The 72,089-nt window shown below is 40.2% G+C and overlaps 1 protein-coding gene across 4 annotated transcripts; it reads right to left on the minus strand.

Annotated features, from left to right (window-relative positions):
- Window positions 1–26,583: 26,583 nt before the first annotated feature.
- On the minus strand, window positions 26,584–55,184 carry smad6b (SMAD family member 6b). Of its 4 annotated transcripts, none has more exons than XM_088416533.1 (5): window positions 53,778–55,181; window positions 49,862–49,918; window positions 49,285–49,362; window positions 27,038–27,665; window positions 26,584–26,913 (listed from the first exon to the last, which is right to left on the minus strand). In XM_088416533.1, exons 1-4 carry the CDS (start codon window positions 54,547–54,549, stop codon window positions 27,124–27,126), a joined length of 1,449 nt encoding a protein of 482 aa, XP_088272659.1. In that variant the 5' UTR covers window positions 54,550–55,181; the 3' UTR covers window positions 26,584–26,913; window positions 27,038–27,123. The 4 variants fall into 4 exon arrangements, with proteins under 4 accessions (XP_088272659.1, XP_088272658.1, XP_088272657.1 ...); XM_088416532.1 differs by having other exon boundaries at window positions 26,584–26,917; XM_088416531.1 differs by having other exon boundaries at window positions 26,584–26,921.
- Between the last annotated feature and the right edge of the window lie 16,905 nt (window positions 55,185–72,089).

Here is a 72,089-nt window from a genome sequence, read left to right on the forward strand (position 1 = left end):
AGTTGGGTATTTTTGCTGAGGTACTGAAAAACAATAACTCCAGAAACAACAAAAACAGAATTTTGTTAATCCATACAGGTCCTATCAATTCCCTTAATTGAAACTCATTTACTCGTTTTTGCATCTCTCACCACGCAATTGTGTGGAGTCAAACAAGCCAATAATACAAACCAAACATTCTCATAATGGTACCGAGGCAACACTGCCATCTAGCGGCTATTAATTAGCATTCATGATAGTGTTTATAGAGGTTAAAAAACGTAGAAAAACTAACAGGTACATGCATAAAATTGCGTCCACTATCCGTTTTTTGTTTGTTTTTTGTCGCCTAGTAGTTTGGATTCAGTCAGTTTCTATCGTCTCCTAATTTTACTCTGAGGTCACAATGACCAGTGAAGTCGCAATTTCATTTCGTTTTTTTTAAACGTCACCCCCCTCTTTTTTTATCTCCTTTTGCCTTTGGTTAACATTAATTTTGATTTGTTCAATAAATCAAGGCCTCAGACTTATAGGCTCTTCCATAAGCTCAATTTACATGTTTATTGCGTACAATGGTCCATAACAGAATTAAGTTGAATCAGAGGATTTGCAAAATATCTGCCCATCTTACATATGGATGGATGCAGCACTTGGGCATGACTCATTAACTCCTACCGCGGGCTAAATGGCTCCATGTTTGGCCTGCAAATTCAAAATAGAGCTCTCATTCCAAAATGGCACGTTCACAATATTTATGAAATGTTTTCAATCGCTTATACTTTTTCCTACCCCCCCCCCCCCCCCCCAAATAATGTGTAGCTCTTTAGCACCCTTCTCTTAAACTCATCGAGGAAGTTGTCATCTTCTGCTGCCCACACTCGATCGCTCACTCCACCTCCAAAACTAATGATTGTGAAATTAGTTTCCGAGCAATCAGATCGCTCCCCCGCTAAGAGCCACTGTATCCATATGCATGAAATTGCCTGTGTTAATACGTGCTATGAATGGTGGGTAATGCAGTGAATAATTCTGACTGCACGTAGTAACGCTGTCTTCTATTAGATTGTGATAGTCGCAGCCCTTTGGCAATATGCTTGTGAATAGCCACGTATGGATAATTAAGCCTTGCTCTTGAACATTAAAACTTGCTTATTTCGGAGCGCTTCAGGCACTGGAGGCGCTTATTGGCCTTTCTTTTTATGCAGTTTTCTGATAATGGCTTCTCATTAGTATTAGTTTTGGAGCAACTGTAAACATTCAAGAAACCTCAACATTTACAGTATTTACTTGTAAATTAAATGTCGCTTTTTATGAAGTGTTTCCAATACATCTGTTTTTGGAGTGTTTCCAATACATCTGTTTTTGGAGTGTGGAGATTGAGAAAAACATACAAACTCCACACACGAAGGCCATAGCAAGTTGGACTCAGTTCAGGCCTCTAAACTGTGAGGCTGACCTAACAGCCCCCCCCCCCCCCCCCCTCTCTCTCTCTCTCTCTCTCTCTCTCTCTCTCTCTCTCTCTCTGTCTCTCTCTCTCTCTCTCTCTCTCTCTATATATATATATATATATATATATATATATATATATATACAGTATATATATATATATATATATATATATATATATATATATATATATATATATATATATATATAATTTTCTTAATATCTTAATGGATATCATCTTAATTAATTAACTAAAACTATTAAATATATTTTGAAGAAAAGTGAAATAAGGTATGTAACATCATGAGTCACATTTATTGCAATACACGTTTTCCGTACTTAATGATATACTGTAGTTGGATCCATAATACACTTAGGTTTTATAGGCCCAGCATCTCTTGTTAAGACTTGTGTCTTATCATCTTAAGGATGCATAGGAAATGGAGTTTAATGTGGCTTAGCAGAGGATTTAATGTGGCTCCAGGAAAGGAAAAGAAAGCAATCAAGCTTGTTGCATCATGTATCTATTATGCACTGGCACCACTGTGTGTGGTCAATGCTTGCACGATCAGCAGAATTTAGAACCAGAAAGACACCGAATGTAGCTCTCTTAGGCTTCATAGATATTTATTTTTAACATTGATATAGATCTCCTAGAGCAGGGGTGTCCAAACCCGGTCTTCCATAGCTGCTCCCACGCATGTTTTTGATAATTTTGTCCTAAATCAAATGATAATTATGATCAGGTTTCAGCTGAACTTGCTGATGAGCTTTTCATTCGAATCAGGTGTTGTCGAGTTTGGAAACTTCAAAAACATGCTGGGTGGCGACCCCGAAATACGAGTTTGGAAACCCTTGTCTTTGTGACAAGCAAACAAGAATTGTGGGAAGACTCGAATAGAAAAAAAAATGTGCAGCTTTGACTTAGACTTAGCTATGTTGGTAAACTCACAACATTGCAATGCCTGCATTCTTTCAAATGCATATGTAAACCATTTTCTCCCCCCTCCCCGCTTAAAATCTTTGACTCATTAGTGCTGCCTTTATGACGCGGCTTTACCTAAATGCTGTGGATTTTTCCACTTTGCTTCCTGGCCCATTTTCAGGCGTGAAGGCGGGCTTGGAGGGTCGTTTTCTTGTCTCGCCATTATTCTTTGAGCAACTCACTTTAAAAACACAACAGTACAATAGTTAATTATACTTACATTGATAGAATGAAGCAACGTAGAATAAAATAGTCCGGAGTTTAATGTTTTTGGATACTGTAGTATTGTCAAGTAGGCTTATAATTGTAAATTAATATAGGCTATGACAAAGTTCATCCATCCATTTATATGTCTATTTTTCTTCTGCTGATCCAAGACAACAAAGTAAAATATTAAAATAGTAAAATAGTAAAACATTAAAATAGTAAAATATTGACAGCATTATCCTGCATGTTTTCTAGTTTTCACTCCTTAACACGTCCGAATAAAATAATTATCAGTAAGCTCTACAGGAACTTGAAAATGATCCTAATCATTTGAGTCGGGTGTGTTTGAGAGAGAACGTTCGAAAACATTCAGGAGACCAGCTCTCAAGGACTGAAGATCGACAACTGTGCTTTATGTAATTGGCTTTGGGCAGTCATTTCTCAGAAGGGACAGTAAACACAGAGCCCACTTGATGGCAGTGTAACATTTGTTTGAATACCATAGATGGCTGAAAAAAAATGGCTACAGTATATCTACAGTATATGTATGCACTGTATGTACACATGCAGTTATACATACAGTAAATGTGTACATACATCTCTATACACAAATGGTTACATGTGCGTACATGTATGTACTCATATAAACATATAAAAACACATACATATTACATATACATGCATCCATTTGTTTACACACCTATAAATATATATGATGTACATACATACATACATACATATATTGCCACAAAGATATTTGCATGCGGTATGTATGTATATACTGTATTGTATCAATAAAGTACTGTATGTGTGTGTGTGTGTATATATATATATATATATATATATATATATATATATATATATATATATATATATATATATATATATATATATATATATATATATATATATATATATATATATATATATATATATATATACACACACATAATGTGTAGAAATGAATCATAAATAATGTTATAGATACGGTGTAGGGTATATCACATAGAAATATAGTATGCGTATATGTTTTGTACGTCTTATGCAAAGATACTGTATTCGCATACAGTATATATGTATTGTATTGTATATCTAAAAAATGTGTATATAGATATGTTTATAGATATGTTTGTACATCTTAATGTGCCTGTATCCATTGTAATTTATTTTGATCTTGACGCAAAGAAAATTATTAATATAGAGCAAACAACTTGCTCCTGTATAAGTCACATGGGTTACTGTTTTTCCTCCTGTTTATCCATGCAGTGGAAAATCATATCCTGCAAAAGGCCAGTGGGTTTGTGCTTTGAACTTGCTCGCAGTTTATTCTCTCAACTTCGCTCTTTAAGAGAAATGAGGCTGAGCCGCTTGACGCAGGACTTCCCATCAACCGCCCTCAGCCCTGCACACATGTTTCTGATAGACCTCCACAAGCTCCAGTAATCTGAGGGCAGCTCATTCAAAAGAGAAGGGGGAGGAATGGGGGGTGAGAAGAAAAAGGAGGAGAAAAAGGAGGGAAGGTTGAACTGGAAAGATGAGTGGGAGCGAAGCAAAAAGAAAAACAGGCAACATTTTAAGCGCATGGAACTGTGTTTTTCTATAAACTGCACAGTCCACTTCTCTGTTTAAAATCCACCCATCCATGTCTTGTTTTTTTAACATTGTCACTGTGCATGTTCATTATTTTTTATTTAATTAATGGAACTCTACTGTATCATCCTGAGAGCTTTTTCTAACATTATGCCCCTTTTGGGGGAGAGATAGGACACACCCTGGGCTGGTTGCTCTGGGAACTGTGCACATTTCTTCAAGATTGATTTTTTTAAACACAAAAACAAGCAAATATAGTTAGATTATAGGTAACTTTGAGTCACCTTTTTTTTTAATGATTTGGTTTATTTCTTTTGGGAATGTGAGAGTGTGTCTGCTTTACCCTGTTTTCTTCAAATCTACCTTTGTGTCTTTTTTACCCCCATTCATATATGTACACTGCATGTAAATACTTTGCTTACATGTTCAGAATAAAAGCAAGCAATATACTATATAAGGAACTGGTCAGCCACAAAGGAGTATGCAGACACATTTCTGCCTAAAAACAGCTTAGTCCCAACATAGTTTTATTCATTGCACCACTCATGGCTCTAACGCCTTTTAGAACGAATTTAAGAAGATAATCAGTCATTTGTATGTTACAATAAAATGAAAAAAAAAATCGTGGTACTATACAGTATATCCATTTACATTATCATTTGTTTATCATCTACATAGTGTCTCTTTAACCTCTGTGCAGTATTTGGACCATTTTTAGGTCATTTTATTCCACGTCTTCCTCGCAGTATTTTAGCCAAGGGATGGCACATTCCTGGAAGTGTGATATCTAAGTGGCCATGCCATATTAAAGTTTGACATGAAATTTCAGCTCCCTATTGTCTTCTTTCAAAGGTTTACCTTTTCATGTGAAATGGCTTGAATGTGAAGATCAAAGGATTGGACAAAATACCTCACTAGTACTTATATATAGTACTTACATTGTGGGTAGCGTTGGAGGCGACACTTAAAGTTAGTCACAGACCACCAAGAGAGTTCTCAGGGACAGGAGAGAAACACTCAGGACACAACACACACTCATTCAGACAAAAAAAAAGAAAAAAAAAACCTTGACTCCACTCACTGTAAACAAAACCGTGAGTGGAGCCATTTTACGTTGTAAGTGAACATCAGAAGGGTTGAGGTAAGAGGAGGAGGACGGGGGTTGCATTAAAGGTGAGCCACGAGGAAGAGGATTAACTGCGAAATGAAAAACAGCCATGCAGGAATAAAAGTCACAAAAAAAGTTACTATGTTCTCCTATAAAAGCAGTCTCGCGGGCATATCCCTAGAATTAGGGGAGCAAATGTCCAGTCAGTCGAAATGACGATAAACGATTGATACATCTGATTACATCAAAAAATAACTGTGTATAATCACAGGCCTTCATTAGGCACAGGAAAGAATCAAAAATGTTTTTAAGATGATGCTGACGCAATTGTGATCTGTGCTGGTAATAGTGACAATATTGACCAAAACAGTTTCAAATGTGCACTCAGCAGTGAACCAAACAGCGAGAACATGCAGACAGTTTTCATTCAGTCACAACATTCAGGTGAGAGGGTAGAACGTGATGTAACCTAGCGCAGGACAGCGTGACAGTGCAAACATGCACACACACCCAAACAACACAAATAAGACACTGACACTGTCGCCCTGAGGAAGGAAATAAAGTTAAGTGTGTTGTCATGAGTGCGTGACGCCGACGGAGCCTCGCGAGCACGTTTGAGGGCCTCTGGTCTTGTTAAACTGACCTCAGTGAAAGCAAACCTCATGACAGAAGGTCTGGCGTTGTGTGTGTGTGTGTGTGAGAGCGCGCGCGTGCGCGTGTGTGCCCGCACGGCTCTGGAGCCAGACGGTCTGCCGGCCGCCAGCTTTGCTTGCTTATAACGGCTGAGAACATCCGATCCCCTCGGGGAGGACGGGAGGGGAGGGCGGAGAGGCAAGGCTACTGCTTACCACTCTCCTCTCCGTCTTTATCTTGGCTATTTAGACAAAGAACAAGCATTAGGCCCCGTCATCAACTACTTGGTTTATTATGCAAGGCAATGACTGCGTGTGCGGGTACAGTTGCTCGAAAAGGCAACACAGAGAAAGGGTCATTTCAATCAGGCCATTTTGAAGTGAAAATGGAAAGAGAGTGTCATTTTGCTCGGTTGTATACATGGCGAGAGCTTACAGTCACTTATTAACAAGTAAACATTGGAAAACAAGACTGAAAAGAGGATGTTTTTGAAAAGCATAATGTCATCCTTTCCACATCAATGAATGTCATGAGACTGAGTGTGTTAAGGTAGGGCCACAAAGGTGACGGTTTTCATACGAATGAGTTTGCATGTTCTCCCCGTGCTGGTGTGGGTCTTCCTGGGGGACTCCAGACTTCTCCCACATTCCAAAAACATGTATTGGACACGCCAGATTGTCTTTAGGTGCGATTGTGAGTTTGAATGGTTGTTAGTCTCTGTGTGCCTTGCGATTGGTAGGAAACCAAACCAGGGTTTTCGCCACCTACTGCCTGAAGATGGCTGGGATAGGAACCAGTGAGCCAGTGACACTAGAAAATGGATGGCTGCATGGATGGATGTATGATAGACAAAACAATCGAAAACGTTCTGCCCAATACTAGCTTAAATGCATCAACTCAAGGCCTGGCACACAAGGCATGGCTTTCAGTTGTTTTTACAGGTCCTTGTGAAATGGGATTGTTTTGACTATGTTGTTTTATAACTGTTGAAAACCCCAATGTTTGTGTTTTCAACCAGATTAAATCCTATAACGGATGATGATTACTTTTGGAAGAAAAATTACGTTATCAAAGCTAGAGCAAGCAGAACATCCCTGTGTCAAAGTATTTCATTGATGAACATGTCCCTTTCATCCTCCCCTTTACTTTAATTCCACTCACTTATTCATCATCCGGGGAGGAGGTTGTTGCTTTGTGTTCTGACAGAAACAAATGGTCCTTAATAAGCACCAGGCACTGGTGTTTAACCATGACAGAACACTTCCACTCCCTCGCAGAGCTGCTGCACGCTTTCTCTGTCGGACCGGCAGAAGCTTCCACATGTGGCCCTCAGGAAACTGTTGGCCATTCATAAAAATATATTTTTTTACGAGAATAAACATGCATAAGTCATAGAGGAGCATTTGCCCCCACTCGAGGGTCTCAAAATAGTGCAACTTGTTTCTGTGTATAACGTCAGGTGGAAAGCAAACAAGGTAGAGCCAAACAAGCGTTCGCGCGTCAGTGTGGGAACAGGCAGCCTTCTCTCTCCCTGACTACATGGAAAAAAATGGCTGGGGGTGGGGGGTCACTGAGCAAGAAGAGGAACAAGATGGTGCACGAGAGGAGAAAATATGAACATAGTCAAGAAGGCGGCTCATCGGATAAGAATATTTTGTCGAGTCCTGCCAACATTAGAAACCATTAGAAACCATATAAGCGAAGGTTCCATTTGTTGTTGATCACGAAAAGTTTCCCAATCACTAACTACATGAAAACACATTTGTAGGCTGCCAATCTGAAAAACCTAAGAGCAGCGTTTTTGTCAGTTACTTAAATATATGTTATTGTTAGAAAAAATTGTAGAACACAGGTGTCAAACATAAGGCAGAGGGGCCAGATTGGACCCACCACGAAACTTTATGAGGTCCACAAAAAAATGCCTTCTTCATGTTGCTCCTGATATAGATTTACTCTCGTCATTGTGAAGGAAAATATGCTCAGAAAATGCAGTTTTTCTTCACTCTAACCATACTTCTTAAAATAATTTGTGACTTTAAATTCAGTCAGCTGATAATCACATTCAGGGGCAATTTTGAATATCATGTGGCCTGGAATGAAGACAGAAACCAGCCTTGAAAGAACAAAAACAAAACCTGGAAGGAACTTAACTACAAAAGTTAACCAGGACTAAACACAAACAAACTGACAAGACACCAGTTGCTGAGGGACTTGGTTGGTTGAAGCAAGTAGCGGTTAACAAGCACAGGTGGACACAATAAAACCCAAGTGGAAAGATTAAAAAAAGGGCTGCAAAGAAAGCATGACCACTAAAATCTATTCAGAACCAAAATACCAAACACGACATTAGCAATTTTTGTCAATGCAGATTACTTTTACATTGTCTTTTTTATTATTCACAATGTACCAAGTGAATAGGTCATAAGATATGTTTCAAAAATATCTTATATGTGCAACAATTAAATAATCTAATTGATTACAATTTTAATAAATATTTTGATAATCGGTTATAGCACCTCAAGGGCAAATATTCTCCAATTTCTTTAGTTGTCCATGAACACAAAGTGACCAGCATTGTGTTGAAACATAATAAGGTATTTGCAAACATTTACTTTGACTTTAGATAACAAAGAACAACATTTGCCAATATTCGGACTTATTAAAGACAAAGGAAGCAACCAAATCATAACAAAAAAAATTCTAGTTATTCCCACTAATAATCCACTACCCAAAGGCGTCATGCTAACCACTAAAAAATGTCACATCCTATTCAATTGGTTTCATATTGAAATAGAAATATCAAAGTTATCTGCAGCTAATCCATTTCATGACTCCACTTTGATGTAACCAAACATGGTCTTATCCGTCTCTCAAAGGCTTAATAGTCCACCGGTTAGCTGTCACGCTGCGAGCTCGCATCTGCCGCCCAGATCCCTCCGAGCGTGTCCGGTAGCCGGCTCGGCCCGACACGCTTACAACACGACGGGACCAGGCCCAAACAAGCACATCTGGCGCCTCAGCTGGCCGCCAGCCACCGCATTATGTTCTCTTCGTCTCCTCCTATGCTGTATATATCACAAGTCAGTGTAAATATTCATTTCCATGCCTACAGACTGCGTCACAACTCACAGGCTGCTTCTTTGCGGACAGGGGTCAACGTAAGTTGACACTTAGCATGGGAAGTGCTCTGAGTGACTGTCACAGGTGCCAGGTCCATGCCACAAACAAATATTCCACTGACGTCCAAGTGAGGTCTGGTGACACACTTGAAGAATGTCCTCTCGGCGATGACGTCACCCCCCATCTTTCGGCCCGTGTGGGAACAAGCTGAAATATCGACGTGGAAATGATAATTATCTTGTCAACAAATACATACGTATCTTTGACCTGTGATGGATGACAGGCAACTTGTATTGACATGAACATGGCATTAAAGATCAAACGAGCTCGGTCCACACTTGAATCAAACACAATAAAAGTGTAAAAGAAAAAAAAAAATAAACACTTGGCTTTACATCATGAGTTATAAATTGAGATGCCACGGTGCATTAGTTGAAATGCGGTGGTGTCTTTCCACCAGGGCATTTTCACTCCATAATAATTCAAATGAACAGATATCCATATAAAGTGGTTTATCTCGAAAATGAGATATTTACCGATGCATTGCTCCGGCCTACAACATCATGATAGATACATGGACCAGTCTATTTAAAAGTATTAGTAGAACCTGGCTCGTTTTTTTTTCCTTCTTAGGGTTAAAAGTTTTAAATCAGTGATCAGGCTCTAGCATATGATTATACACAGACAAATAGGAACGACCAGTTCTCGATTGTTTCATCTGAAATTGAGCCTGATCACATCATTTTCAATTGATTGAAATCGGGGGCAAAAGATTGGGGTTGGGAATTTTTTTTAAAGGCTAAAAAAGTGCATAGATATTGCCAAAAGAAAAAAAGGTAGTATATGCAACATTGCTACATACAAACAGCAAATTTAAACACAGCCAGTGATGGAACATTTAAATGTTTTAGGTTACTTGGTTTCAAAACTGCTTCACTTGTCATGTAAAAGTTACTGTACATTCAAACAAACAAATAAATAAATAAATAGAAATTTGAAAAAAAACAAAAACAAAATGTGGTCACTTTTTTATGTCCTTCAGATACCACTCAGCTATCGTAGTGGGAGAGTCTAAAATCAGGTGACAGGTGCACAAAAACGTGTCCCTACAGACGATTAGAGTTTCAATCATGACTATATATTCAGTTATAGAATGCAGCACTTTGACTTTGACATATGGCAAAAGCTTGCTTCTCTCCTTCATTCAAAAAGGACAATAGTAGTTTGACCAATTAGCTTAGTGTTTACTAGGTTGGAAAAAAACAACAACTAACTAACCTAACTGCCACCTACTGTATGTACAGTACATACGGTTGCAGCACAAATTAGGCCTGGTGATGATAATGTATTGCCTACTTACATTCCCAATCTATATAACTGGAAAGCATAGCTTTGCACAGATCACGCTAGCTACTTGGAACATGCGGTGGGTGGGACGAGTGGTATCTTGAGTCCAAAGGGTTCAAATATTGCATTTGTAACATGCTTTTCACTTTCTACGCTCTTTGCCATCTTCTGCTTCTTGCCTAGTTTACCTTCTCTTTATTATGACCATAAGAATGTATTGAATTTCATATCCACTGACATACACTTAAACCATGTCTTTTGTATATGGGAGAAGAGCTACAAGGATCCCCATTCACCTCTCTTCATCTGACTCTGCTACTGAAGAGGGGTTGACAAGCTGTTCCTGGCTGCTGGAGAACAAGATAACAAAAGGGCTCCTGTTTGAGATTTCAGGCCTGCTAGAAAGCACACTTTGATATGGAAAGTCTTCTAGGGGCCTGAGGGGAAGATAAAAAAGATGAAAACAAATTCATTCTGTCAAGCCATGTAGTCTGTAGGTGTAACCACACATCGGACGCACTAATATTTTTGCAGTCTGCAAAAAAAATGGAGGAGTGCTTTTGGCATTTGTGCGGTAAAGTTGGACAGCTTTCCAACAGTGTCTTTAGCTTCTACAAGCACCTGCTTTTCTTTCTGTTGGACTCGTGTACAGACCACAATGTGTGGCCTCAGAGGACGCCAGCACTACAACCGCTGCGGTCCAGACAAACACGTGAAACACTAGCACGTCACCTGCTGCACCCGAACTCCAGGAACGAAATTCACTACATTGGAGTGCAGACAAACAAGGGCAACAATTTGGATCATAAGTAAATTGTTCAAATTCATAGATATAAATATTGCATTTGGAGTATCATGGTGGAACAATGCTGACTTGGGTGTAAGCCACGGGTGTCAAACTCAAGGCCCGGGGGCCAAATCCGGCCCGCAAAGTCATTTCATGTGGCCCGCGAAAGTAAATCATGTAAGTTTCCATGACCTTTTCTAGACTTTAGCTTGTCGTGTATAATGAAAAATAAAGTTGAGATTTTTTTGGTTTGTTCTGTTACAGTAATGTAAACAATAAATGGGCTGTTTTACTTCTGATTTCAAAACAACTGAGCCATCAATTTGTTGTGTACGGTCATAATACTATGAGACAATTTAAAATCGACTTGGTTTCCTCAACATATTGGCCCAATGAAGGAAGTTCTCGCTACAAAATGGCCCGCGACAAAAATGAGTTTGACACCTCTGGTGTAAGCTAAATGTCCCGTTTCAGAGTAATACTGTACCATATTTAATAGAAAGGATATTGCGCAACCTTAATTTATTACCAACATACAGGAAATACACAGAAATACTTGAGTAAACAACAATTAGTGTATCTAATACACTAACAGACGACAACCTCGCCCCATTGATGGATGCTCCATATACTAAGGCTCTGCCTGTGGACGAGAAGCCGATGTTGACACCGGACCTCCAGGGGCCATAAAACATGTCTGACAGGCACATAATTCAGTTTGCGTGTGTTGAGGAATGAAGGGCAGCCGTGTTGAGATGAGTGCGCGAGCGCAAGTGACAAGCTGACGCATGTCAGCTATCTAGCAAGAACGCAGGAGCGAAGTGTGAGGGACGATTCACTGAGCTCGTCGAGGCGCCTGCGCTATTATCCTGATTAGCAGCAGCCCTCGGGGAAGTTATTAGTGCATTTGTATTAATTCCTCGGGATCACCCCTTTCTGTCAGTACAGCTCAAAAGAGTTACTCTGGAACCATGAGAAATTTCACTTATCCTGGCAAAAGTGAATGCTGAGAGTTGAAGAAGAAACCTACCGTGGACTAGTGAATAACATTAGACTTCACAGTTTCACGCATAGACAGACCACAGAAGCCGAGTAAAGAGAAGGAGCCAGATGGACTGTCATGGAATGAAAGACAGTAGAGCGACCCTAATCATGGCAGGATAAGAACGGGCCCTAAACAAAAGAGTTTAGGGTTAGAGCAGCACTACACAGCAGGGTGTGATGCTCACGGGCAAAGAATATATTTAGTGGCATATTCAGGTAGCAGGACTTATGTACCATGAAACCTGTACCAAATATAGATTAGAGGAGCCAGAATCAAGATGGCAGACTCCTCCAAAGGTGGTAAAAAATAGTCAGGCTAACATTCTATGGCACTTCCAGACCCACACTGACAAACTGGTGAAAACCAACCAGCCTAATGGTGGATGAGCATCAGGAAACAATAGTTGTGATGGGTGTAACAACCCTGAGTGATTTTGTATAACTAATTAAATCAAAATAATTCCACCCCATCATTCTTACTGATATACTGTAAACTAATTAATGAAAATTAATCAATTTACGACTCCAATATTTGGCACACCTCCACTGGTAGCACATTTTCTCCATTGATGTTTAAGTTCGCCGTGCTCCTCTAAAACCTTCTGCACTTGGACTGCGCTTCGACTGACCCTGCCGCCTCCACCCGGAGGCTCATTCCTCCTATTTGCAACAGGCAGTCGTGTTAATGGCTGTAAGAACATGAGCGTCTGTAAGAAGATGAGCGGCGCAGTCACTTGGACCTGCCACCACAAGCCAGGGGGAGGGCTGCTCTCATAAATCTGCCTGGGAATCTCTGATGGGCGCGTCAGCAGGATGACAGGAGAGCAGCAGAGATAAGAAAAGGAGCTGGTTCACCTCAGCACAACGTCAGATACGCTGACGATAGGTATTTGATCTCTGGGATAAATTGAATGGCTGCAAAAGCAATACAAAGATCCATGTAGTGATGGAGGAATGCAGCTCTGCACTGGGGAGAAATATGAAGAAAGGAATCAATTGGCATACAGTAGAATGTCCTAAAATGAACACAATTTAGAATTGACCAAAGTTGGGGGAAGGGGTTCATGTGTCTCAAAAATCAAACAAAACAAGGAGTTTCAACCAGCATCAGCAACTCAGGAGACTTCAGATTAGAGCTTTATCAATTATTAACGTTTCTACCCACATTTCTGATTTGTTATGAACCAAAGTAAAAGATGAATCTCAATTTACTAATGGTGTTTTGCTGTCGATTTGAAATAATGTCTTTTTTTTTTTTTTTTTTTAATCTCATTGATCGATTAATGCCCTGCAATTGGCTGGCAACCAGTTGAAGGTGTCCTCCACCTACTGCCTGAAGCCAGCTGGGATAGGCACCAGCAAGCCTATGACCCTTGTGAGGATCAGGCTATAGAAAATGGATGGATGGATGGATGATCGATTAATTCATACAATAAGCGACTACCCGATTATTAAAGTAACCATTATTACAGCCCTGCTTCAAATTAACGCTGGGCAATTATGGAAAAATGCATTGATACTGAAATCATGATTAATCAACACAACTACTCATTTAAAACCTTAAGACCCTTTTGCCACTGAGTTGTAAAAATTTGCAAGTAGTGGCAAAGATTACAGATGCACGTTAACGTCATGAATTCATTCAAGATTGCGATTGTTCTTAAAACTTTAAGACATTCTTAACTGGTTTTCAGGTTGCAAGGAAATCCTAATATGTTCATAATTTCCTTGCAACATAAATGTGCCTGGGAGTTTTTAATTGTTATTTCAGATCAATTAAGACTGTTTTAGAATGGCTTGAAAATGTCTGCTGCACAATTGCGTCCTCGAACAAAACCTGACAAGATCAAAAGAGCTGCTACCTTTGGAAGCGATTGTGTTTTGAACACAGATGGTGGAGCAGCACTTGTAGACTGACAATTAAAGCATAGGCCCTGTAAAAAAAAAAATAAAAAAAAAATGCTGTAGCTTACCTAATTCAATGTGAAACTCTCCATGTAGCAAAACCGTAATCGTTAACATTCTATTCAATTAGCATTTTATGCTTTTAAATGGAGCCAAACTCAACACCTTTTCATGCACTCCCCCCTCTCTCCATCCAGGAAGCATATGCTCTCTCGTAGAGGTGCTGACAGACGTTAACATTCACAGTTTCTCTGTTCGGGCTTTAACAGGAGCCAGATGAAAGACAGCAGCAGATTAAGACGTTCGGTACGTGATGGCACGGGACAAGTGAGGGAACACAGCGGGTACGGAGACAAAAAAAAAAGCTGAAGGAATGTCCATGTCGGTATCATGTTGCACGGTCCTCCAGGAATATGAGGCATTCGTTAGGAGTGGCCAGGGAGCCCTCAAGGGATACTTGTGTTCACTCACGCACCCCCAAAACCTCAAACCTGGGGGACTAAACATGTCCCCTGTGGACACTTTTTAAAGGCCAAGTTCCTCCCACTGAGTGTTTAAAAAGTCTTAAGAAGATGCTAGCAGAATATGCAGCGTTTTGCTTTAGTTTTTAATGAGTCCATGGTCGTGTCTTCCACTGCAGCGCGCAAATGTAAAGTTTACCACAGAGCATGACATTGATTTATGCCACGCTATTCAGTTAGCATCATAAATGTTTCTCTTGAAGTCCAAGACCATGTCACAGCCCAGGAAACTCAAAACACAAGCTTGAGCTAATGTACATTTTATTGCATCTCACTGCTTTTATAGTCGAGAACAAACAATCAATGCGGCTCGTTTGTCTACATTTAGTGTGTGCAACATGTGGAATAAAGATCAAAGACAAGATCAATTACCTTAACATGAGACTCAATAACAATTTGAGTTTTATTTTCCTGAAGTGCAGTGTGTTTTTATGTAAACGTTCGTTCTGAATACAGTGTTCCCTTGTTTATTGCGGGGATTATGTTCAGAAAAATACTAAAAGTCAAATGTTTTTTGTTTGTTTTTGCTTTGGTTGCCTTTCTTTCGTTTGTTAAAAAAATTATATAAACATCTGTATGTTTAGTCCAGTCCAACGTAGAAGGGGGAAAAATATTAAGAAAACAAGTAAACCTCCAATTGATATGGTCATACAGTCATACTTTCTCATACATGAAAATCCATGTATTAGAGGTTGAATTTCTTCTTTTTTTTTTAAATAAGCAACATTGCTTTATTTGACTCTTCCGACCTAATTGGAAGAAACATTGCAAACCTGCAAAAGAAATATGGATACATGGAAATCCACGATAGAGTGAATGCGCATTCGAGCAAGGCAACACTGTACAGTACACTGTGGGAAAAACTAAAGTTAAACGATTATCTGGGAAATCGGCAAATTATCTTACAGTAAAAGCAGTTAAAGCCCTACCCTCCTATGAATCACACAGGTGCAGTTCCAAAACACAACTGTTAATGGCTCGACACTCCCAATTCAAATTATAACAAAATGACTGAACATGTAGAACGACAGGTCACCGTTTGCTGCTCTTTTGGACACACACCCATGTGTCTTCAAGTTTCTCTCCCAACCGAAATGCACGAAACTATACTGTAATAGCACTAATCCCGCTATTTTACGTACTAACTGATTTTAGGCCAGAGGCCTGGTTGCCAAGTAATCATAGCACAAACAACAATTTACACTCACATTCACGCCGGTAAAAAATTTAAAGTCTTCAATAAATGAAGACTTTTAAGACATCATAATGCAGACACATTTATTGACTAAGTCTGTGAACCAATAAGCACACATAGCTTTTTTTTTCATGGCTGCTACATATACAAAAAACAAATACTATATATATATATATATATATATATATATATATATATATATATATATATATATATATATATATATATATATATATATATATATATATATATATATATATATATATATATATATATATATATATATATATATATATATATATATATATATATATATATATATATATATATATATATGTGTTTGTACATGCACATACCTTGGAATTAAAACCAGCGCCATCTGGTGGAGCATTTAACCACATGCCCCCAAGCAGCAGTGATCATTGGACAGCTTTTCACCTTTCTGCCAAGAGAACAAAACATATCAATCCATTGTCAGTTGATGTCCTATGAATTGTGCCCATTGTGACACATTATATATTAATATACGTGCCAGACACAGTATGCGCGAGTGTGCATGCGCTTGCGCACATTCCAGACCCCACGCTGGCACACTCACATTCAGCAGGTATGCCGGCGTGGAGACAGGCTGCAGTGCGTGGCCGTGGAATGTGTAACCTGACCTCAGTCTTCTGCCTTCTCACCAGCAAGGGATGGCTGCTCCCTTCTCACAACACTGGATGAGCTTCAAGAGAACAACTTGGCAGTCAAGCGCAAGCATAAACGTTACTGACATTTCAACACAAGCAGAAGGCAGAAGGACATGCAGAAGGTACAATTATACTCACCGGCAACCGATCTTCCTCAATTTGTTGATTTTCCTTGGATGCTCGATAGTTTGAGCAAAATGATTGGGCCAATAACAAATGACCCCCAAATAGCAACCTAGGTTCAAATAAGTCAAATTTCTCGCTACTTTGCAGTTCGGTTATTGCGGCTTCAGTCTATTGCAGATTTTCATTTGTGAACATAACTTTATCAATGCAAGGTGACATCACTATTTTTCTTTTAAGTCAGACCAATTAAAACAAAACAAAACAATTTATTCGGAAAAAAATCAACCTCTACTATTGTACATGGATTTACATTCAGGACCGTGTCTTTTGCACTATTTTTCTTGATATTTTTCCAACTGAGTCGGACCAGCCCCAAAACATTATCTTTTTAAAAATGTGTTTATTTATTTAAAAGGAACATGCTATAAAAAGAACCAAAAAAAAAAATCATTCTCTACCCTGCGGATTGTGGCTACTGCTGGAAATCTAACCACTGCGATAAACAAGAGTATTCAGAAAGAAAGTATACATGAAAACACAACTTACACTTCAATACAAACAAATAAAAGAAAAATAGGGAAGGCTTTTATTTCAGTGCTTCTCAAATGGGGGTACTATAGTATCCCTGGGGATACTTGAATGAACTTCAGGGGTTTAAATAAAACAAACAAACAAACAAGCAATAATTTTTTTAAATAATTATTGAATTAAGTAATTGTTTCAGGAAAATATAAGTTCATAAAAAAAAAAATGGTCAATGGGTTATTCAAATTCTCCCCCATCATAGAATGGTTGCACCCAACATGTCAAGTTAATGATTTATTTTTGTGAACACATCTCTACTGTGATCCCAAAAGAGGACACTTGAAGTTGAATATTTTTCCGGGGATAAATACAGTATTTATTTGTAATTATTCCTTTTTACGAACAGGTCTGACACTTGATGTTGATTATTTTTTTGTGGACAAATATTTATTAATAATAATAATTAATAATAATAATAATTACTTCTTTATTTTTGTAAAAAGATCTCTACTGTAACCCCAAAACAGGACACTTTATGCCTATTTTTTTCTGTTTCCAATTTTTTTTATGATTGTTTTTCTTTTTGAGAACAGGTCAGATACTTTCTATTGATTTTTTTGTGGAACAATAAGAATTAATAATGAAGTATTTCCTTATTGATAACAGATTTCGTCTATGATACAAATGAAGTTTGAAAGTGTCTAAAGCTTAATAAATCAGACACTGATGGCAAGTTTTAAGTCTTTTTTTTCTTTTACCCCCAAATTCTTTTCACTTGTTAAGGGGTACTTGGCTGAAAAAATATTTCACAGGGGGTTCATCAACAAAAAAAAGTTGAGAACCACTGCTGTATTTGATTATCCCTGAAGTTGTGTGTAAAAATGTGGAAATTAATTTATTTTCGACCTGAAACCAGAGGAAGTGTTACTTTCAGTCCAATATCAACTAAAACAGTTGACTTCAAGTCTTGAAGAAAATAGTTTTTTTTGTGACAGAGCACTGGATTTTTCGTGGCGTGTGTCATGATTTAACTGCAATGACTCCACGACAGGAAATTACTAAGTGCAACCAACGGATGATTAAAATAAGACAAACAGGTTAATTAAAGAGCTGACGTGGTCGGGCTTTACGCAGTCTTCATAAGCAAAGTGCAGCTTTATACTCTATGTGGCTTTCATCGAGAAAAAGGGGATTTTTCCCTCCTTCTAACACAACAAGTTGACATAAAGCTGCAGGATGTAAACATAGGTCGAAGTGGGAGAAGACAGCAAACAACACCCGAAAGAGAAGCGGCGACGTGGACATGTCGAAGGGGGGAGGAGGGGTGGGGGGCACATGAGCAGCACCCAATCAGCCCGCCTGCACTCAACCACCGGCGCTGCATGCCAAACCTCAGACTGGAAGCTTGGAAGGCAACGCAGTGTGACTGCATTTCCTGAATCCACCCCATTTAAACTCACAATATGGAACGTATTAAGAGGAGGGAAAAAAAAAGTGGAGGCGGGGGGGGGGGGGGGGGGGGGTGGCAGAGATCCTAGATCTTCTCTTTTACGGTTTCTCGGAAAGGAGCTTGACATCCTTTCATATACGCACTTTTGAACGTCAAAATATGTCAGAGGTGGCAAAAATACTCTGCTCTGTACTTAACTAATGGATATACAGATAACTGTAAAATAAAAAATAAAAAGAAAACATTTCTGGAGGTCACAGTTGTTTCCTTTACCCTTAGAACAGGGGTGTTAAAGTCGTTTTTATCATGGGCCACATTGTCGTTGGAAGGCCATTGTGACTCTGGTCAAATAAATTTGACAACTTTTGAAATCAGAGACTGCAAAAAAAAAAAATAAAAAAACTATTCAAAAGTTGTATTTTTAACAAAGACATGTGTAAAAGATGCTAATTTGGTCTTTTAGCCAGAAATTTGAAGTCATAATTAGCATTTCGCGGGCGACATAAAATGATGTTGCGGGTCGGATCTGGCCCCCGAGCCTTGAGTTTAAGACCTTAGAATGTCCAACACAAATTTTGCAAAACCTCCCCTATATCGCCCGAAATGGTTTTTATGCTCCCGTAATGTAGTTTTTGATGTGTTGAGATGCATTTTGCATTTTCACTCACGTCCATGCATGTCCATACACAGTATTGTGTTCATGGCATCTGCACAACAAAGTAAACAATTAACTATAGCCTTCATTATGTACTGTAGTGAGCTGGCTAACAAACAAATCTTAAAGCAGCAACTGATGCTAAAGTAGCTACTGATGCTAAACACAGTTATAGCTAACTGTTTTCACAGTTTTAATTATATTTTGAGCATGTAAATAAAAAATGCCAAAGTAGCTGATGATGCTAAAGCAGCCACTATTCAAAAGTAGCAACTGAAAGCTAAAGTGTTACCATAGCTTTAGTTGTGTAATTAGCTGGCCAACTAAATTGAACTAAAGTAGCTTTTGAAAGTAGCTACTGATTACATTAAAAAAAAACACACACACACACACACACACACACGCACACACACACTTGTCAAAATATAATTGAGAAGCACTGTTATATGGCTTCTTGGTTCAAAATCCTGCTACCTTGCAGATTTGCTTTCTGGACTTTGTTTTGCAGTTTGGGGTGTAATTCCATTTTTGGCCACTACTAGATGCTGGCAAATTATTGTACATTTCACTAAACTTGAAAGAAGAGTGAAAGCAGGAAATATTTCGATTAGAAAGGGATTAGTTAAATGTCTCTGTCTTCTCTCATCTTGCATTTTATTTGTTCAGAAAGCAACGGCAAACAGTTCGTTTACATATTTGGGTATGACTATAGATGTATATTGTGAGATGTTTGTTATTTTGGAGTTAAGATTGTTATTTTGGAGAGAACATAATTTATTGACTGTAAACTTAGGGATCAATATACTCTTACTGCTCGTGCACTCTCAATATAGGTTTTTAAATGTTTTTGTATTTTAAAAATGTGTTAAAACGTCTTAAAATAATTATATGTTTTTGTTATATTATTTATTTATTACAAGGAACCTTTTTTTGTTCTTGTCTTGGCTTTAGCAACACGGATCTCAATATCCGGCTTCTTTGTTTGCTTTGTTTATTTATTTATTTTCATCTTGTTAATGTAGTTGTCTTTCTTATTCATGTTATCACACAATATCAACAAACAGACTATGAAAAAAAATAGAGAATCATGCACATGCACATGCACGTCAGTGAGGGGTGTAACTTTGGTCAAGAGACTCGGGTTGATTAGCGAGGTGGCTACATTCAAATCTTGCCAGCGGATTAACGCAGCAAAATCCCCCTCTAAGTGCAATAATTAAGGATTTGTATTTTGTTACTTTTCACCACTGCACAATGGAGGGAAAAAAAAAGTCCCATTTCCTCCCGAAACGTGCCCACAGGCAGAATGAGTGTCAGCATGGCAGCATTCATGTGCTATTGCCTCACAATTTAGATAGCAGGGTCTGGAAGAGGTTTGATTATAGCCTGTAAAGGAGCTCTATTAAAGGCTCCTATAAATTACAGGGCCTTTTTGACACACTATCACATGTACACACACACACATACACACACCTCTCATCAGTGAAACTCCTTTGTGCATGCAAGAGGAAAAAACGGGCGCACATCCTTTGCAAGTTAATAGCATTAAATGAGTTTCTGCGATGGTGTAATTAAAAGCAAATTGAATTGTTGGCGAAATAGAGACTGACGTCTGCCTTGTATGACAGTGAGTGCGCGTCTGCATGCGCAACTTCACTCGGAGACGGGCGAAAACACAATTCAGGAAGCGCAGATAGCGCGTTTGCTTTTTTTTTTTAAAACATACCTTAGCATCACAAAGGAGCTGGTTGTGCTTGCATGACGGGAATTAAACACGGTGATACGCTTTTGATGAACGCCATCAGATTTTTCTGTGTGTGTGTGTGAGTGCATGCGCTCACACTGTGGCATTCTTTTAACCTCTGTGGAAACTCACTAAAATAAATCCTTTTCGTACGTCAGAGAGGCCCCTTTTGCACCCTGTAATTACCCAAGGGCGGGAAGGGGAGCCGGAGGGAAGGCGGGAGGGAGGGAGCGCGCTGGGAGATGTGCAAAGGAGCATCACCACTGGTTTGCTTTTTGGCTTCTGACAAAGCGGCAATTCGAGTGTGGAAAACTCGCCTGGTGGCCTGACGGATCTTGTCAAATTCTCCCATCAGAAAATCTTGCATTTACTGTATCTGCTTTATACAGCAATACTCAAGTGACCTTTTTTCCACCCAGTCTTGCACTCCACATCTCTCTCTATCCAGTGCGGCTTACCTGCAGTTTTTCTTACTAGCCACCGGGGGCAATCTCCCAGTAAACAAAGGGAGACAGAAGAAGACACTAGTTAAGTATTGATTTTGGGGTTGAAATGCTATTTTATTCGCCACCAGGGGGTACTCTCCAATCGTAAGCGTAATCATACACCTTACTGTTGTGCTGGTGCAGTAGTCTAAAAAGTCGAGCGCTTCGGTGTTATGATGAAAATAAGTTGGTGCAGGCATGTTTAGTCTGTGTTGATGTCATGATGTTGCAGTTTGAAAAAAAAATAGTTTTAAATATGAACAAAAATAAAATAAAAAAAATCATGTACCAGCTTTCTTAGTAAATATCTGATGTTAAAACCTGCGGTTTATAGTCTGGTGTGGGCTGTACATGACAAAAAATACATATTCTGTTAAATATTTGTTGGTGCCGCTCATAATCCGGGGCAGTTTGTAGTCCCAAAAATGTGGTATATATAAAAATGTACACAAATGAATATCCTTAAAAAACTTTAAATAATAGGAGCTTGCATAACCTATAGCAATTGTAAACGAGAGCAGATTCAAGCCTGACTAGTGTTCTACTAGGACACTAAAGTTATTCTATTACTTTGTAATAGACAAATGTTCCCAAAAAACACATCAGTCATTTAACTAGTTTGAGCTAATACATGCATCTTGAACTGCTCATGAAGGATCTGGAAAAATGTTCAAACGGCTTCCAGTAAGCATCGGAAACTCAGCCACACTGCTTCCGATTGGCCGCCCTAAATTGAGCGCATTTCAGCCAGCCGAAATGGTAGCGGCGTGCCTTCCCATAATCCCCCGTGAGAACGTGGATCCCCAGCTCGCCGGCATGTGTCAGCACGCCCTGTAAGTGGCGAGCACGGCAGCTGCGAGGAGCCCGTAATTAACACCTTTTTGCAGAGGTGAGAAGAAGACACGTTGTGGGATGGCCTTCATGACAAGAGGAAGAGCAGGAAGTTGTTCCAGCCGCTCCGTGTAATCTCCACTCGTCTACAAAGGTGCTATTAACTCACCGTGCATGTTTTTTTTTTGTTTTTCGTTTTTTTTGAGAGGGGCCAGATGTGCAGCAAGGCAAGGTCATGAAATGGAGTGGCAGCAAGCTGCTCCACATCTGCTTGACTTAACTAAACAATTGACTTTATAGCCACGTTTCCTCTGAGCTCTCCAGTTCGGTTTAGCACAGCTCGGTACAGTTTGGAACGCTTACGTTAGATCCGGCTGGGTTTCCATTATGAGATGTCATCCAACAGCAGTGTTAGAAAGAGACGATTCTTCACTGATACTCAATGGAAATATAATCAGGAATTCCACATTACAAATAAACATCTTCAATCTTAAATGTAGTTCTTGTTTCAGTCCGTCCAAGGATTTCGCTAAAATCAAGAAAATCCCTGCTAACCTTCTGCACAAAACTGGCGGAAACTAAAGTATTTTGTCCAGCATGAGAAAATCCACGACAAATAATTAAGTAAAATCTCTGATCTAACTGTACCAAAACCAAAGACTGGCAAGTGGAGCTTTTCAAAAACATCAGGTGGAAGTTGATGATTTTGAGAAGGAAATGAGGAGCAGTGATGGCCGTGAGCGTTAGGTGTTATTTCTGTTTTATTTATTTTTTTATACGCACTGCATAATTCATAGTAGTGGCACTTCATGTGTTTATTTTATAATGTGCATAAGCACCTATGAAAAGATTACTTTTTGATGTTAAGTTGATATTATTTGCAATTTTCCAAGCTATGTGAACTTGTGTGATTTAAGGACAAGCTCACGAATTTCTAAGCTAAAGAAGTGGTTACACTTAAGGGTAAAAAAATGTGATGCCCCTGTTTTCCACGAACAAATATATTTATGTGGAAGTCTTGTAAAAATCCATGTAAAATTTGCAGAAAATTATACTGTACCTTTTGTAAAGAAATGTGTCATGAGCAAAGAAATAAGGTACAACTGAGGAAACTTGCTGGCAAAATCAGACATTTTAGTCCACAAACGTCATGAAAAATTTGTTCAATACAAATTCTGGAATTGTACCTTTTCTACCTCTGCTAATCCACCAAGGCCAAATTTATACCAAATGAGGATATATACTTTTATGTCCTGTATATAAACTATCCTAAAGTACTTTTTGAATCAATCATTTTGTTTGTTGGAAGTCTACTTCCTGGTTGATAAAATATTCCATCGTGGTGGTTGGATGACGGTGACGTTGTGAGGGAGCAGTTAGATAAATTGTATACATTATAACTGTAGGTCTGAAACATCATCCAATTCTACCATTAGCCAATTTCAAAGGGTAGTCATGGTTACTGCTAGCTAGCTAGCTTACGTCATAATCAGTGCCAGAAACATCACATTTGAAATGGTGGCCTTGGTCTTACAAAATAATTCATACGAGACTGTGAAAGAAATATATAGTAGTGCAGAAGTTACTTGTAATTCTCATCGTTTCAAGAAAAACAGTTTTGTTTATCTGGATCTTTCCGCACACTTGTTTAAGACTCCCCATTTGTTAAGGTGAGCCAAAAGTCGTCGAGTGGTCCCATTTTTTTTTTTTCTTTTTAATCAAACAGTTCATATGAAGTACGTATGTAACCAGCGATGCCAAAAATATGACTCACTTTTGCTGAACCATAAATAATGACAAGCTGTGTTGGCCAATCAGCAGCGCCACCCTTTTAGTACACAAACCCAACAGAATTGCCTTTGTTTGTCCATTGTAGCAAACTGAACGGAATTATTGGTTCATTGTGACGCAGCGTGTTTGTTGACTTCAGATTCATTTATGGACTAGAAGCGAACAGATCTCAGTGCTTTGTTGCAGGATTCTCGGCGTCGGGAAAAGGCTGCAGTCTGAGGAATGTACTGAGGCTTTGGCAGCACACAAACCCTAATAACAGGCTTTGGAAACTGTGAGCTTTAAAAAGCAGTAGTGCGCTCACACACACGCTTTGCAGGCGCCCTGAATTCAAACTCAGATATGAAAAAATCCTGTGTTTTTGAGGGGTACAACTGATTCTCCTTAACCCTTCATTTGATCTTTATATCAAAGGCATTTCACAACAAAGTAAAAGCATTAAAAGAAGACACCAGGGAGCTGAAATTTCACCCAAATGGTGACAGCATGGCACGACCAGGTAGTTATCACACTAGCAGTAGTGTGCAATCCCTTGGAAGAAAATGACCCACAAATGATGAAAATACCGCACAAGTGTCGATGGCATGACATGAGCACATGTTTGGAATCAACTCAATGGTGGAAAAAAAAATGTTATTTTTGTGTGACTTGGGCAGGAAACGATTGAGGCGTGCTAATCAAAACCATCCTAAACGCGGCTTCCATAGACTTTTCCTTTCAATGCCCTCCACAAATAAGATGTACACACGGTATATGGACTGTCACTTGGCTCCGAGCCAGTCCACCCCCCCATCTAATTAAAGCCCCTTCTCTCTTCTGCGGTGGCTTGTATAACGCGCCCACGAGGAGCCCTAGCTCCTCGCCCACCCCCGTACATTGTATATAATTGTCTGCTAGTTCCTCTCCAGTGGTGATGCGGACCCTTTTTCCCATAACAGAGACACAAAGGAGTGGGATAATGGCCCCCAGTTGTAGGGAAGTGAGCAGAGGCAGAGTGGAGCCACTCCTCTCCACAACGTTGGCTCCAGACAGGCAGCGGGGCCTGGAGGAGGCCGTCTGAGCCGCTTTATGGAAGGGGAAGGGGCAAGACGCCTCGCTCAGCGCCACGCTCAATCGGAAAATGGTCTTATGGAGTTTGAAGGCGCCGCGCATTGTAACGAGCTTTTTCAAATGCGAGTTTAGAGGACGTCGACGGCGCTCTATTAAAAGACGCTCATGAAAGCAGAACGAGCGGAGCTGAATAGCTCCTTTGCTGAATGCTGGCAAAGGCGCACGCACGCTCGCCACCGGCGCACCACCAATCGAACCCAACACCAGCAATTATGAAGGAAGCCAAGGAAACCACATCCACCCTGGCAGCAGTTTGGAAGATTCCAGTAGGCTTGTTAAAAAAAAAAAAAAAAGTGCACATTCCAACATCACAGAGGACGGCTCAAGTTGCTGGGTCTCCCGGATTCTCTCAACGAACATTGGGAGGCCTTGGCGAACATGCATGGATCGCGCTCCTGTTTGAGCGTCACACCTACAAGGAGGAAAGTTATTTTCTACGTCCTTTGAACCATCATCTCCAACACTAAGGCTTCATGGGAGCTCAAGGACAAGTGGGCAGGTCAAAGGAAAATGCTAGTGTCCAATATTTTGTCATTTTCATGTAGCCAAGATCTAGCTAAATGGTCAACCATGATTGGCTTTCTGATGAATCAAATAAATGAATAAATAAATGGGGATATATTTTTTTTTATAACAAACCATAAATATTCTTAAAAATGTCAGGTAAACATTCAATAGAAGTTTCCCATAGAAAATGGGTGGAATGAACCCAGGAAAAATTTGAAAAAATATCCACGGATGCCAAACTGCAAATAAGACAGTGGTCAATAAGTTTTAAGTTGTAATATCACCAATCACCACTAGAGGGCAAATATGGCCTAGTTACTCTAAAACAATACTCTTTACTCCAGTGGACGTAAGCCTAATATTTTTTTAAGGCTTGAGAATTAATTACAGATAAAAAACATGGTACAGTAATATAAAAATGTGAGTTGATTTTTATGAAACCAAAAAATAAATGTTTCAACTCATGAACCACAGAATTAGAACTACAATGATCAATAATAAAAATATTTCATAACTTTTTCCTTTATAGTTGATTGTTTTGAAATGTAGTTTAGTTAAAAACCTGTTTGATTTCCAAAAAATGTTCTATTTCTGTAGTCTGCAAATAAGGCAGATTTATTATCGTTGTGTAAGTAAGTTTACTAATACTGTATCATGTTATTTGATGAAGGAAAACTAAGGAAAGTTTTTTTTTTTTTTTTTTTAAATCCGATTCCTCTACAGATAAATCAAGCGCCAATCATGAAGCTGACATGCTCACCACTGGGTGCCCGCACAGATGAAACAGACGAAAACAAGGCGACTTATTATGCGAATACTTTATTATCAATGTGTGAATGGTTAGCTTGTTGTCTGGATATTAATAGTATATAAAAACTATACAACCAAATCCAGGCACAGTCCTAATTTTGCTGTAGAATTTCTCAAGTTGGTATTGAAATTTTCTTTATCTTTTACACACACACACACACATATATATATATATATATATATATATATATATATATACTGTGTGTAATATAGATAAGCCAAAGTGCATTTTCCATTTATTTTCCTCCTGTCCATATACACATTGCACCATACATAAATAATGACATTGTAAAAAGGACTCCGTATTTACATGTAGAATATATATATATATATATATATATATATATATATATATATATATATATATATATATATATATATATATATATATATATATATATATATATATATATATATATATATATATATATATATATATATACATACATATATATATAATTCATATAATATATAAAACTTTATATTAAATCTAGGTAGATGATATTTGGGATGGTGCGCAGGGTCCGTGGGTGTTATCTGTGGTTGTTGAGGAGGATCTCCAGCCAGCAGGGGCAGGAGGTGATGAACTGTCTTGAGTAGCAGGGCCCCCAGCCCTTAGCGAAGCTGATGCGCACGCTGTTGGGGTCGTAGGGTCCGTCCAGGAGCTCGGCCTCGGCCGCATAGCGCAGCAAGCAGGAGCGCTCGTAGTCGAAGACCTTGATGGAGAAGCCCGGCATCACCTTGCGCACCACCAGGCTCCTGCCGCCCGGCGCGTCCAAGGTGGGCGAATTGACGAAGATGGGGTGCTCGCTGCGGTTGTACGCCCACACGCCGTCGGGCTCTTTGCTGAGGAGGATGCCGTAGCCGATTTTGCCCCGCGTGCGCTGCACCGTGCTGCTGCGGTGCTCCAGGTTGAGCTGGCCCAGGCAGAAGCCCGTGCCCTGAGGTAGATCGTAGAAGATGCTGACGGAGTGCTCGTACACTGTGTAGAGGCGGCCCACGCGCGTGCGGTGCTCCCAGTACGCCACGTTGCACCAGTGGCTCTGCTTGGGGGCCTCGGGTGACATGCTGGCATCTGCCGAAGACACACGTAAGAAGACGCGCTGGAGTCAAAACGTCAACACGAGAAAACGCGCGCCATATTGAAATCCAAGCCATGGATGAATACCGTCGCGTGCGTATACACGCACACCCACACACACCCAAATGGACGACTAACTACATATACTCGAGGGAATGCCTGTGGTTCCCGCCACCGCCTTAGGAGGTCGCTGTCATGAATAAAAGCTCGCTAGATACATGCTTAAAGGGAGTATGTGTAATTTTGGGAGCTTTAGGGCATTATGGTAAATGCAGCAATACACACGCGTCCTCCGGCTGTCCATAGCTATAACAGACATGGCGACCACCGGAGGAGTGCCACCCCCCCATGTAATATCATTTAATGATAAATAGACCTACTATTATATTTAAAACATACTGTTGGTCTTCAAGAACACATTTATTTGCAAGTTTTTTAAATTTCTAAGATTTTTTATTATTCATTTTTAATGAAAAATGGTCAAAAGCTTACATATTGTCATTTTCATTGTTTCTGCTGGTTAGATGAACATATAGAGAAGCCTATTCCTGCAAGTTAAAAAAATACAATTAAATACAAATATTTAAAAAAGCTTCTCTCTAAAATGTTTGTAACCTCGTTTAAAGCAATTTGCTGTTAACATTCAGAAGCCCTTTTTTTTACTGTTAGAAACCTGTTTCCAGCATTTTTTTTAAATTAAGATTTTTTTTTTTAATGAAGAAAAAACCTGCTTATTTAGTCATTTATTTCACTGCCTGAAGCCCATGTATGTAAATATATACAGTATGTATTGTCGGAAGCCTGTTTTATTTAACCAAGCAGAAGCCACCTGCCTGTGTTCATTTTTTTTTTTGTTAAACCCATCAGAAGCTGACTGCCAGTGTTGTCATTATTGCAGATTTTGTTAGTTATTGCAGACTCGTATTTGATTCTGTCGAGTGATTTGGTGTTTCATATCTTCCCAAACTTAAAAACAAACAAACAAACAAACAAACAACAAAAATCAAAAGGAGGAAGTTGACTTCTGACAGTAAAATTCCACTGGTGGGCCGGACTCTGAGAGTAACAAAAACTTTTTATAAAATGGGACGGAGCTTCCATAAAAACGCACCCTTGTCACAAAGGAATGAATTTGGCATCTCCCAATGACCAGTAAATCCGCTTGCTAATTCACTTTTCATGGCTGCTGTCTGTGAAAACTTTTCAGCAACAGGCCTCAGTGACTTAGTGCTCCCTCGGTGGACGTCCATCCACGCACGCACATGCTGCCTGTTTGCATGCCTCATGAAATACGGCCACGGTAAAGAGTCTTTTTCTTTTTTTTTTGTACGTTCGTACTTCTACGGAATGTGATCACGTCTTCCTCTTGACATTCCACAGGGGTAAGAGAGGAGGGTGGGGGTCTGGTAGAAGGTGAGGCAGGGGGTCCCCCCTCCCCCAACGCATCCCCCCGCTGCGGGCCCGGGGACGGCATTCAGCTCCCTGACAACTTAGCACAAGCCCGTGACCCGCTGACCCCCCGGCCTTCATGCTATCAGCTCCCATTAACTCACACACAGAGTGATGCCATTATTTTGCTTCACAGAGTCTATTGGCACAGAGGATTTAAAGCCCAAGGCCTGTGGCCCCATTCCATTCAGCCTGTGTGCTCTCGGAGCGTAATGACCGCCCGCCGCATTAACAGACGCCTTGAAGGTAGAGGAACCAAAAAGACTTCTGCCGTCCCAGTGACGCTCTGTTAATGAAGTTTGCGGAAAAGATTAGCCAAAAGCCAGGCGTGTGCAGACACAACCGCGCCCGCTGGCTTGGGGCTTATTTTGTGCGGCGCGGTCCTGGGAGTGACTGAGTGGGAGTCGGGGGCTGCAGACAGGCTTTCTGTGTGTTTGCGCGCACACCGCTTGCTGAACCCCCCCCCCCCCCCCTTCTCGTCAGGGGCCCCAACATGCATGTGCCATTAGTGAATTCCACACCGCGACTCGTCCACTCCGAGCTCAGCGTTTACTGCGAGCGGCCGGTACAAAGGAGTCAGAGCCAACTTGTTTACGGCCCCCTGGATTGTCTCAAATCAAACGCAGCCCACACATCAAGGTAAACTTTGGAAGGCCAAATGGCTAACGTCTCCTTCTATTTGATCGTCCTTACACGCAGAGCCTATAACCAAGTAGGGCTAGGCAATAGAAATGTAATTGTGATTTCAAATTTTGTTTCTCAAACTGATAAAAAATAAAAAAAATATGAATTGTGGCTTTTTGAGAGTTCTTTAAGATGTTAAATGACAACTCAGTTTCATTTCAGTTTCATTATTGGCTGGTCAAATTATCAGCTCAATATTTGGCCTGTTTTACGAATATAATTGGTGATAGATAATAAATCAATTTCCCGCAAGGAAAATTGTATTGTTATCTTCAGTTAACTTTACATGAGGTTCTATTGACCATGCGTGCGCTGCATGTTTCGCTTCTGTTTTAAATTTGTTTAGAAAAACTAAGATTTGTGAAATTTCAACATATCTGTTATTCTGAAATTGATTTATTGTAGAAAAATATCGGGAGCTTTTACTTTTTTAAAGTTTTCATTTATCCTCAGAGACAAGCTGTTGATCCTGTCAGCTCCCTGAAGTTGTTAAAATTTTACTACAAAAAAATAAATGAATAAACAACCCAACAACAACAGTAATTTTTATGACATTTCGAGTTTTTTTTGTCACCAATATTTTCCCTTTTACTTAAAATGAATATTGGCTAGAAAATATCGGTTATTGGTCTCCTTGCTTACTAATAAACGAAGTTGTCCCTTTAAAAAAAAATTTGAGTCTTTTTAAATACAAGACGTTGGAAGCATTGTTAGCGTTAACGCTAAAGTGAATTCCGTTGACATGCTAATGAAAAATTCGACTTCTTTCAAATAATGAATATTGAAACACGTGCAGGCGGGTCATACAAAAAAGCTTGAAGGCAGATATACTTTTTAATCTGTGAAAAACGGCTTACTGTCAATAAATGTGGTTGTCCTTTCAAGTTATTAAGTTTTTACCGGTTGAACCAAATGTTAAAGCAATTAATAGTCACGTTTACTCATCAAGATTTCAATCTCAATCAAAAATAATCAGAATGACTCTTTTTCCGAGGCGGATCAGGCAGAGCGACGAGCGGGACAAAGGTTAGAAACGTACCAAATGCTAAGCCAGCGGGAAGACAATGAAGGGCCGGCGAGCCAGGCCTTTTCCTGTTTCTCTGTTGTGTCAAAGCGTCTACGTGTGCTTTTGCGCACGTGTCCGCGAAGCAGACGTGTTTGTGTTTTTGTCCTGGGCTTGTGTGTTTTGGCTACGGGAGGGGGGCGCTGAGGTGAGCGCTTTGAGAGAAGGGCTCATTAGGATCTCTTTGACTAAGCGCCACTATCAGCGAGCAGCTGGACGCTTGGAAAATCTCCACGGCAACCGTGCACCCTCGGCTACGCGCGAGTTGGACTTGACGGAATTGTGCTTTTTGCAGTGGAACCTCTGATTTCGGACTACTCAGAAGCGGCTGAAACGTTTTACGAAAAGTAGGCTTCCAAGTCTGAGACACTTTTTCCGAAACAAAGAGCAGTCTCAACAAAGGGTGTTAGGTAGGAAGGGATTACACGCCAGAATTTCGCTGTGCCATATTCAGTGTTTCCAATGTTTTCAAATCTCAATGACTTTCTTGGTTCTTTATAGCCAAAAATGCTAAAGGCAAGAACATGAGGGCACAATAGTTGGAGTTTAATCAAATATTAAAGTGATTGTTTGGAGAGTTAATAATTTGTTTGGAATAATTCGATTTAAAGGCTAGTTTTTTGAATAATTTTGCTAACAAGTCATTCAAGCAACAAATGCACAAACAAACGTCAAAAACTACTGCCCAGGTTTGTAGTCTCACTTGAGCCATGATTCCAATCACAGTTGAGTGTCATTAGAGATTATCATGTGTGCGGAAGGATTTTATATCATTTCCGCATAATCAACATTAGATCACAATGTTCAAACCATACATTTGTATACTCTGTTCAGGTATGAGGGGCCTAAAATCACCTGGCTTCTGACATATTGGCATTTCCTTCCGTCAAAACTGACATGAGCAAATATTCACTGCCTAATCTTTATCTGCTACTTAAAATCTGTGCTGATCTCAAACCCAAAGCAGGGAAACATCGCCTTCTAAAGGGATCTGTCAGTCATTGCAGTGGCTTACAAAGTTACATTTTACAACCTGGGCAAGACCCTCTTTCATGGGTACCGGTTGAAAAATGTACTAAATGAACAGCTGGATCCCAGCTGGTAAATATAAACGTTCACGGCAGTGAATGAGTTAAGATTTCTGCTAGGGCTGAAACGAGTCCTTGAGTAATTTGAGAACCTCAGTTAAAAAAAAAAAAAAAAGCTATTAAGGCAATAGAAGCAACACTGGAAATGTAGTGAGAAGTTTAACTGAAAAACAAATATTAGTTTAATACAGGGACACACTGTACTGTTTCTATTTTACTCTTTCTACTGTTGCTCCTAACTCCCAATACAATGTTGTTTTTTTTTTTTCCCGAAATCACATTCAATCACCAACACAGGGTGCTAAAAATGACGTTCATGTAGACATTGAATTATGGCACCTTTACCGGTGGCTCAGGCTTTGTTATAGCTACATCTGGCATTGCTAGAGCGCGGGAGTGCTGGCGTAATAGCTATACTGTAAATGACTATGCACACTTTGCTAGCAGCCTCATACAAAGGCCGTTCCTACTGATCACTTTTTAACTTTTTAACGTATGCACTCAAATTTGCTGTTTCAGCATTCAAATTTGTCTCCTTGATCAAAGTTTATGGGGAGAGAGTTGTCTGAAATCATGTTTCTCGAGATAAACGCTGTATAACGCTGGGCTCAGTTTAAATTTGTAAACGGCATTTCATAATTTAGTTGAAATCTGTTGTTTGGTTTTCTGTGTTCATAATTGTGTTTCAGAAAGTAAACATATATATATATATATATATATATATATATATATATATATATATATATATATATATATATATATATATATATATATATATATATATATATATATATATATATATATATATATATATATATATATATATATATAAATATATTTTTTGTCTGCTCAATAAAAGGCAGAATTTCATAAGACCCTAAAAGAACTCTACCAGTCTACGTTGGTCTGTGATAGTATATGCACGCAAAACGCGACAGAAAAAGAGCAAGAGCGAGGCAAGGCACAGACGGGCCGTTCACAAACGACACGAGGCGCTGAATTAGGGGAGGGCGTGTGTCTTCCTCCCCTCTGACCACAGCAGAGGCGCCCAACTCTTTGAATCCATGTTGGCCTTTGAGAGGGTCTGCTCAGGGTGGAGTCGTGACAGGATGGGAGCAATTACTGGTGCTCTGCATCCATTTAACCCCGTCGCCCTTTAACAGCTCCGTTTACCCATTAGAATAGTAGCACATGTTATTATTGTTATTTTATTCTCAAAAGCCACCCCTCTTAGTGTCACTCTCAGAGTCGGCGCGCTCGGCCACAACACGGCCTGTGTACACTTCCTCTTCCGATGCGCTCAACACGCAAAGGAGTTAATGAGCTGCAGGGCGTTACATAACCAAACTCGAAGCGCGCACGTTTCTGTTGTTACAGCGAACAACTTGTCGAGAATTGACTCCAGATCCCCTCAAGTCTGTGAAGTCTAATTCATGACACTCAAAACAGAACTTTGGAATGTCCGCCATCATTCGCTGCTAAAACCAGCCTGAAAAACAAGAAAGGAAAGTAAACTTGCTCATAACCGCACTTTGAAATCCCCAATAGGTTAGAAACCCTTAGTGAGATCTTCAAGCTTTCAAGCTAAGAAGAAACATCTTGGTAAACAAAGAAGCAGCATATTACACCTTGATTTTGCAGGCGAGTGCAAATTCCATCGGCTTTCAAGGTACTGCTTCCAAAATGCAATCATCTCTTGAGCTTGGCAGTATTGAGCAGTCAGTCAAATGAAGTGCTGAGACCTCATTTCATCAGACAGGCTAAAACAACACCGGGGCAAGGTCATGGACAAATGAAATTGTTCCACAAGTGAGCATTAGGTGTGGTGACTTCCACCATCCATTTTCTATACAGCTCAATTGGAGCCCGTCCAAGTCGCCTTTGGGCAAGAGACAAGATTTCCAACTCAATGAAAGGCCTCACAGAAATGTTCTCTCTTCTTCTGTCACAGCTCAACTGATATTGCATGTATCCTTTGATGACTGACACGTGAACACACGTTCTGACCTGATAAATGATGTGAAAGAAGGGCACCTGATTTAAGTTACAGATTAAGTCTGCAGTAAGCATCAATGCTTGATGGAAGAGCCTTCCGTTGGTTGTTGTCATATTTAACTTGGTAATTCATATGGTTTCAAATACATTAAGAGATCAAGAAATGCAACATTCGGTTTTGCGGAACTGTGATAAAAAAATCTAACTTTGAAGAACTAAATGTGTTGGCAAGGCTTTTATAAGATGCGCATCTTGCTGGGAGATCTAAGTACTTAAAAGTGCGCAACCACCTCAAGAAAAAAGACAAAAATGTCTTCACGTGTTCTTTTATGTGCATAACATATTTATAAGAGAAGGTTTAATGGGTTGAAGATAACTTCCAAGATAATGTCTAAAATATTCTTACGTTCGTGTGCCATACACATACAGTGGCCATTAAAAGGTTACACTAAGTTTTATGGGGCCCAAAAACTACTTTATTCATTCTCAAAATTAATAATAAACAATCATCGATCGATTGATCAATCGGTTATTGAATTTTATGCCAGATAATGAACTCTGCATTAGTAAAAAATAAACATTATCCAGTGCCAGGCAAAATAAACATGATAAAATAATAATAATCATTTATAAAAAAAATCCTTAAAATAGCTCTTCAAATATCTCCCGCCTTCAGGAAAACTCTACAGTCACAACAAAACAAGTTCACATCCGAACACCGCCGAGCAATGAAAGCTTTGTGCTCACTTGCGGATTAGGACCGACGCACACAAAAATAGCAACGTGGAAATCTAAATAACAGCGCAGAAATGGCTTTAAGGGTGTGATAAAAGCTAAAATGGGACGAGTCAGTGTTAAAACAGGCAAAGAAACAATGGCTTCCCCTCTGCGCTCACCCGGCCACCTCCATTCCACCTCATCCCTGAAAATCCAGAGCGGAGCGTGCACATGAACTCATTCCTCCGCAAGTCTGCAGCAGAGGGAGGTGGGGGGGGGGGGGACAAAAACACTGTTTCCAGTCCAGCTCTGAGCAGCCCAGTAGAGGGGAAGGGGGCGGCAAGGAGAAAAGGGAGGAGAGGGGGGCAGCAGCCTCTCATCCTGTGCCAAGGATTAGATTCCCCTCCGGCTATTAGTCTCTCCCAATGAACTGATAGGCTGGAGGGGGCTGGGGTGAGGAGAAAAGCAGGACTTTACTTTATGCTCTTTGTATTGCACTTGTAACATTTTGTGAGGATTCCTTAGCAACTGGCTCGTTCATATTTGACCTTTTTCCACCTGAAATAAAATTCTATGCGTCCGCATCCCCCTTTTGCTTGTATTTCGGCACACAATGGCTCCCATTGGCAGACTGGGACCTTGAGCAAGCAACATTTAGGCTGGCGTCTGGGCTATCTCTACCATCAAAGTCAGCTTTATCAGTCAGACACGCCAACTGAAGCTTGCTTTTATATGTCTATGGATTTTTTTTCTCCCCGAGGTCTGGTGTTCTTGGCAGAGAGGGGGGAGGGAGAGAAAGAAGAAGGGAGGGAGAGAGAGAGATGTACGCTCCCGCAAAACACGGCCGAAACCGAATCCAGCGAGCCTGGCTCGTCACAATGGGGAGACTTCACATTGTCATCTACTTCCTCTGACACTTGTCCTCCGTTCTGGGACGACTCCTCCGGGGAGGAAAAGCCCGGCGTCCTTGATGTAGCAGATAACTAACACGATCCATAAATTAGATCAATAAATTACAGAAAGGCTACAAAGAAGCTAACATGAAGGAACTAAAATGGAGCCCGCCGCCCTTCAAAGCGGCGGCGTTTGCCGAGGTCGCGTTTCAAGGCCTTAAGACGTGAAAGAGGGCAAGGCGGCCGAGCACCGAAAGCAAAACACTGAGCGAACATCCTGCTGGGTGGCTGCGCTCTTTGACCTCCTCGTACAACCTACGTGTGCATGCGTGTGTGCGCTAGTGTTTGTTTGCGAGTGTGCGAGGCAGATTTTCAGCCAAGTAGGCTGGAGCCTTTGAGTAAAGAGGACCCTGCGCATTCCTCAACTCCCCCCTCCTCCTCCCCCCTGCGCCTCTTAACTTCCTACTCTGGTTAGGACGTAGGGGGGCGGGGTGCAACAAGAAGGTCATTTCTTTTTTTCTCTCAGAGTATCTTATAAATCTTGTAAAGTTTTTTTTGAGGGGGGTTGGATGCGGATTTTTTCGGGAGGCAACGCGGTTGGGTCTCACATCTGCATCGGTTCTGATATTATGGGTTGAATCTCAACTCTGGCCTTCCTGCAAGGACTTTGGATGGATATTTTTCGGTTTACCACTTGAAAACAGTACAGGGAATCTGTGAAAAATCACAATACACTGAACGTGCCCGTTGGACGAGAAACACTAACACAACCGGCTGGCCTCTAGAAAAGAATCAGCAAGTACCAGAGGAGTCTGTGGAGCTAGCTATTGTGCGTTAGCAAAGTAATACACAAACAAGAACGCAATTGACGTAGTAGGCTTTCGCAGCAGGGGTTTGCTACTAGCTAGCTTTGCTCTTCCTTGCGATTGCATTTATTGCCAACACATCATGTCTTTAACAATATCAACACTGGTCATTAACCCTTTACTGGGCCCCTTCGGCTGATGGTCTAAACAGGCAAAAATAGCCCTTATTAGGAACACTTTTTTCTATTTTTAAGTCCTAAACAGTCAAGAATTTTCTGGATTTGAGAGAAATTTAGGGTACGTTAGAATTTAAACAATACGGACACTTTGTGTGTCCAGTAAAGCGTTAAAATAAATCATAACGATATCAATATGACAAATATCACTTAATCAATCTGCGAATAAGAACTCTCAGGGTACACTCAATTGAAAAAGAGCTAAATCGCAAAATTGAGATTTGGAACTAGAGTTTACAAGAGTGAACTATTTAATTGTGGCATCTTATGCACAAGATATTAACAGCTATTTTTTGCTGTCCTTAGATTAAGATCTGTTGGGTTTATTACTTTGATTAAAATCCAAATTGTCAAGAATGACTGAAAAAAATCGAGATTGTATTGTATTATATATCACCCAGCCAACAAATTTGATCAATTTCTACAAAAATTTGTACAAAAAATGCCCATATTTGGGTATATGAAGTTACCGCTCTCAAAAGTTGAACACGCAGATCACGTTAACGGGTCTTATTACCCAAACATCACAGACTCCGAAGCACTGCTGCCATTTAAACAAAAACCCACAGCAAAACCTTTTGTAACATTTTTTAAAGCTAAATACTATAGTAAAAAGCTGAAAATAATAAAAATGTTCTGTTAGCAGGACTAATTTAAAGTGAAAGGCAGATTTTTGCTTTCCAGCATAAGTGATGGACAGAATTGTCAGTTGAAAGATGGGTTTCCTATTGATCGAGTCCAGTGGATCAGAGTCCGTGAGGAGAATGTGTTCTGTCAGGATAATGTGGCATCGGAGTTTATGTTTCAATCACAACACTTGCTGGGCTGTAACACACACTGCTCCGCCGTGAACATCCAGACACCAGCTCCAAACACAGACAACAACACTCCCGCCCCTCCCCATTCGGTCCATTCACAACGAGAGAGACATCAATTAAAAATGCAGCAGTGAACATTTCCAATCACCGGCACGGCCCTTCCCTGTCAACATCCGCACAAAGTCTCCGAGCTAAAGGCAATGGCAGGATTTCATTAAGCAAATTATGTGCTGGCGCTCGCACAGAGGAGAGGAGGGGGAAGTTACGGCCAGACCTCTAATCTAAACCGTACCCTGAAATGCGACAGCCTGGCTGCATGGACTCGGGCCACGCAGCCAAGACACACCAAAGAAAAGACGAGGGAAGTAAACATTTCAAGCATCCACAGATTTTTTTTTTCTTTTTACAACCCAAAGGTAGGGATGGCGTCAGTAAAAATTTGTTTATGATCTACAACACTATGCAGGATCAACGCCATCGTACAGCTTTGAGATGAAATCGTGCATACAAACGCCAAGAAGCAATATAACATACGTTTTCTCAAAAGTAGGGAACAATCAAGGATACATTCTCATCGGTCAGGTGTCTCAATCATTTTCTTTACAGATGACTTATTAGGGCTGTCACTGTCAATTTTTATTTATTTTTTAATGAATCGATTGTTCCATTGATGGGTGGCTCGGTGGAGCAGCGGTTAGCACTGAACTGTGAGCGGTTCAGGGACCCAAGTTCAAATCCACTCCAGCCTTCCTGTGTGGTTTGGATGTTCTCCCCGAGCCTGGATTAGGAAACCGTTATTTACAGCTCTAATGAAAACAAAATAGGTTTTATAATTCTTCTTCTTCAAAGTAGGCACCTTTCGGCTAGGTAACAGCTTCGCACATCATGATACTTCCCGAGTCATCTTTGTGATGTGAATAATGCTTTATGACCTGAAACGGTTTTCACCTCATACCGTTAATACTTTGAATGATTTTATGTGGGAAACGTTTCCATACTTTTGACCGGTACTGCATATCGGCTTTTAAAAATGACGTGAATGTCTCCACTTGGTCTCATGTTCAGTCACAGCAGTGTGAGAGATTTATGCCCAGCAGATCAAGTTTAAGATAATGAAGGAGGGAAAATCATGTTTCTCCAGTTACATGTGAACAGGCCGAGAAAATGAAGCGCTTTATTGTTCCTCTCTGTCCACAATGAGCTTCTGTCCTTCCCCTCCCGCTGTAAAAGGCTTGTTTGGCGATGTCGACTGACATGGGCCTCTGCGGCTAATCCGCACACAGCATTCTGGTGGCTCAAAGAATGCACCGACTATTTTGAGTTTTAAAAATACTGGCGGCTATAGATTGGGGCGCAACTGTCGATGCTCCTCCGGGGAGGAGGGGGGGGGGGGGGGGCTCTCGAGTCTATTTTCGCCGGCAATCGGACCACAGGCCAAAATCATAGCCACCAAGGCCGGTGTCTGGATTTATAATTGTGGGTGAAATGGTCAGAAAATAAAAACAGCCTCCACAACTGGCACCTCCTCCGCTCGCCTTTGCCAGGCAAGCACATTTACAGTGGCTGCTGAAAAGGGAGCATTGTTCCCCCTCTCAGCCTTGAGAGGAGGCGCACTAAAACACTAAACTAACAGTTGGACATTCCATACATTTTTAATGACATTGCACGCTCCTTATTTGTTGCTGTAACCCCATGCCCTGAGCTCAATGAATGGAGCTATTGCTGCTGTGCTGCGGTGTGAAGCCAAGGGAAGATGGCAGCGGCATCCCGTCCGCGCGATTAGGTCACTTGCGCCACTAAAAAAACGGGGCAGAAGCCTTCCCGCGCATACACACACCTTATTCTGGTCAAACACAGGGAGCTGTGTTACCTTGAATGACAAGCGTGGTGCCGGGAGATTAGACTCGGAGTCATGCATGAGCTTTTTGATTAATCTTTATCTGCGAGCCCTTCAGAAGTTAGTCAAATACCCGACAGCGCTGGCACCGCGCTGGCTGGCCAAAAAGACAGATAAATACCGCGCCCGCACGCTTGTTTCTCGTGGCACGTAAAAGGTTTTAGGCCGTGCCGAGGACTTCTTTAGATTAGCGCCGCATCTACGCTATGCGCTTAGATTACCGAGGCAAGAGGGGCGGACCAAGTAGCGCATATTTGTCAGAGCTTTTTAAATGCCGCCATTCAATTTGTTGTTTTAATTGTACCGCACAAAAGATTATATATAACTACAATGTGCCTGAATTTAGCGCGGAACTTCAACAAAGCTGAATTGTTAAGAGGGGCAAAAGTGTGACGTGCGTGTATTCTGTCCAAACGTTTGTTAGTTAGCCGGCAGCTTCCTGAGACTTTGAGTGCTATTATATTGCTTCCCAATTGCTTGGGTGGAAGGCTCGATTAATGCCAGTATGACTCAAATCAGGCGAAAAAAACAAAACAAAACAAAAACAAAAAAATTATATATATATATATATATATATATATATATATATATATATATATATATATATATATATATATATATATATATATATATATATATATATATACACACACACACACACACACACACACACACACACACACACACATATATACGGTATATACAGTAATTGCAGAGCAGTTTTGTGAATGATTGACTTAATTTGAGGAACATTTTTCTCACTTTGGACAAGGGGGCAGGCTGATTGTTGGGGCGATGACAAATGAACAATACACGATTGCATCGCTGACTCCTATTGTTGTGCTTGCTAAATTAAGTTAGAAAATTTGAACGAATCACACATCTACAAAAATTTGTGTAAATGTGTGTTTTTGTATATTGTGTGTGCTCCAACTATTTGCTGTTTACTATGGGGCAAAAAGTCCAGTGTGGAAAAAGGACATTAAAACAACCAAGCTATTTTTGGCCTAGGACAGCTATGTATATTGTCCATACCACTGCACCCACTTTTAGCATCTTTTTTTTTGCAGTAACAACCTCAGAGGTGGTCTGTGACATATCGGGTAAAAGTTGACCGACTGCAGACAGTTGATGCCGCAAAAAAGGATCATTAAATTTACCACGACAGCCGTGAAGAAAGAGCACAAAATGCGCCTTATTTTCCTAAACAAAGGCTTTCTTGTCATAAGCACACACATGATGCCATCGCCTTTGCAGAATTCATAAGTGGGTGTCGCGCCGCTATGATGCCACACTAATTACGGGGCAGACACGGCTATCGCAAACTTGCCGACACACCCCGCAGGGAAAGGACGCGGCAGATCAGAGATTAAGTGTGCTAAATGGTCCCCTGGCGAGCTGGAGTGAACTGAACAACTCAGAAAGATCATAAAAATGGTTTTAAATATAGTTCAATGTTGACTTTGCTTCATGTCTACACATCTTCAGCAGAGGACAAAAATATGGATGTCTTAATCTCAAAGCCAGATGACCGCGGTGGTTTTGTTTTTGTTTGTTTTTTTTCGGTTCTGAGGTGGAAACAATCTCGACTGCAATCGACCCACAAACCATCAAAACAACTACAAAAAATGCGCACACCCATACGAATCCAAGGGGACGTTAACGAACGGCGGCTTCGGACTGGACCGAGGACATTCGGCGGCGCAGCCCCCGAGAGGAAAAGTTGAAAGTGGATTTCTGATCGCGGTCTAACAATGCTGAGAAAGGGAAAATGAAAAATGTGCTTATCGCTCTTATCAATGGCTCATTTCTGTGTGTGTGTGTGTACGTTACGTAAGAGGAAACGGAAACCGGCCTCCCAGGACAGGAACAGATACTTGAGACAGGGATTATGGGTAAGGGCTTTACACGGCTACGCAGAGAATAGAGCGCAAGACCCCTCAGGATGTACAGCGCCGAGCTGGACGTGACAAACGGGGTGACGAGAGCCCCGACAAGACCGCCCAGCATATCGCTCCTCTCTCCAACATTCCTCAGGCTCCCCCCGCTGTCAGAGGGGCAGCCCACCTCCCCGCACGGCTACAAAACTCAGGCCGCTTTTTTAAAGCAGGATGTTTGTCTGAGGACTCCTTCCCCTCAAATAAACAATCCGCAAAACCTGATTTCAGGAGGCAGGGTGGAAGCACTCCAGTCACATTATTTCCACATCCCGTATCCTGGAGCATCGGCGTTCCTCGGGGAGTGTGGGCGGCGAGGCGCTGGGAAAGTCTCAGGTCTGCGGTGGAAACCTGAGGATATGTACCAGACTGCCGGGCCAGATGAGCCCAAACTACAAGATGCTGATACGGTTTTCGCTACGTGAGAACCTGGCAGCGTTTGTCGTCGAGGTGTGACACGAAAAAAAGAGGATTTAAAAAATGATTCTCATTTATTACAATTCAATAGGAAATGTCCCGAAATTTAATTTTTTTTTTTAAAAATCCACTTTCTGTCAGCTTCCAAAGGTAAACTTCAAAATAAACACGCTAAATGGACATCAATGGCTTGTTTTATTTTGATTTTGGCTTTTGCTGCTGTGGTTGCTACCAGCTAGCTTTACTCTTCAACACAAAGGTTTTACTCGTAGCACATCAAGTCCCTACCAACATCAACGCACCATAAAAAAAAATAAAAACTTCGTTATTGCTGATTAAGGCTGCTAAGAAACCACTAGTCAATTACGCTGTCATTGTTTGAAACAGCACAAATCACCAGCGTTAGCACTAGCCACTAACTACGTGGTGCATTCAAATGCAGTCTGACTTGTCCAACTCAGATCAAAGATCCATTAAACGTTATTGAGGTTGTTATAACTCAAATATCCAAACAATATGGCAAAGTTGCCATACATTAAGAAGAATGATGGTGGTGAATTTACTTTGACATTTTACTTAATTCCAATACATGGTCCATCTAGTCACCTATGTTGACAAAACCCAATCAAGTGACAAGGTTTATGTCCTCCATTCTTGTGGTTGATATGCCAATGAATTAAAATAAATAGAGTAGCAGTTGTGGTCTACACAAGACAGAAAATGTATCTAATCTCAGCAGTCCATGTAACCATGTAATGTTTGTGTATACGTGCGTATGCTGCAGCTGTGCATGCTTTAGCTAAATATTAGCTAGGGATTGGCATTTGTGTGTTGACCTGCAGTGAACTAAAGGTGGCTTGATGGGTCACCGTTAATGTTGACCCCTGCCATTATAACATCACTTTCGGTAGCCCTAGTGGTGGATCGAGTAACTACACCTGCAATGCCTCACTCTTTGGTAGATTTCACTTGGAAAGCGTCGCTAAAACAAACCCAATGAAGCCTTTAGATGCAAATTAAGCCAATAGTCTCAAAGGGTTTCACAGGACCACAGCTCACAAAATTGTATATGCGAAACAATTTGGACCTAAGTAGAATTATATTTGGCTGTAGCATTAAAATACACAGAGACACACTGTAGATAGCCACCCTCATGCAATTTCTTATTTTGCACGCCAATGAAAGCAAATGTGTACCTCCTTAAGATTGCCTCTAAAATAAAACACACAATGGATAATAGACAAAGGCTATTAGTGGTCTAAGCACCTGCACACTATAATATCCTTGATCAATCAAACATGAGGCCTATTCCTATTAACTGTCTTTGGGCTGGCAGAATTAGTCGATATGAAAGTGGGCTGGACAAAGTGCCTTTACTCCAGAGACAGGCTGGCATATTGCGTAGAAAGCGAAATGATTACAGTGTGGGAACATTTGACTACCGATACCCTCTCTTTTCAGCGTGCATTACAGGGAAGAGGGCACCAAATGTACACAGCCACTTTCCGCTTCTTCTCGCCAGTTTTCCTACACACTCAGGAAAGGGAAGAAAAGACGGGAAAAAGGACAGTGACTCCAGTCACTTTGGATGGCCTCCTGGTCACGTGACCCCCGGAAAGGTGAGGGAGCCCCTGCGGGCAAAGCACTGTGTGTGTGTGTGTATGCAATGTGTTATGCTGACAAATTCCATGGCTCGATTGGTCACACAACCTGCGATGACGGAAGAATGTCGGCAGACTGGAGCCACGATATTACAGCAGTCTAAAGCAGGAACAGTTACAAGGGTTGCATCATTCATTGATCGTAAATATTGTTTGCTATTGCAGGAAAATAATGTCGGCATGTCTGCTGAAATTATTTATTGTTTGCACTCCTACTGAGTGCAAATACCATTACTTTTTGATATCCAGTACCAGTCAAAAGTTTGGAGACGCCTTTAAACTAGACAGGTCTCAAACACATTAGGAGGTCAAGAAAATGACCTTATCAGCTCTTGAAAATGCACAACTGTGAACTGAAAGTCATTCAAGTCATATCGCATCATCCTCAGCATGTGGATGTGCAAATCTGTTATCTAGGCAAAAAGTGACAACTTTGAAGAATAAAAATTGTAAAACATACTGTCTTTAATATAACCAAGAATTTAAGTAACCATGTAAACACCTTCACTTTATCTTGTCAATCCGCCATAGAGTGGTGCCAACTACTGGTGAGGAAGACTTAACGCCAAGCCATTTTTTTTTCTTTTATAAGTATCGGTAGCTGGTATCTGCAACCTCTGTGAGGCCCAGAAACCTTGAACAAGGCCTGCCACGGATATCTGGTATTGAGATACATTCATAGTATACAATTAATAACTCAGTGGTTCGCAAATAGTAGGCCAGGCCCAAAGTAATGCTGGGGTGTGTGTGCGTGTGTGTGTTTGTGTGTGCGGGGGAGGGGGGGTCAATATTGCTTCTTATGGATACAGGTTTAGGTGTACTTATACAATTGTTATAGATACTAATAACAATTGCTATAGATAATAATCTTATATATAGTCAACAAGCCAAGTTGGGGGGGGGGGGGGGGGGGGGTGAATATTTTCCCTTTCCTGGGGGGGCTTGGCAAAATTGAGAAGCACTGCTTTAACTCAACCTCAAACTTTTCAATAATCTGTTTTAAGGGGCGGTCATTTTTCCACTTGCAGATGCCTGAAAATGACATCACAGTTGCTACCTCTAATATAATTAGATGGTAATCTTCATCTTAAAAAAAAAAGAAAAAAAAAACCTTAGTGGCATGCATGATGCATAGTGGATAAGTACGAGGTCTTTACCTTAAAAAAAAAGCCTACCAGTGACGGGGCACTGTGACTAAAAAAGCAACAAGAATGTTAATGTACTTATTTATTCGTACTTAACATGGTACACATTTCTTAATGTACCAAAATTCAATATTTTGTTTAAAAATAAAATTGTGTTCAAAGAAAAACAAAAGAGTTGCAATTCAATAGCGTGACACCCTGATATTTTCGCTTATGATTATCACACCGTCAGAATCTAACATCGGCCCACGTCCACTTGTAAGTCAAGGTAGCACTGTACACGGGTGATGACCATTGAGTCAACGGGTTCCCAAGCGCGGTAGTACCAATGCACGGGAGAGGGCGCCTCCCCAGTCAGTCCCCTCTCTCATCTGTTAGACTCCGCTTCAGAAGGCTTTGCCGGGGAATTGTCTTTCACCAGGAGAAATCCAGCTGGGGAAATCAAGTTTTCCCTGAATGAGAGTGTCATAATAAAGTGAATGCGTGGGGAGTCGGCGGCCCTCAGACAGTCATACAGGAAGCAATGAGGCCTGCTTCAAAGGCCTTCATGTCTAATGTGCACACGACAAGTCCCGGGCGCTGAGGAAACAGGTGTGCGGGCACGCTGGGAGGGCAGCGCAGGCAAAGGCGCACACGCACACACATACGCACAAACACACACACAGACATAGCATACTGTGCGTGCACAGGCTCCCAAGTGGACCTGATGAAAACAGACATCCCGAAGTGTGTGGCATGGAGGCTGTCTTTCTCCCACAATGTGACGCAGCCATGTTTAAATAAAACGCTGAGAATGGGCCAGATGGCTATGAGCGCATATTAGCTAAAGATAGCCTCTCAAGCCTGAGATATTGATAACCGCCACATGGTCTTTGACGCTTTCTAACGACATACGCCCCAGCAGGGTGCAAATCCTTTTGTAAGAATTCAGAATAGACACATTAGCAAAGCAACCGATTCCAATGCGCTTCAATTGTGTTGGACAGAAGAAAGCGCATCGATCATTTCTGCGGCCCCCGGGCCGCACGCTGGGCTTGATTATTGCACGCATGACACCCCGCCCACTGGTGTTTACTTGTTCCTCTGTCGGGGTTTGAAGTCTGCCTCTTTTACGTGCACCATGCACGCTTGCAAGCTGTGAGGCGGATCACCTAGAGTGTGATTTCCAGGTCAGCAACATGCTAAATGTACGATGACTTGACAATATGCATGACAGGCCTGCAGGTGAGGATAAGCTAAGCGGCTCTAGAAAATGGGTGGATGGATGGAATACATTATGATTTTTTTTTTTTTTTTTTTGCACAAGATCAGGAATATCGAGGCATTGGGACAACACTTCAAAGTCAAATTTGGGGGAATTTTTTCAAAAATGTATATTATTGGTGACTCCATAAAGAAATCTGAATGGTTAACATCAGCTGACTTTTTTCAATTGAACAAACTTTGCATTTTTGAGGCCTCCTGTAAAATAATGATTTTGGAGATACAAGGATTCTGCATGACATCTCTGTCTACAAGTGTTGCTGCATTATTTGGGTTAAAATATCCTTTATGTGTTTAGGTAACACCCTGACAAGCGATACTATACGTTAGCTTTACAATAGCATTCCCAAAAAACATATCAGCATTATGCGAATGCAGTGCTGCTCGAGTAGATGAGCCCAGGGAAAAGGCCTTGTTTTTGTCATGTGAAATGTAATTGCAATAAAATAAGAATGTTCAACTTTTTTTTTCCAGGCAGTTTGATGCACTTGGTTGTTTTTGTCTGTTTTAGACTAAGGTGTAACCCGTATATACGCTGTATAAAATAGTTAACAATTGTTGAATGTTGATTTATACTGCTTTTTTCTTTTGCTAATGTTGAAAAGAATACAGGTTTAGGATACTTTTACAATTTTTAGAGATAGTCAGCGGGTTGAGTTGGGGGGTTTGGTCAAAATATAACTGAGAACCATTGAGCGAATGGAAGTTATACTATGTGATTGTTTTCAGATTCTTCATGTTTTATTTTTATTTATTTGTCAAAAGCTAAACTAGGAGTGTGCTTAAATAGCTTGAGTACTTTTTGTTGTTGATTTGTTCACTATGCCAGACTGCTGATTGTTGTTAAGAGTTCACTATAGAGAGAAAATCTCAAAGAAAAAGAAAGCCTTCAAGCTAGTTAATGACACTCCCAGTTGAACGTTACTGTCAAATGAAAGTGCAAAACACAGAAGTTCATGTTGTGTTCAGAAAACGACAGAATGGTGTAACCTCCACCAATTTAATACTAACATATGGGCGGAGTTAAGTTCACTGCAACCAAACAGTAGTTAGAGAATACAGTATGATATGCTTTTAAGTTGTTCTTCAATTCCAAAACCAACTGATCGTGGACCATCCGTTAAAAAAACAAACCACGCGTTTAGCCTTCCCCTCAAAGCTGAGACACACAATAGGAGCCGGGGCGGTTTCAACAATTAGCGCACAGCACGGAAAAACACACCACCTTCTGGTCCACTGGTCAGCCTCTCACCCGAGTGCGGCCAGCGCCGGCGGCAACACAGTAGGAAGAAACCAAAGCCTCGCATGTCTAGAATCTCCCTGCTCACCACAGTCTCACAGGAATTGTGGTGCACGCTCTGACAAGCCCCTCATTTGTTGACTCAGGGAGTGTCGCCACACTGGGCCACACTGGGTGGTGACAGCCGTCTACCAAGGGAGCAGCGGGGCCTCTCCGGAGGAATACTTTAATGCCAGGTAACCCACCGAGAAATACTCGTACGCACTCTGCTTCCGATGGCGTCCGATGCCCTGCTCTGAAGACGGGCGGGGTGACGGAGGTTGTGAGCTCACTGCCATCAAAAAGGCGTGTTTCGTTTCAAATCAGAGGACAGTCTGTTTTCTACTCACTTCCTTCGGCGGTTTGACCCTCCCTTCAACGACATCCACGCCGGATTGAGTCCCGTACGTCTGCACACACGCACGTGCGCAAGTATGCGTGCGTTTTTCTGAATGAGCCCGGATCTTATTACGCTTTTATCCCACTCAAATATTTCTGAAAGGAAAACAGAGGGCGGGGAAGCCCGCACGCCCTGTGAAACCATTACTTACAATGAAACCTTTATCTGAGCTGCTCACGCTCTTAGTAGCGTTTAATGAGAAGGAATAAAACACAAGGCCAAAAGTAAAACCTGGTCAGTTTGTTCATTCTTTCCAACAGGCTCAACAGCTGTGCGAAATAAGGATTGACCCGTTGTCAAGGTCTGCGTATAAGAAAAGATATGCTTTTTTCTGCAAAATGTGACTTCTTAAACACAATTTGTTGATATAGGGCCCCAAACCGCTATCCAACCATATTTACAATACAGAAAAAGCAAAAAAGAATCAAGACTGTCATTTACTACGATTCAGAATCAATACAAAATGGCCCAAAATCGACGCGCACTACCAAGGAAGAGGCAACAAACATCAAGTCGCACGCCAATGAGAAGATAAACTTTAAAATCAACACACATGCACATCAATGCAATGGCCCTAGTATGCTTTTATTTTGAATTTGGCTTTTGCAGTGCTAGCAGATAGCTTCACTCCTCCTCACCTTGTTTTAATTGCCATCACAACACATCTCTCCTAACAGCAACACACTGCCATAAAAAACAAAAATCATATTCAATCGCTGATGTTAAGAACACACTAGTCAATGATGCTGCCATTGTGCAATACGGCACAAGTCACCAGCATTAGCGCCAGCCACGTGGTGCATTCATATTCAGTTGAACATTTCCAACTCGGACTGAAAGCAGGTCCATTAAACGTTAATAATTGCAATATCAAAACAATGTAGGCATTCTATCAAACTATAACAGCTAAACTATATCCAAGAAAATGTTGAGGGGTTAAATTACTTTGATGTTTTACTTCATTCCACTAAATGGGTCCATCAAGTCCCTTTGGTTTATAATACTGAATCAAATAACAAGGCTTCCGTCTTCCATTCTAATGGGTGGTATGTCACTGGATCAAAATAGAGAATAGAGTAGCAGTTGTGGTCCACATACTTTTTTGTTACAATTCAAAACTTAATGAATCTAGAAAAATAAAACTTGAATGTCTACTGTTGTCTTTCTGGTTTGCAAAGCTGACTGCAGGAGATTATGACGATTTTTTGGCGAATCTATAGATTGAAATTATTGCCAAATACACTGATCACTTTGAATCAAAAATCAATTTCTGGTTTGAATCGTAGACCCAAAAACCTGAATTGACTCGTGAGAGTCAAATATCACCATTCCTAATTTGCAATTCACTCTTGCTATTTGTGGGGAACAGTTATCAGGATGGCTTGCAAATAGTGAAAATTTGTGTAAGACTGATGACCATTTAAAATGGAATGTTACATTATTCGTTATACATTTTTTGATTGATCAGCCAAGTATTTTTCTTCTGACAAAATTCTGCATCCGTCTAAAAAAAAAGAAATCCATAACGATATGGCCCTAACATTAACACATCTGTGCTCTGTGTCCGAATTTCTTTGTGATGGGACATTATTTGTACAGCGGATAGATGGAACAATGCCAATCCCAAACAACATTCAATTCAATTGTACAATATTATCACGTCCAAAACAAGATCTACCAAGCAACAACTTACCAAAACATTGCCAGTTTTGTGCTGCTAATAGGCCGAACTATTCATAAGAAATAACTCTAACACTAACAAACGATAACCACAAATAAAGCCACAAACAAACATATAGAACATTTTTCCCTGGCCTGATCTCTCTGCGCTCCTTAATGGGAGACAGTTGGAGGAGCACACCCACCTGAGAATTCCCCCAGTGTGACGTTTGGTGAGCTGGCTGCCTCCGTTTCAGTGTAAGACAATGTGGAGTCTGACAGGTCTGCGGGGAAGGAAAGAGGAATTAGCCTCCTCATTAGGTGCATCAGCCTCCCTGCAATGTTGCTGCACGCGTTCTCCCGCTACTATTCATCATTGCTAGTGTCAATATCATGTTCCCCATCCACTAAGGACTATTAGTTTCATCCCATAATAGATAACAGCACAGGCTCACTAACAGGCTTTAACTGATGACATCTCCCTACAAGTGCTTCCAGAACGCTCAGCCGGTCTCGTGCCAGCCGGCCCGGCGGCCCATAGAACGCCAAGCACTCTCGGCGCCGTTGAGAACGATTAAGGTGGCGCTTTTGAAAAATGGATGCGTGGAGATTTCGCCGGATTTCAAGGAGCGGGAGGAAACTGAGCCAGCACTTTTGGGGTAAAGTTCCATTAAAGCCGTCATTGAAGCGGCACCGCAAAGTCATTGTATACATAAGTTATAAGGTGGAGGTACATTAAGACAGGCATTAGCATGTGAAGCTGACATGATTAGTGTCGCTTACCCAGTGGCTTGTGTTCTTCATTAGGGGAGAGCCTTGAATATGGAGGTGGGGGTGACTCTGCAATATCAAATATATTATGTTAAACACGGCAAAATATACAAACAGACTACAGAGTGACATATACTGCATATGCTTATCTCTGTAACCATAAAATGTGTAGTATTTATAGTTAGAGTGAAATACTGGAAGCAATAAATAAGACATCCAGCCGAAAAACATTATTTACAATCATGGATGTTCTATGCTTCCACGCATTCTGATTGATATTACATTTGCGGGGTATGAATTAAGCAGCAAAATTCACCCGTTTTATCCATTTCAAGGGGCGGCCATTTTACCTCTTGCTCTCGACTCAAAATGACATCATTGTTGCTAAGATTAACAACAATATCAACCATCATTGTTGCTAAGATCAACAACAATATCAACCAATCATAGGTCACCTACGTTCTGAGTTTGTTCATGTGATTGCAAGCTGAGCCGCGACTGGTTACTCGAGCAATGAACCACTGCAATGTCCTTTTCAGTCGACAGAAAGTGGCAGAATGGACGAAAACGAGGAAAAGCGGGTGGAATTTTCTGTATGAGTCTTATTCCACAAACACAATAATAATCAGAATACTGTTTATATATATAGTGTAATTTTAAGAAACATGCTTGACTTCCCCTTTAAGGAACCAAAATAAGAAGTTATTTTAGTCATTCATCAACGGTTACACGCACATGACATACAGCAATAATGTATGTGAAATTATAAGTCACATTGTAAAATAAACTGTGAACCACAAACAATACAACTTTGAGCACTAGTATGCTAACGGGGCCAACGTTTAGCATAAACGTACAACCGAGCAGTTGCATTGCTGGAAAGTAAACATGTCTTCTTTATGAACGCATGGCTTTTATCTTATGCAAAGAAAAATATGGAGTCTTCTTTGCACAAGGAGGGCAGAGAAGAAAGTGTGTGACCTTGCCAGAGGGAAAGGGGGAAGGAGAAAAGCATAATAGCAGCAGGTCCTTTAAGAGTGGCGGCAGTAATTGCCGGGATCTGAACTCAGTCACTCAGATACACAGCGAGTCAGTCTGGCGCCAGGAGTATGCAAACTTTATATTATCACCACTCCTCCACCTAAATAGCATGAGGGGACCTCTTAGGACAAAAGGGCTTTTAAAGGCGCAACTTGAAACGGATCTCATTTGAAATGTACAATGCCCAACCAAATAAAAGGCTTCAGTGTCAGCCCGCAAAATACAAGTCGCCGGTGAAAATCTTCTTGAAAAGACTTTTTCGGTTTTACTATCATTTCCTGAGCACTCGTATCTCCAAATTTGACATTTCTTAAGCATTTCCAAACAATGTCCGAGCCAGCGATTGAGATCTCGATTCAAAGCGGAGGCCTTGAATAGCATGAAAGAAATACCATCTCTATCGGGCCACGCATGAACGCATGTGAGCTATGTCTACTACGAGCCGGGGTCCTCAAATGTGTCATGTGAATTCCGCCTCCTGTTTTTAGATGGTAGCAACTTGACAACAACACGGAAGGAAACACCGAAAATGATCTAAATTCTTTTTTTTTTTTTTTATGTGCACATCTAAGGATCCGCATTTAATTTGATATTGTCACACGCATGCCTTTGAAGAGCCGAAAGCCAGCTGGCTTGTAAACGTGGATGTTATGGAAAATCCACCTCCGGTGCCAGAGAGAAGACAGAAATACTGACACTTGCATCTTTGCACATGATAGGGCGCGTTGTCATGGCGTCGGCGGGGTCAAGTGGCCCGATGTTGGGGGTTGAGCCAAACTGCAGCCTTGCCCGCTGCCTGAAGTTTAATGTGGCACATAAGTCAGGGAGCCCCACCACACTTGCACAATAGCCCGAGGTTCTCTTCATTGCAATTATTATGCCAATTATGCTTGTTCAATAGAATCCACATTAGCAGTTGTGAAAATATACAAAAGAAGTATTGAAATCTCCAAGCTACTTACATTTTAGAGACGCGCGAGTCATGCGGCAGACATTAGTGAACGGATGCAGCGAAAACATGAACTTTATCGAAGAGGCGAAACACACGGAGTCATTGTCGGGCCAGTGTGTCACAGATGATGTTCTGGTTACATATGCGCACAAATCCTTTATTTCGAGGCAGTATACAAGTTCATAGAACGTTCACATTAGCCAAGACTCACTGAGTATCTGCAAGAGGACAACAATCCGTTAAAAACGCGGTCATAGAATTGGGGGCGTGAGGAATCTCTTTGCACTTGAAAATGGGAGAATTGATCGGTTTCCTGAGATTGTTCTTGTTCATTTAGAGAAAGGCTTCAGTTTATGAGATAAGGCTAGCTAAAATGTCATAATAATCAGTTTCGGTAATCAAGAAATATCAGGAGCAGCTCGTCAGTATTTACTGATAATAAGCGGGTGTCTGTCATGAAAAATGAAAGGTCGAGCATGTTAAAAAGTCAAGGTACAAATGATGAGTAAATTCCAGATATGAGTGATTCCCAGTGAGTGCATCACGGAAAATGAGCCTATATCATGTAACTGGTCCGAAAATGTATTTATGTATGACAATTAATGTATCTTGGTTCATTGACATATGCCTGCAGGTTGGACAACTGAATACAATAGATGCCAAATCACACATGTATGACCATTTTGATTGATGGTGTGCCGTGAGATTTTTTTTTCAAATGGTAAATAAAATATGAATCAAACGTTCGGAAACACCCTCTAATTCAGCCGCAAAAAAGGACTATCCCAATATATGGATCCATTTGACTTGAATTTCTGGGTTGTTGTATACAGAATTACTCAAATTTTGGGGTTGTCCAGTATAAAATGATCAATTTTGCCAGCTGTTTTTCACAAAACAACAAATCGACCCAAACATTGGGTAGATTCTTTTTTGATTGGGTTATTTTTTTAACCCAACTGTTTTTAGAGTGAAGATTAATACTTAAGTCGGTGACATTATGGAGAAATATTGATAGAATGCTTAGGTAAACAATAAAGTATTAATCAAAACTAAGTGTTTTAAAATTTTGAGTCTTCATTGCCAGTTATTTTGAACAAATAACAACATGTTTTTCCAAAATCATAACCGACACCATACTGTCAACTGTCAGTTGTCCAAATGCTTTTGTCCATATTGAGCACTGCATGGATAACTTTATTTGTTCGTCAGAAAAGGTTTTAGTTCATTAAATTTAGCATAGGAAAATACAGAACCAGACTTGGAAACATTCTCTGTGTGTTCATGATACAAACATCTCCCGAACTGTCGCTTAATACTTAAGTCATTGAAATTATAAAGCTGCGGGAAAAAAAAAGTCAAATTTATGATGTGGATGATGGTTTATGACCTGAAATGACTTTGAGTTGACAGCTGTGCATGATGTTCAAGAAAAGATAGCTTGGAGTTCTGCAATGTGCTGAATGCGAGGGTGTTTGCAAACCTTTGACTGCTACTTGTGGTTATGTTCCTTGGCTCAATAACGGTTGGGGGAAAAAAAAAAAAAAACATTGCTCCAGATCAGTGATTCCATACTATTATTGGGCTCCCTCTAGTGGTACACGAAAGTATCACTTAATTAAATGTTAGAAATAGCTTAAACAGCATAATTTAGGATAGTTCAGTTAGTTTAATTTCAATGCATTTGGACCATATTTGTTTTCAAACATCTAACTCAGTGCACACCAAGAGCCATTCCGTTCTTAGATTTAAGAGGAGTGCTAATGCCCAAAATGTGCATGTTGCGGTCATATATTTTTTACTTTTACACTACTGTTTGTTCCGTGTTGGCAGTACTTAAGTATTTTTTCAGTTGACACTAAAAACGAATAGAAAAGCGCGATATATTTGATACACTGGATTGTGCAGGCGGAGGTGAGCCAGCGGAGTTCTTACCTGGCCCACAGAGGCGACTGTAGTGATACGGGTTGCAGCATACAGTTGGACTGTCCGGGCCCAAATAGCTTTTACACTCACAGAGCGGTTTGAGCTGGGCCGGGTGCTGGAGGTCGGACCAGCGGTACAATTTACACACGAGCAGCTGCGGGGGCGCCACATGGCCGCCGAGCCTCAGCTCAGTCCGGGACACCAGCACGCAGTCGCTGGGGAGGCCGCCTTTGGACTCCACCGCCTCCAGTAAAGTATCCAGCGCCTTCTCTTTGAGCTTTTTCAAAAGCGAGTGCGCGGCACACTTGAGTTCTTGCTCGTGCAAGCCGCGCGGCATCGCCTCCTGGCCGGCGGGCTCCGGGGAGCCGGTGTCCCTTTGGCCCAAGCCCCTGAAGGCCAAGTGGCACGAGCCGGGGTCCCTGCTACCCGGTGCCGCCTCTGCAGCCCTGAGCTCGGAGGGATCCCGCTCCTTAAACAAGCAGCACGTCACCGTCCTCGAGTCGCTGTCCTGCAGGGAGCGGGGACCCCCTTGGTCCTGCACGCACCCCGCGCCCCCATCTTGGTCCACCACCTCCGCGGGTCCCCCAGGGTCCCCGACCAGAGACCGGCCGGGGGTCACCGCTCGGAACTCCGTCTTGGGAATCTTCTGCGGGTTGTTCGCGAACACATCGTCCCTGCACCCCTCGCTAGTTTGGCCATTTCCATCGTCGCCCTCTTTATCTGGAATCAAACGGCTTCTCCAGAGTCGCCGCACAAGACCTGAGCGTTTCGTCCTGAACATACGACTTGACTATCTATTCGGGGTGGGGGGTGGGGGGATTACTCGTGTACGGCTGTCCCAACGTTGCACACGCTCGACATGAAGAAGTGAGCGAAACGCCGTGCAAGGCATGCACGGCCAACCGACGAGCGCTGCTGCTGCTGCTGCTGCTGCTGGCCAAACCGCAACATTAGACGCGCGTCGCGCGGCTTGCGTCTACGCGCGCAACAACAGAAGCGACCAAGCGCCACATTCCGAGCAGAATGCAACTAAATCAAAAGCTTAACGAAGCGTCCCGTCTCCTTGCTTAGAAATCACCTATGAACACCGTGGAGTCCATTCTTGAAGAAAAAAAATAGCACCCCCAATCTCCCCCCAAAAAAGTCTCGAAAAGTTTGCAACTTTTGCCTGTCACACGCCGAGCATAGAAGCGTCGATTAAATCCCAAAGGCGCCGGATATTAACATCCTGATCCTCCAGAGACCTCACTTCTTCTCTTTTCTTTTTACAATTCCAACAACGGATCCATGCGAGCGGAGGCGAAGAAGAGGATCCCCGGGACCAAGAAGCGCATTCCTGCTTCTTCTCTCCTCAGAGTGCAACCAAACTGCAAGCAAGCCAGCTCGCTTTCTTTCCCCGGTTTCTCTCTTTTTCACTCCCCCCTTTCCTCTCTCTCTCTCTCTCTCTCTCTCTCTCTCTCTCTCTCTCTCTCTTGCTCACACACACACGCGCAGTCGCGCGCGCGCACACGTATACACACACGCACGCATACACACACACACACACAAACACACGCGCGGGGCCCCCGAGGAGAGCGCTGGAGCCATTGGCTGACTACCATCATGTGCTAGTCTAGACACTTTGGCGGCTGGGAGCTGCACTGATTGTTGCGCAAACAAGGTTTCAAGTTTCTTAACTCTTAAAGGCGAAACGGCCACCTCTCGCTTTAACTTCAACGTATTTACATTTCAACTTGTTATCGTACACGGCTGCAAAATAACAAGCAACTCCCATGTTTTTTTTTTTTTCTCTCTCCAAGATATTTTGGGGGCTACAACCTCGCGTCTTATAGAACGTATTTGGATGAATATCATACATCGTACAATTTATTTCACTTGTGATCACCGTTTACAAAAATTGTAATTGTGCGCAAATAAAATGGGGATGATATTGCCTCTGAATGACATTTGCAAATCCTTCATATATGATGCTCCACCAGTAGTGGGTCTTCTCTACTTACCTAGACACTACAAAGACTGACCAATATTTACAACCCAAATTTTCATATTTGTTCCACTTTACTGATTTATTCACAAGAATGTCTTCATTTCATCGCGTTTATCTTGCCAGCACTGTGAATGTTAGATGTGCTTTTTTGGAAGGGTCCTGTCACATTTTAGTCTCTTTGTGCGGTAAAGGGGAAGTCAAGTAAAAAATGTTCTATTTGACACGCTAATCTAAATCTGTGGACTATGAAAGAAGCAGCAAAATCCACGTTTTTATCCGTCTCTGCCAATGGCGGCCATTTTGCAACTTGCTGTTGAGTGAAAATGGCATTGCAGTTGTTCACAGTTTAGGTAAGCTATCTGCACTCTTTAATGTGTGATTACCAGCATGTAGCAAGTATGATGAATTTTATTTTTATGTTCTGCTCACGTGATTATACCAATATTGTTTCTAAATTGCTCCAATTGATTTATGTTGTACAGTTGTATGCCACTATTGTGTTTTTCCAAAGTATTGTATCCTTCTCTAAGTGTGATACAAAAAAAAGTATGTTTTTTAAAGAAAGTAGAAAAGTACGTTTTACCTGATGAGGTATGCTAAACAGCTTTAGTGGAGTTTTTTCTATTGCTGAGCTGATTTAGCCTGAGTATTGAGGCTACAAAAGAAAACAGGCAATAGTTGGTTTGAAATCTGATTCATTTAAAACACAAACAGTGACATTTCAGACCATTTCTAGAAAAAAAAAACATCATGAGTCAAGTTATATAAATTCATAAAAAGTATCCGTGTCTAAAAGCATAACACTTGTGAATAATTCAAAATTGAAGCCCAAAAAACATGTGAGAACTTTTACATGAAATCAATAAAATATAAGTGTTAAAAAATGGTAAGCCTCACTCCAAGTTAAATGACAATTCAATAGAACAAAACACATGTCGCTACGTTTCAATTTAAGCTAGCTCTGTGATAATGCACTATTGTGATCAAATTCTGAGATATTTTGCGTGAGTTTCCTATATTGAGAACTAATATGTCTCTGACTTTCGTGTACAGTGAGACTAGCCGTACTTAAATTAAGCAATAAAAACTGGGCGACTCACATCCTACCACAGATTTAGCACGATGTCCAAAGAGTAGCAACTCCAGTAGAACAGTTTAAAGTAAGCTGTGAGGATCCTTTGATCAAGCGGACAATAGTTATGATCATTTAATTTATTTAAATGACCACATTCAAGCGGGTGTTACCAGCTCCAGCTCAATACTGTCGTTAAAATGAGAAAATAAGTTTAGCAAAAGTTTTATGTAAGCACCCCAGGCATGTCATCATCGCAGTAATTTTTGCAAAGCAGCATGCCGGGGTCAAACTCTCTCCCACCACCTGAGCTGAAATTGGATTGCTAGCGGCAGCGCTTCCATGGCGGTCGTGCGTTTTAACAAACGCAATTAGCCTTGTTTGTGGGCGGCAGGTCAGCGAAAGGTCACGATTTGCGGCCCGTGACTTGAACGTCAACACAAGCTACAACGAAAGAAAGCTGCAAAGTACTCAAGTTAACACTGTGATTCAATTGTTAAAGTAAAATGTTGAGCAAATAGTTACTTAATACCTTAATAAGAATTGTGCAACTATTTGTTTATGTAATAATAGCTCTTTGGAATAGGATCATTTGTTTGGCTAGCAATATGCTACTAGCATAATCACAAGCAGTGCCTTAGCAGGAGGTTGTTTCTGTGTCATGATGCACTGAGTCAGTGGTTCTGAAACTTTTTTCAGTGATGTACGCCCTGTGAAATATCTTTTCAGTCAAGTACCTCTTAACCAGTGCAAAGTGTTTTTTTTAAAAAAAAAAGACTTAAAACATGCCATCTGTGTCTGATTTATTCAACTTTAGACTCTTTCAAACTTCAAAAATAATCAACATAAAGTGTCAGACATGTTCTAAAAAAACATAATTGTAAGTATTTGCCCATAGAAAAATATTCAACTTAAATGGTCCTCTTCTGGGATCATAGTAGAGATGTGTTCACAAAAACAAATCATTAACTTGACAGGTAACGAGAGGTGGCACATGACAAGTTGGGTCCAACCATTCTAGTTTGAGGAAGAATCTGGCTTTTTACAATAATGAAATTGAACAACCTACCGAACATAATTTGTTTTATGAACTTATATTTTCTTGAAACAAGTAGATCATTCAATAATAATTTTTATAGAATTGTTTGTTTTATTTAAAATCTCGAGTACCTACTGAAGTTCCTTCGAGTATCCCCATTTGAGAACCTTCCTACTAAGTAAAAAAAAACAAACCAAAAAAAACATTTGTTCGTGGTTATTTACACTAACCGTAAAAATAAGACAAATAACACACATGCCAAATATGGACCATTCTTGAGATGTTTTCCTTCCTATGATCAAAGTAAGGACAGGCCTAATTTTTAACTAGAATTACTGAGTGAAATCAAAGGTCATTTATGCATGATGGCAACGCTCACCAGGACCCACAAGAGGTTAAGTTTCTTACTCAAGCAAAGTTTGACACTTGCCCCGTCACCACTCTTTACTATTATTCCATTCCCACAGGGAAGTTAAATTGAAACTGGTCTTGTAATAGGTACAGTATCCTGGCTGCCAAATCAGCGTGGCAAAGACACCGGCCAAGTTGAAGTAACAAGATGCTCGAGGGGAAAGAGTTCAAGTTTAAGAAGGCTTCATTGGCTGGTGACCCCTTCTGGGAAAAGTCATCTCCCACATTGTGGCAGTTTTTACTACACTGCATACAGTAAAGAGTATAAAGTTTGATCAATGTTTTGCGGTAAAGGGATTTTGTTTATTTTATTACTAAACTCTTTCACTACCCGCGATGATTATTTATAAACATCATGCCTTCAACACAGATTGAACACACCTGCATGGATAGTTCGAAAACTGCACCAACACAACAGTAACATGCCTATTTGCATTTACTACTGGAAAATGCCCCCCGTGGCAAGTGAAATAGCAGTTCAAACTCAAAATTAATACTTTGATACCAATGTCTTCTGTCTCTCTTTGTGTACCAGGAGATTGCCCCCAGGCGACTCGCCAAAAAGAAAAAAAAAACAAACAAACAGATGAGCCGCTCTGGACTATGAACTGCAGGGTTCAAAGCATGAGAAAAATGTAACAGCTTATAGTACACATTTATGATACTTTAATAGGTAAATTACCACTAGTGGGGAAAAACCATTTCCAAATATAATAATGTATTTCATTTGTAATATTTATTAAGGGTTGTCATATTCACAGTTAAATTGTGATTAATTGCAGTTATAGTTAAAGCGTTATTTTTTTTATTGTGTTAATCTAATTTAGAATATCTCATTTTATGCTTTCTGTATGACGATTAAATCCATTTTTATGTGCCGGGTTTGTGCTTGAGTTGGTGGAAGTGGAAACCGATCGACTCCTGTTTTTAGTAGGAGTCAGGTTAAGAAGCAGAAGTAAGACGTGAGAATGAAAGAGGATGTGGTAGTTGTCATTTCGATGAATGATTTACTAAAAAAAAAAAAAAAGGGTCTCAAAGGCCTTTTGGATGAATGTAGAGTGACATGCATTCTTTGTTAGAAAGAGTTCAAGTTCAAGTTTAGCCTACCACATAAATGCAAAGCACCCAGTCTGGACTTTTTTATGTTGTTTTATTTGAGAACACCTCATGCACAGGATGGATGATGTTTTATTTGAATAATTTCTTAATCATTTGGCAGTTGACCATAGAAAATAGTACAATCGCTCCTTTTTTCCCCAGATGATTTTAAGAGATATAAAAATGTGATTCATTAAATCAATTAATTACAGTATATCTTAATTAAATTCTTAATCTCTTGACAGCACTATTTTCATTATATCCCACTATCCTGATAGCTATGTAATAATGAAACGTGCTCGAAAAGCATAGGGGTTATTTTCAGCCGGGATCACGCATTTTGCGCGCACATGCTCACCGCCGTCACCAGGACCATCTCTCAAGCTCTCAGGGTTGCACCCGCGTCGGTGCCAGCGTCCGCACCGGGGTCATGTTTCCTTGGCAGGCTGGGAGGCTCTTGGGCCACGGGGAGGTTACAACATTAGGACACGGAGGCCATCACGCCTGCACCGCGTTACGGGCACCTGTTGCAAACGCATTCTCCTCTCCAACACATGTCAGATAAGGAAAAGAAAACTGTTATTCTACCGAATCGCTTTCATTCATATCATGTCATTTTGAATGAATTCAAAGGGTCTTCTTGGCTAGTGAAAGTTGTTTATGCACTTATATGACAAGCCTAGTGGTGTAGATTCACACTGCGTTTTAATAGTGGTGATATTTGATTCCTCATGAGATAAAATGACAAGTATGTATTTAGCAGGGTCGCGGCTACTAGCAACGACTACTGTGTTTTTGTATACAATCTGCCATACTAAATTGTTTTCATTTTCTCAAGGTATTCAGTTAGCTAATTGACTGGCAGTCAAGTTAAAATACATTCCGGACTTATATAGCTCTCAATGGCAATGAATGAAATATCTTAGTCACTGTCAGCTCTTTCAAAATGTGTCTTTAGCATATAAAGCCTTCGATGGCAGTGAATAAGATAATATCTTAGATCTACTAAAATATAGTACAGTATTTGCAAAGGCAAATGTTTCGATTTGGCTCTTGTATTAGATCTATTTGAAAGCATTTCCTTTGTAAAGTACAGAGTAGGGCAGCGCAATTATGGCAAAATGATAAGTGCATTTTGACTGCTGTTGTAGTCATCATTATTAATCATAAAAAAATCACTATACCATGAAAAAATGTATTTTTACTCTCACTGCTAGTCAAAAAACAATATGTAAACAATTTTATAGCAAAGTGAAACATTTTACGGGAATAATAATTAATATTTTTAAAATGTAATCAAAGATTTTAAAGTTACTAACACCTATTTTCATGAATATGTAAGAGTTTAAATTCCTGTCAATGGATGTTGCATAATGCTTTTCTTCTCCAGTTTTTGCTGTATAGTGTTAACTCACTATAACATGGTTCACCTTTTGTGGCCTCACTATTTCACTTTTTTTTCATTTTTGGTTCGCAACCTTATTTCAGTGATGTACCTCCTGTGAAATATCTTTTCAGCCAAGTAACCCTTAAACAGTGCAAAGCATCTTAGGGTCTGAAAAAAAAACAAACAAAAAAAAAACTTAGTACATGCCATCAGTGTCTGATTTATTAAACTTTAGACCCTTTCAAACTTCATTTGTATTGGTCCACAACAAAATAATCACCTCAAGTGTCCTTTTCTTGGATCAAAGACGAAATCTGTTATCAAAAAGAAATAAAGTAATTATTAATAAACATTGTTCCACAAAAAAATAATCAATATAAAGCATCAGAGCTGTTCTAAAAAAATAATTATAAATAAGTATTTGTCCACAGAAAAATATTGAACATAAAGCATCCTGTTTTGGGGTTACAGTAGAGAATTGCTGACAAAATTAACTTAATTACTGATAAATATTTGTCCACGAAAACTAATCAACATGAAGTCAGACCTGTTCTCAAAAAAATAAATATGAATAAATATTTTCCCCAGAAATATATTACATATAAAGCATCCTGTTTTGGGATTACAGTAGACATCTGTTCACAAATAAAACTTAATTATTAATAAATATTTGTCCACGAAAAAAAAATCCGCATAAAGTGGCAGTCGTGTTCTCACAAAAGAATAATTATAAATGTGTCCACAGAAAAATATTCAACTTAAACTGTCATGTTTTTGGATCATACTAGAGACGTGTCCACAAAAATAAATCATTAACTTGACAGGTAACGAGAGGTGGCACATGCCAACTTGGTTCCAACTATACTAGTATGGGGGAAAATTTGTCTATTTACAATAATAAAATTGAATAACCTACTCAACATAAAATTTGTTTTATGAACTTGTATTTTCCTGAAACAATTTATTAATTCAATAATTATTTTCAAAGAATTTTTTCATGTTTGTTTGTTTGTTTTATTTAAAATCTTGAGTACCCCCTGGAGTTCCTTCAAGTACCCTCATTTGAGAATTACTGTTCTACAAGTTTGAAATGCAACAGTATTTGAACAGAGAAAGTTTTGAGAAAATATTTATGCCTGCCTGATAAACGTCTATTAAGTGTAAGGTGAGGGTTTCAACAGCCTTAAAACATGGGGGGAAAAAGCAAATAAAGACCTACGATATATATAATAAATGAAAAAAAAGCCAAAAAATGTATAATAAATGGAAAAAAAAATCAAAAGAAAGAAACCAAACTTTAAAACATAGAAAAAGCTGATTTTTGTTTTAAGTTCTCTCTGTATAACTCAGTCGTCCAAGTGACCATATTTACTTACTTTATTAACTTTTTACTGTTTGATTTTAGCCATACAAATGATGTCCATTATTGTATAGTTAACACAGCTGGCAAGTGTTGACTAAAATAAGCTTGAGTCCATCTGCCTGAAATGGCAGACGCACAATCATTTGTACCACATGACGACCGCGCGGTGCAGCATTACAATGCAATGAAAAACCACCATGCCTTAAACATGGCGCCGTTTGTGGTTCGAAAGAGAACTTTATGGTTTTAAAGTGCACAATTACCAGTTGGATGCTTTTACCAAATGTTGCCGTCATAGTGAAGAGCAATGACTTTGAGAATTGAGACACACCATCTAATGGATATTTGGGGAGACATATTTCAATATTCAAGATGCACTTTATTATCATCACATTGTACAAGTACAGGGGAACAAAGTTGGTAGTGATAAAAGTTTGGCTTTTTTTGATGAATAGAATATAGTTGAAAGCATAGAATTGTCAACATAATGATGTTCAGGGGGAACTAAATGTTGGAACCCAAACCCGTTTTTATGGATAAAGACATATGTCAATATAGTTGTTCCTTAAAACATAAATTCTGAAAAGAGGGTAAATGGTGGTACATCAAGGGGGAGGGAGATTTAAACAGGATTCCTGCAGGTATCAGCAAATCAATTTAATGTATTTTAATGACATGGAAAGAACAGTCATTTTTTTCTTTCAAATCAAGAGCTAATTAATTGAAATATGAAACTGCTTATTACTAAATGGTGTTATAACTCTTTTGCAAAATGTTCTATGCCTTTATTTTGGTAAGTTTTATATGGATACGTATTGTCATCAATGACGCAATTTTCCGAAATAAAAGCCAGAAATGAAACAGATGATGTTACACAATCTATATTTGGTTGTTCCTTATTACAATTTGTTTAGAGCTACCACGACAAATGCACTTCCAAAGTATAATGAATCAAACAGAAATGGCACAACAACTTTTTGGGGAATTTTTGGGGAAATTTGCGAATTTCTACTAGCTTACTGCTAACACATAATGAGAAATGCCATTGAGTAGCAAATAGCATCAATGTTGTAGTATTATAACACTTTACAGAATGGCGTAGCAAAACATGTACCTACAAATCACACAGGCATATATTCTTTATCCTCTGCAAAAAATGGCACAATTACCCTTGATGCATTACTGAGTCATTTACAATATGGTAGTTAATGGAAACTTTTACATTGATCTGTGTGTCTTCAGGCTATTTAGGGCAAACCAAAAATGAGCCTCAATTAATTAATCACAAAGATCAAAATGTTAATGATCAACATAATTGTGTTTTAGATGTATTTTAAGTAACATTTTTAATAATAGTCGTAGTGTCCTTGTTTAAAAAGAAAAGTTGTTTCCTGGTTATGTCAATTCATTTTACCGGGAAAATATTATTTGAGCTACAAGTGTTTTATTTTACAGTATCAAAAACCTTGATAACTTGACAATAAAGACCATTCTTGAACCTATTTGTTCGAGCATATAGCAATCTACTGGGAAATGAAGGGAGGCTGCTCTTCTCACTCGGAAAGCAGCTGTGCCAACAAGTCATTAAAAGCATCACATGGTGTTGTGCACCAATGCGAACATCTCCACAGTCCCACTGCAAATTCACTGTGTCAATAAATACAAGCCGAATTCATTTGTAACCTGTGTGGGAGTAATCTCACTTGTCAGGCGTAATGAATCAATGGTGATAATGTGCGCCCGGAAACCTTATCGGGAATTAACAAGCAATGTACATTCATTACGACATTAATATTTCAAAGCGTGTGTCACACTCGAGGCATTAATATAATACAAAGCCCCTAGAAGATTTGCAATGATTATGATACCCACAGCTCAATGCATTACAATCCCCATCAGGCAGCACAGCGCATTACCTCGCCTGGAGCCCAAACGCTCAAATGCACTCCACACATCACACTGCAACCATTCATAATTACTCCACGTGTGAACAAATCGAACTGCGCTTGTATTAATACATCGGCGGTTGAGTTGGATCCCCTTTGGGAAGTCCAGCTCTACACTGCACTATGCTGACTAGCATGCCTGGCATATTTGACAGCACGTAAAACCTTCTGAGAGGACTGTGCTACAGCTTCGGCTCCAATTTAAGAGCGGGAGAGGCCTAGTAAAGATGTGTGGAAAAAATTATTCAATCAAAACTATGCACTTTACTTGCAGATTTCCACGCGCAAAATTCAACTGCTGAGCCAAATTTAATCCAAAATTGGTGAAATAACTAACCCAATGCTGGGTCTAAAAGGGGCATAGCTACTGTTGGCTTATTTATATTCAGCGCGTTGGGTTGAGGGTTTGAGCTAGTAAATTGGGTCCAAATTTTGATCCAATAAAACAGGGGTGTCAAATTCATTTTTATCTATTAACACAATTTAGGGTTAATGTGACTCAGTCTTTCTCAACTATATTTTGCCAGGCCCCCCGAGAAAAGAGAAAACTTTTCGCGCCCCCCCCAGTCGATGCACTGAATATAAATAAGATAATTGATGAAAGTAATTGATGAAAATTGCTTAAGTATACCTACACATGTATCCTTTTTAACATTAACAACAGAAAAACGCGATATAAATCTACTTTCAACAACTGTTAATTATTTTTATCGTGTTTATACTGGTTATAGCTTAATCTAAAATGAAAAAAAGAAGCAAGTGCACCCAAGTGCCTGGAAAAAATAAAAAATGATGAAAATTATTACTTTATTGCAACTACTTTACACATGACAAAAACAAAGCCTTTTCCTGGGATCATCTGCTCCCCCCCCAGGGGGGCCCGCCCCACTATTTGAGAAGCACTGATGTAACTCAATCCATTCATAATCCACAGCTACTCAGAAAGTGGGTTAGTAAAACAAGCTACACTTTAAAAATAATTACATAAAAAATAACCCCAATTAGGCCAATTTGCCCATGTTTGCATGTTACTTTGTACAAGGTACTACAATTTTTTATATTGTTTTTTTATTTTGTTCAAATCAACTCAAGTACACTCTGAAAAAAACCTGGGTTAAAAATAACCCAATTATAGGTCAAAAAATGGTTTGTTTTGGATAAGGTAATCTTGAAAAAAAATTTGGCTTATTTCTTACCCAATGTTGTTTTTAGATTGTTAGACACGATTGTGTCACTTTTGGAACCAATTCCTATCTTTCCGACCCAACTATTTGTGAAGTGTGTGTTCTTCGTTCGCCCCCATTATTTGGATTAAATTTAGTACTCAAAAATTTGGGTCAGCCCTTAATGACCCACTTTGGGTTATATTTGACACAATTACACTCAATAAATGCGTTGCATTGAATTTTTTCAATTATATTTCATCAAGTGGTTTCACTAATAAAAGAGCATGTAAATTCGGATTAAGTTTTTAGGGAGGATACTCTTAAAAAAAAAAAAAAAGCAGCTGGATTCCGAAGGTTTTATTGCGTACAACCACCTGACAGAATAAAATTGATTGAATTGAACAGAGCATTTTTTTCTGGAGCACTTTTGTGCGTGCGCACGTGTGTGCGCATTCGAACGAGGACTATAAATCTGCCATTTTTCCCCCCTCACATTATTTTATGAGTAAAAACCCAAAACATGTGGCTGGAGTTAATCAAATTTGTCTAATGTGCTTATGTACAATATTAACTCATCACGAGCATAATCGGGAAACAACGATCCAATTTAATCTCGCTTTATAACACTGGCAGCATGAATGAAAGGAAAGGAAACGAAGTTACATGCTTCAACTTAACCAAAGCAAATAAATGATAACATGAATTAAAAGTCATGCGAAAACAAAAAAGTTGGCCAAAGTACCGAGTAATGGAACAAGACTGAAGCTTGGCTCGCTTTTTCTCGGCGATTGAGGTGAACGTTTCTGTTGTGTCAGTTTAAGGAGTTAAGCACACTTCATTAAGTTGACTGGTGACCAGCTCAGGGTGGTGTCCATCCAAGCTGCTTTGGAGACAAGTCCAAGGAGACAATGCCCGAAGCAGAGCTTTGGTCATCTCCTTTCAGTAAAAACCCACGTGATTCCCGGTTCCGCCGTGTCCCCGGGGGTTTCCTGTCAGGCGAACGCATTCCACCTGATCAGCCCATTCAGCAATCGTGGAGCCCGCTTCCACAGGGATGACCTCCTGGGTCCTCGCCTGACTCAACACACTACCTAATCCGCACCTCAAAGACTACAAACACAAAATTGAGATTAAAGTCTGGGGATGGAACCACGAGCAAGTGGCCACAAGAGCGGAACGTGATCAGAAAGGCGTGGAGGCCTGTCGCCGCATACAGACACGCAGACGCACTCATAAAAACAGCTAACAATACAAGGTCAGGAACGGCGCTGAAGCCAATGAAAGGACGTGATGTCATAAGTATTATATGTATTTTTGGCATAACTTCCTTTACATTAAAAATCAATAGAAAATTCAGAGCTACAAAAAGGCTGTATATCTACTTAATTTGTCCAGTAATTCTATTTTTATGAAATACAGTTTTGTCAACCTATGGTGGCCTTCATTATTAGGAAAAACAAGTGTCTTATATTTTTTACATATTTTCTTTTTATCGTTTATGTAGTTTACAAGTGGAGATGCGTGGCTTGAAATATTTTTGTGTTTTTTTTCCTTATTCAGCCAGCTACTACTGGTTTTTTTTTTTTTTGCATGTACTATTTCAGTTTTTGTTTGTTAATTAATAAAATCCTGTACATCTTTTATGTGCGGAATAAAACCCACATAAAATAAAGTGTGTGTGTAGTGTGTGTGGCCACATAAGTTTTTGTCAAGTCAAAACACATCACAATCACCAGTAAATCCACAGTAGAGCCACAGTGCGGGTGCTGGCCCAAAAGTTCGCTTTCTGTTCTAGAATTGGATAAAATAGATTTATTGTCATATTAAAGCATGAATACAACAGGAGCACTGCCCCGATTGGTCGATTTGGATGTAGAAAAATAACCATTTCAATCCTGCACTCCGTTCATAAGCATACTGCAGCTTGTGCACGCATTCGTGAAGGTCATAGTAGATGCAAAGCATTGCCCTGAATGACTGATAACGTCGCACACTAATGTTCGCGGGCAGTTGTGAGCGCACGCGGATTAAGAGGCGATTACTCCGCTCAACTTTGATGTCGTGAAGATGATAGCGATATCCTGGAGTTATAAATGGCAGCCTATTAGCACTCAGCTCAGGCTAACTGCCCGAATGTGTCAAATGCGTTCATAAACATTCGCGTTCGCTGAACTCTTGCCCTCGGCGCCATGCCGTAAAAATGAAAATACTGTTCCTACCGACGAGCGTCGGGGCCAAAACCAACTGGCACCGAGCACATTTTCGCACCTCGGGAAGGTATAATACACCCACGCCGGCATAGCACTCACATGCAAATGCTGTGTAAAGTTTAAAGTATCCACATCCTGATTAGTCAAAGCTCATTAAATCCATGTTTGGTTTCACGTAAGCGAGGAAATGTCTTTACGTTCTTACCAGCAGGCCCCGTGACTGTTTTGACAAAAACAAACTCTCAATCATGCCTGAATACCTACTTAAGCGCTCTCATTTTTTATTCAGCATTTTCCATTGGCCTTTACAGCTCAGTTTCACAGTTGGTCGTGCGTTGCATGAAGATGGGAAGGGCGGGGCGTGCAAAGACACTCAGTATGAGCCATTGTGCGTTTTCTCAGTCGCTTGTAAATCTAATCCTCCTGAATTCCAGAGTGAAACGTTATGCCAAGTATGACTTCACTGACACAATTTATGATTTTTTGACACAATTTACAATGGCCAGGGCCAAACAGGCCTCAGGAAGCAGCTTGGAAATGAGAAGCTACATTCACCAGCAGAGAGGAGCTCAACAAGTTGAGTCATTCACAAGGAAGAGTTGTTTTTTTTTCCTGTTTTTTTTTTTTAAACAAGCTTTGCAAAGGCAAATTGCAGTCAAGAATATGTAGTGTGTATACATCATAGTAGGGCTACAACTAACTATTTTTCATTAAAGGGGTGTTTTTTTTAATCTTATTAAAAAGATTAAAGTACTGTATTTTCCGCACTATAAGGTGCACCTAAAAGCCTTTAAAAAAAAAAGCCGATGGTGCGCCTTATAATCAGGTGGATCAATATTGAAATTGGGATTTGTAGATGGGGAATGAAGTGATAAAGTAAGCTTTACCTGTTTCTTTTATGTGTTTACAGTTCAACAAGGTTGGTCATATTGACATTGAGTTATTATGCTATTGAGAGTTTTGAGTTATTATTTGACTTATTATTGTTATTACTTTGAGTATTACTATATTGTGATTGAAAAACTTTGAAAATATGTCATTAAATGAGGGTGTGCATTCTAATCCGGTGCGCCTTATATATGGAAAAAGTTTTAAAATATGTCATTAATTGAACGCCTTATAATCCGGTGCGCCTTATAGTGCGGAAAATCCAGGTAGTTTCTCAAATTGGCATTGCAAAAGTATTTTTTCTTTGGTTTTGGTCCATAATACATTTCCCGAAGAAAAAACCAAAAGTTTTCAAATGCTTTATTTTGATTCAGCACTGACAATAGATCTGCTTTTATACAGTACTGAAGAAATCTGAAAATATTTCAAGACTGAGCGTATGAGATTTTTTGTTGTTTAATATTTGATGAATCAGATTAAAATAAAGCATTTCAATTTCCACTTATTTAAGGAATGATTCTTTTTAATTCATGATTCATGAATCTGTTCATTGGTTGCATACATCATAGCTTTCCATTCATATGCATCAGATTTGTGTTTCTCGACATAAAAGCCGAGCCCAGAGTTTCGAGGGTTCTTTTAACATGAAAACAGAAACATTTTTCTCTGTTTTGCTCTTGTGACGATTTTCAGGCGTCCTACCGTCTTGACGCGGCCATGAATAATGGTGTTGTTCGCTGATACTCTCCCTCCATTTCCCTGTTCAAGGATGCTCATTAGGAGACGGAGCAGCTAATCTGGTGTTGGGGTCCTGATAACTGCTCTTGCTTGGCGTCACTCAAATAAATTGCCGTTACTCCCTGTTAAAAGCCGGCAGTAGATAGCGGTATCAGGAGACTGGCTGCAATGGGGAGACAGAGTGTCCGGCTCCAAATGACCTCCTGAAATAGACAAGGGCCTCAAGACCAAGCGCCACTGGGACCAACCGCCAAAGCAAAGCATCCAAGACGGCGCATTTTCAGGAAGGGCATGTCATCACAGCCATTGCCCTTAATGGTATGGAGATATGTAAGGAAGGCGGCAGATATCGAGTGACCCCCAACCCGAAAAAGGACATGGTCGTCCAACTGACCATCGTCAGGTCTAGACAGAGCGGGATCTTGTCAAAATCGAGCCGATGGCAACGTTCTGTTTTCATAGTAAGCAACAAGGCCCAACAGTCGGCCTATAGGGGTTTTGAAATTGGAGCAAAACAAACACGAGCCCCTTCGTTCAAGTCTTGCTTCTCTACCGCCCAACATTTTTTTTTCAGGTTCAAAACATCCAGACGGCAAGAATTGTTGCGAGTGTTCTCTACATTCTGTGATTTAAGACCTGCCAGGGTTGGCTCAGTGACCCTATCTTTGTCCACGCAGCACAGTTTGCACTTCAGCCATCCACAACGCCTGCTTTGGTCATTCATAGGAAGGCTAATTACCAGCTCTAACGGTCAACTTCTACCGCTAGGCTCCGTGCAATGTCAATAACATGGAAGAACAGGAGGCACTGAATCGTGAATTGACAGTGGCCAGCCCCAGTCTATGTTTCATGGCAGCATGAGAATCAAGTGAGTGAATGGACCTTGGGAAGAAAGCGTTAAAAAGGTCTAAAGATTCCTGACATGACTGACGTTCAGTTTCACATCTATAATACATGACGTGATTTGATGCGGCGTGGCAAATACCTAACATAGACCATCGACAAAATGTTCACCATGGACAGAAAAGGTTGTAAAAGGTATAAGAGAACATATGAAGTCATTTTTCTTCCAAGCCCATGGCAGAGGCAGAAAATTTATGACCTAACTTTGGCCTGAGCGGCAAATTGTTTCAGTTGGACTTTTTGAGTGTACAAATCAAGGTTTGAGAAAATGCCTGTCAAAGACAAATGTGCTATGCTTATGTATCAGTCCAGGCAGCATGAAAAGAAAAAATACCGAACAATGTAGCATCACATGCTGTTGAGCGGGGATGCTCAAACATTTTTGTTAAGAGTCCATACAATCAATCCCAGGTATTTATTTCTGTATTTTCTTTCAAATACTTTCAAGTGTTAGGCTCCTACCCACAGGCCATCCCGATCCTGAACGAACCCCTCACGCACTGATCTGCCTCATCAGCAGTCACTTTACCACATGCGCCTTACAAATCCTGCACAGTGCAGGAAAGCTGCCAAATACATAATATCATCTTCATATGTACTGTATACGATTTATTTAATCTACACCGTATAATGCTCATTTATTAGTGTTCATTATTAATGCCCTTATTGCTCTATTACGGCTTCTTTTTTTGTTTGTTTGGTTTCTGTTTTATTGCCTACCTTTTTATTTGCTCAATTATGGAACGTAGTCTCCTTGAGGAAGTGAACAGAATAAGAATGTTGTTGTGTGGTATTACTATGCATATGAAAATCAAAGTCTTGAGTCTTGAATCTAAAGGTGTACCTAAAATGGCTGGTATTAAAATAGTTAATTATAGACAAATTATTATTTTATTGCTAAAAATGGCTAAATAAGTGGAATATGCCTGTAAATGCCACATTTACCTATTGCAAACACATTTTGTAAACCACCCATTCAGCAAAAAATGACATATTAATTAAATTAATGTGATTTTTTTCCCAGCACATTAAAACTAATTGGGTTGTGTTTATTCCCAAAAAAAGGACCACGGTAAACAGTCGGGTCTGAGCATGAGTAACCAAGCTTACAGATTCCATTCCAATACCGCAAAACAAAACATTCACATCTACGGCTGAAACAAAATACGAAGACGGCCTCAGGTTTGCTGAAAGCGGAACGAGTCAACGGATAGCATTAAATCATGCTAAAAACGTGGTATGCCGAAGGGACCAGCAGCAGTTGACGATCAAGACCGTCAAAGGACAATGACTCCCAACTATTACTTGATCTCACATCTTGGAGGAAGCCATGTCTCGCCTGCCAGTCTGGCGCTGGCAGTCTCCCTACGTGACCTTGGTCCATAGAGCCTGCTCAGGACTGAAAATAGGTAGTGCACTGCAACTTAAATCACCGGTGCTTAAAGAGACATGGGAAGGAAATGTTGGATGAAAGGATACGCTTGAATGACAGCGGACACTTGCAAGTTTGTTCAGAGAGGCCCAATAAAGCCTTTCCTTGTAAAAAGCCCAAACTCATCTTTTTTTTTCCTTCACAAAGGAGTTACTTTCGAATATGCGCGTCTCGTATTTATTTTTTTTATCCCGATATATAACACAATTAAGAAGAAAAAAATTTAAGGATAAAATTTGGATCTGAATGACCAAAGAAGTTGTGATTTGCATGTTTATTATTGTGGCGGTGTCAGCCTGCACTACGTCATACTGAGATGTGTTTCCCGATTTAGCATCATGACAGAGGGGTGAACTATTACAAACACATCAAATAGAACAGAGCACATCTCTTGTTAAGAGCTCTCGGACTTTATAAAGTGCTTCGATGCGCTTATTGGATTTGGGTTGCCAGTGGTGATCATTTTACTTGATTAATCCGCTAAATATTTTGTCATTTAATCAATGAATCGGGTTACAAAACAAGTTTTAATTTCCATCCCTTTATTCAAAAACAGGACATTACATCAAATGGACAATGAAATAACAAATGAACTAAGATTGGGGTACAGCGGTCCATTTGTCAAATATTTTGTCCATTGACAAATTGGAAGGAAATTTTAATTCCTAAACATTTATTAAA

Source organism: Hippichthys cyanospilos, chromosome 6 (assembly GCF_059441005.1).
Source record: "Hippichthys cyanospilos isolate Australia breed blue-spotted pipefish chromosome 6, RoL_Hcya_1.0, whole genome shotgun sequence".
Classification (NCBI taxonomy): Eukaryota; Metazoa; Chordata; class Actinopteri; order Syngnathiformes; family Syngnathidae; genus Hippichthys; species Hippichthys cyanospilos.

What these genes read in the sequence shown, in the direction of transcription:
- smad6b (XM_088416533.1), bottom strand. Translation starts at nt 54,549, where the DNA reads ATGTTCAGGACGAAACGCTCAGGTCTTGTGCGGCGACTCTGGAGAAGC. An exon ending in CAGTCGCCTCTGTGGGCCAG is followed by an intron (nt 49,919 to 53,777) that starts GTAAGAACTCCG and finishes TTGATATTGCAG; the next exon opens with AGTCACCCCCACCTCCATAT. An exon ending in TGAAGAACACAAGCCACTGG is followed by an intron (nt 49,363 to 49,861) that starts GTAAGCGACACT and finishes CCTTCCCCGCAG; the next exon opens with ACCTGTCAGACTCCACATTG.